Source organism: Cannabis sativa, chromosome 6 (assembly GCF_029168945.1).
Source record: "Cannabis sativa cultivar Pink pepper isolate KNU-18-1 chromosome 6, ASM2916894v1, whole genome shotgun sequence".
NCBI lineage: Eukaryota > Viridiplantae > Streptophyta > Magnoliopsida > Rosales > Cannabaceae > Cannabis > Cannabis sativa.
This window is the reverse complement of record NC_083606.1, coordinates 43,003,995-43,076,083: the sequence shown is the minus strand read 5'-3', so window position 1 is coordinate 43,076,083 and position 72,089 is coordinate 43,003,995. Positions and strand designations below refer to the sequence as shown.

General features: G+C 37.1%; 1 protein-coding gene across 2 annotated transcripts; it reads left to right on the top strand.

The window, feature by feature from the left end:
- The first annotated feature begins 43,806 nt into the window (after positions 1-43,806).
- LOC115704828 (uncharacterized) lies at positions 43,807-45,788 on the top strand. 2 transcript variants are annotated; one of them, XM_030632033.2, is made up of 4 exons: positions 43,807-44,233; positions 44,964-45,013; positions 45,108-45,170; positions 45,446-45,788. In XM_030632033.2, exons 1-4 carry the CDS (start codon positions 43,987-43,989, stop codon positions 45,539-45,541), a joined length of 456 nt encoding a protein of 151 aa, XP_030487893.1. In that variant the 5' UTR covers positions 43,807-43,986; the 3' UTR covers positions 45,542-45,788. The 2 variants fall into 2 exon arrangements, with proteins under 2 accessions (XP_030487893.1, XP_030487894.1); XM_030632034.2 differs by having other exon boundaries at positions 43,814-44,233; positions 45,108-45,189.
- The last annotated feature ends 26,301 nt before the right edge of the window (positions 45,789-72,089 follow it).

Here is a 72,089-nt window from a genome sequence, read left to right as displayed (position 1 = left end):
CATTGCGATAGTACCACGGCGATTGCAAAAGTCCAAAACCGTTATTACAACGGTAAGAAATGATAAATTCGTCGTAAGCACAACACTGTTAGAGAGTTCCTCTTACCAGGAGCTGTTAGAGTGGATCATGTACGCACTGATGACAATTTAGCAGATCTTTTGACGAAAGGACTAGCTAGAGAGAAAGTCTATAAAACTTTGAAAGGAATGGCACTATTGCCCTTAGAAAGATGAGTCACTCATAATGGTAACCCAACCTAATGACTGGAGATCCCAAGAATTAGGTTCAACGGGAAATAACAAGTTATGAGGTGATATGTGTTGATCATGCTATTGTTATACGAGAAGCATGAAGTCCTGAACCGATAAGAGGATGAGTTAATAGAAACTCTTAATGAGATCTATACTCTATGTGGAGTGGAGTACCAAGCTATAGGAGTACTCTTGATAGACTCACATATGTGAATGTGGGAGTGAGGCCGCTTCCTATGGAATTTGTAGCAAAATTTCTAGAGCGTTCACTATACTGGGATAGACGTGCATGGCCATTAATGCACGGGCTTATTTGAATACACCCTTGAAAGATTGGTGCGTGGTACGACGTTAGAGATAGAGTTCAAGACTTCGAGTCACTCTAGTAAAATCTAAAACGTATTCACTATGCAAGATTCAAATAGAAAGATATCTTTGCTAAAGCACTGTCTTATAGTTGTTTGATGTTGCTCGAGAAAATATTTTTAAAAATTTCAAGTGGGGGATTGTTGGAACTTTGTATGAAATTATTTAAAAATAGAAAAGTGAAGTGTGTGAGTAGGAGTCCCACATGGGATAGAAACACTACATTTGAAGTGTATATCTAGTGCAAGTTTGAGATATAGGTTTGGGCCCCAAGGGGTACTCAGTTTTGTGCGCATGGGTGAGGACTCACACACTGGATCACCACACGCGCGCGCGTGCCGTCGCCGTCCGTCCGACCGACCGATCTGGGTTGGGTTGGCAGGCGGGTGAGGTGTCACTTTATTTTTTAAAGAAAAATTATTTAATTAAATAAAGATTTATTATTTATTTATTTATTAATTAATTTTAACACGTGATCAGAAGTGGTAAAACGCAATCAGTCAATGATCCGCCTTTTACGCCCACGATCCAACTCCTCCACGAACGATAACATTACCGTTTTCTTACCGTTTTTTCTTGGATCGACTTCTATACAAGTCATATCAGAACAACGTAAGAATGTAGCTTTTTTCAACCAAAAAAAATCTTTTCTTTCTTCCTTACAATTTCTCTCAGAGCAAATTTTAGGGTGTTATAGAGCGATACAGTTCGGTGCAGAACGTATCGTACTTATACAGAGGTTATTTTATCTTGGGGACGCCATGGTTGCTAGACTGTCGTGCACACTTCAGGGAGAGCTGCGAAACGTCTTAAAGAGAGCGACATTGTCCGCGACTCAGCCAGATTATTCTATCGGTAATTCGTTCTAATTTCATTGTTTTTAATTTCAGTCTAACAACCAATCACTGAGATGGTTCAATCATTCAGGCAAGAAATTTATTCAAATCCTTATCATCAAACAAATTGGAATATAGCTCAAGCTTTTGGCTTGTGAAAGTTAAACTAAGACATTACGAAAAAATCTAAACCAATTGACCTTGTTAAGCTTTAGGATACAGAGCAAAAGAAAATCTTGAATCATATATAGATAACTCTGTCGAAAATCAACCACTTAAATAAAAAAAACTCGAAATAAAGGAAAGCATTTTCAAATACCTCCATCATATTCATAGCAATCACAAATGCTATAGCTTGGGAACCCATAGCTTTTGATCATAACAGAGACAAAGAGAAACTTGATCTCTAAAGCCAGAAGAAAAAAACATAAGAGAGAGAAAGTGAGAGTGAGTTATGATGTCGCCAAAGATGGCGATGCGAGCAGAGGAGGATGAAGCCATGGGAGGAGAAGAAAGAAGGACCTTGGCATACCACAGGGAAAGAGAAGAGCAGAGAGTTAAAGGTTTAAAATTAATCATAACTTTTTTTAACAATTCAATTTATAAATTAATATATTTTTTAATTGTTTCATTTATTTAGGAATATGTGAATGGAATACAAAGATTGCGATTTCAAAAATAGGATGACTGACATGTCATCAAGTTATAGGTAAATATAAATAATGTTAATTTAAAAAAAAAAATTAACAACTATAAATATCATCCATTGGATCAAATCTAATGGTCAATAATTAAATATCCATTCATGTGTAATACCCATTAATAGCACACCCGTCTGATGACATATCAAAAAATTATCAATCATGTAATGTCATATCATTATATTCCAAATTATAATTTTTTTACACGTATTATTATTACAAAATTTTTTACTTATTATTAAATAAAACACAATATTTCTATTCTCTAATGTAATATCATTTCACACACACAACTCTAAACTTAACATTCCCTCTCCAAAAAAAAACCATAAGCATAACAAAGCCGCCTCTTTCAAAAATGCAAACTAGGGGCCTCTTTCAATCAAACCAGTGAAACTCTATAGCTCTTCTCTAATTCTCAATGTCGGTGACCCTTATTCCCTTTCTACTTATCGTGTTTCTCTCAACCTCATAATTAATATCGCCATTGTTCTCAGCCTCACCGCCACATTTTTCTTACACTGTAGATGCGCCGATGTGGATGGATGGTTTGGGTGCTCAACTACTCTCATCAATGATAAACTCCCCTTTCAATTACCGTAAGTTTGATATATATGATTTGGAATCATCTATTATTTATTCCAATTATGATTTGAGAAGAACATTGTTGGCCACTTTCGTTCCAATCGTTCTATTTTGGTTATTGAAGATAAATATTGTAGTGTGATTTACAGAACCGGCAACATGGAAGACATGGATACGATACTTCTTATACCACCATGACCAAAGTTAGTACTCTAATTTTGGGGTTAAAAAAAATACCAAAAAAAAAAATGACGACGATGCAAGAGGTTACGGAAGGGCAGGGGACAAACATGACGCCATTGCAAGAGGTTACGGAAGTTGGTGATCCTGGGATTGAAGCAGGGGAAATGGACGAGATGAGACAGCACTTCTTCGATTCCATGACACTAGAGCTTGAGGCTGATGTGGAGCTAAGTGCTGAAGTAACGAAAAAAGGGATCTTAGCTAGAACCTTTGGTAGAAGGGATATAGTAAGGGGTCGGGTTAAGGAAATATTGTCCAAAATTTGGAAGTTGGAAGGAACTTGGCGAATGCAGACAATGAAGCCGTGGTTGTGGGACATCTTTTTCGACAATGAAATGGATAAGAAAGAAATTCTTAAGAAACGTCCATGGCTTGTCAATGGCGTTTTAGTTAACATCAGGGAGTGGCCTGATGATGAAAGTTGGGAAAAGGTGGACATGAACAAAGTCAGGTATTGGGTGGAGGCTCATGGGTTACCTACGCCATACCTTACATGGGAAAATACAGATGTAATAGCAAGGAAGGTTGGGGTGTATTGACTTTGATAGAGCCCCTCGGACAGTAATTGCTCGAAGAGGATACTTAAAGTTCCTAGTAGATAGCCTACTCAATCAAAGACTTGTTGCTGGTTTTTATCTGAACATCTCCCATGATTCACTTGTTGTCATTTGGCTCACTCGTATAGCAAATGTGATCGTCCTCAGGAGTTTGCCTACCCTCCTGTGGGTAGGGCGGTACCATTATATGGGACATGGAATAAAGTGGGAGTGCCGATACGGAATTGTTTCGATCCTGCCATTCCAAGATTGAAAGTGGACGAGACTTTTCGTCGTGCTGAGGATTGTGCTCCGGTAGAAGATAAGGACAAGGGTAAATCGGTAATAATGGAGGATGAAAGTGATGGCACAAAGTCACTGAGACAGTGTACAAACATGCAGGGAGCCGTTGGAATGATACCCTCCCCAAATAGGGTGATTTCTCAGGGGCAAAGAAGGCGTGCCTGGATGTTCAGAGGAAGTTGGCTAGTTCGGGAAAGTTGAGTCAACAAAGACAAAGGCTTTCACCAAGGTTAAGAAGACATCCTATGACTAGTATTGACAATAGAAGAAGAGATGAGGGGATAATAGCTAGTTTGATGGCTGACATTGGGCCTACACGTGACCAAATGGTGGATATCCCACCATGAGGAGATTTGTAAGTCTAGGGTTCCACATCAACATCCTGAGCCCACATATGTCACTTGGCCCACAGATAAAAATCTTGAGGAAGTCATTGACCAAGTTATGGACCCGGCCCATAATGAGCTTGGGCTCAATCAAGTTGTGGTATCTCATGATTGTATGGATTTTTCTACTTCTGGGACTCCCTTTACTGGTGCAAAAAAAGAGAAAAGCTAGTGTGACCATTGATCCTGTGATTGCACTTGGAGATGGAGTCGAAACACTGGGGGAGAAGACACCATCAACCCCGCTCACCACGTTGCCTCCCTTGGAGATTAACACGTTTGTTCTAGGGAGCAGTAGCCGTGAAGAGACCGCTAGCAAGCAAAGAAGTTATAATCGAAGATGAGGGGGGAAAACTCGGGTGGATGTCGTAGAGGAGCAAAACAGGACAGTAGAGTCTGTGAGAAACGAAACAGCGTGGACAAGAAGAAAAATAAGAACAAAGGTACGAATTTTAATGTTGGGGAAGGAATTTTGTTTGACATTACTATTCATGAGACTCAAAATCTGAATGCGGGTGAGGAGGCGGCCCATTGCAAGCCCCCACCGTCGCCATGAGAATCCTTTCTTGGAACTGTCGGGGTATTCGTAGAACCCCGGCAACCCAAGCTCTTATGACTTGGGCTAGGTGAATTAAACTGGAGTGTATCTTTTTAATGGAAACAAAGTGTAGTGAAGAGGGGATTTTTGAAATTGCCAGATTTTTGGGATATCAATTTTCTTCAACTCTTCCTGCCAAAGGCTTAGGGGGAGGTTTTACTCTGTTGTGGAATGGTAACATTGATATGGAAGTGGTAGAAGCTAATGGTGGGGTTTTTGAAGTGCTGATTAAGGAGCCAATTACTCGGTTGAAATGGTGTATGTTTGCTGTTAATGGAAGGCCCTATGACAATGAAAAGAAATGTTTTTGGGATATATTGGAGGCTAGGGTCAATAGGTGTGCTTTGCCTTGGATGGTTATTGGTGATTTAAATTTGATAGCTCAGCCTTGGGAGAAAAGTGGTGGAAGGAAAGTTTCGGCTCATGATATCTCAATTCTTCAGAATTTCCTTCAAAATACGCAGGGGGGGTTGGTCTTGGCTACCGTGGATGCAAGTTCACTTGGCAGAATAATCGTTTCTCGGGTGGTCTCACTATAGAAAGGCTTGATAGAGTTATGGTGTCGGGAAACTGGATCACGACCTTCCCTGTGGCCATGGTATCGAATGCACCAATTATCGTTTCAGACCATGGTTATATCCTTTTGGATTCTAGTGCGGGAAAGCAGAGGGGAGTCAAGCCTTTTAGATTCTTTGAAGCTTGGGCTAGAGAGCGATCCTATCAAGAAACCATAAAGTATGCATGGTGTGAGAGAGGCAGGCTGAGTGGCAGAATTTGTGGAAGATTAAGTGATACTAGACAAGCGCTTCAGAAATGGAAAAAAGGGGCTTTCAAGGATTGTGATATTCTGATCAAGGAAGCAGAAGATAGGCTCGGATGGATTCAAGCTCAGCCTGTGTCTAACTCTCTTTTGCAAGAGGAATCTATCCTTCAAGCTAGAATTACAGAGCTGTGGATTCACAAAGAGTCTATGTGGAGACAAAAATCAAGGGAGATTTGGCTGAAAGTGGGAGATAGGAACTCCAAATTTTTTCATGCTTCCACAGTTATTCGAAGACGAAGAAATGAGATCAATGCGGTGAAGAATAAATTGGGAGGATGGAAAACTAAGACACACAAGGTGGGGGTTGTGTTCAATGAGCTTTTCAGGGAGCTATATTGTTCAGAAAGTACGGTTTTAAATGAAGATTTCTATGAACTGTTTTCTCTGTTAGTAACTGTGGAGGAGAATACGATGCTTAAAGAAATCCCATCTCCCGAAGAAGTGTGGAATATGGTAGCTGCTATGCATCCTTTGAAGGCCCCGGGGCCGGATGGTATGCCGTGTTTTTTCTATAGAAGATATTGGGAGATAGTGGGGACCGATGTGCTGCACATGGTTCCAAATTTTTTCTCCACTAAGACTTTGGAGAAGAAACTAAATTACACCTTTATCTGCTTAATACCAAAGGAGGAGAACGCGTGTACGGTGGATAAATTTAGGCCGATTACCTTATGCAACTTTGCCTTTAAGATTATTTCGAAGATAATGGCCACTAGATTGAGGGGGTGATTGACAAGTTAATATCACCTTTTCAATTCGATTTTGTTCCTGGAAGTGTTGGAAATTATTTTACCAGGAACTAGATTTACTAACAAGTATGTTGAATTAACAACCTAATATGAATTCTAAAACAATGAAAATAAACACATATAAAGTTAGAAAACCTTACAGTGGGTACAGCGGAATAATATGACTCCTTCCGTTCAGATCTCTAGCCCTTGATTCCTTTCTGTAGCAGAGCATCACCAAGATCTGAACCTGGATCTTCTTTTCTCCTTCTTTGATGTAGAATTTCCATAGTCTTCGATACTATGATTGAGATACCACTTGATGTGTGTGGGCACTACTCATCTCACAAGGATTTCGAAATTTTTCTCTCTTTTTCTCTCTTAATTTCGTGGCTTATGGCTTCATAGAGAAGAGAACAAAGGTTTCTTTATATAGGGAGAAGGGAGAGCACAACATTCCAAATAAACACAGTTTCCTTAATTACTGTGTAATCAATTAACTGCCTTATTTAGTGTGATCAATCACTTTCCTATTTTTGCTAGGCTTTGATTAGCAATTACATGGCAATTAAAATTGAAAATAATAATTGGGAAACACACAAAGAGGTGCCGGCCACAGGGTGATATGGGCCTCACTTGGATTTTGCTGTTTCCTCAATTTTATTTCAATTTCTCCAAAAATGCCATTTTTCCAATTCTAATCATTTAAATGCCAAAACTAATTATTTAATAACTAAAATAGATTATTAAATAATATTGTCATTTAAAATAACTATTAATTAGACATACAAAGTCTCTTAATTAATAATTAAACCTAGAAACAATTTTCTTTCTGATTTCATCCTTAAACTGTGAGAATTCATAAAGTAGACATAGTCTAACTTTTAGAATTATAATTGATTAATTAAAATCAATTAACTGAGTCTTACAAGCAGTATGGTCTCAACTAGTATGGGGACCATGGGTCTATATAACCGAGATTCCAATAATTCGAACCGAATTTACCAAGTAAATTCCCTAACTTATTAATTCCTCATTGAATCCACACTTAGAACTTGGAATTGCACTCTCAGTCATATAGAAACGCTCTATATGTTCCACAATATAGACACGTCATTAGTTATCAATTGTTAAAACCCTAATGTGATCAATGATCCTCTATATAGATGATTTACACTGTACAGGGATTAAATTACTGTAACACGCTACAATGTATTTTATCCTTAAAACACTTAACCCTGTATAAATGATATTTCACCTAAGTGAAATGAGATCTCCACCATTTATCTTCGTTTGGTTAAGCTCGAAGGAAATCATCCTTCACTTCTATTTGCCAAATAGAAGCTATAGATTCCATATTTATGTTAGCGCTCCCACTCAATTGCATTACCGTGTTCCCAAAATGTACGTATCACCCTGATACAAAACTAGGCTTAACTAACAAATCAAAGAACACGAGTAACACTCTTGAAATTGAGCCTAACCATATCAGGATTTCGATCATGTGATCTAGGATCAACAGGTGATATTTAATTGAATAGATATTACGGTAAGTTTTAACATATCTAATCAAAGTTCAATATTGGTCCCTTCCGATGTATACTCCATACATCCGATACTGGTAAACTTTTCCAATGTGCTGGAAAGGACATAACACTTTTCCAAGGTGTAAGAATACCTATCGCTGATTATACCATGTCAGTCTAAATTCAGTGTTCTGACAAATCAGGGAATAAACTTTTGAACATATAATAAAGATTATATTCCACTTTGCTGACAACACTATAATCTTTAACCAACTCATATGTTCTGGACTTAAAAAGAATTCATACATTATATACATATAATCATGAAATAAATCATGTGAACCATGCAACATAAAATGTTATTTTTTATCTTTATTAATAAGTAAATCTGATTATATGAAATGAGTTTTATTTAGGGCATAAAACCCAACAAACTCCCACTTGCACTAATATAAAACAAAAAGTGCATTTCAAATAATCATTAACACCTTGATATACCAATCAAGTGTAATAGTAGTAAACTTCTCGTAATGGGATCCGATAGGTTGAATTAAACACAACCTCTTCTCCACCATTACTCTTCCTTAATCACAAAATCCTTGATAATGTGAAATTCCACTCTATATGTCTACTCTCTTGGGATACTGGATTTTATACTTTTTGGCAACTACTCTTTTGTTATTCAGGAAGTAACCCCAGTAGTTAAGGCAAGTTGGAACGGTGCCACAAAAGTATAGAACTTTCCTTAGACTGAATAAGTATCTTTCCTGCAACTTTTAACATTCAGTCTCTCTCTGGTAGACCAAGAGATTTCAGATAGGTTTTTACACTTCTCCAAAATCACTACTCCACCCCCAAAGTAATCACCATCTCATCAGCAGACTTTCTAGCACACAGGCAAGTCTCGAAATCTGATGTGGTGTAGTCTAAGAGTTTTAAAACCACCCTTATTGACTAACATATAGTTCCTCTTCTTAATCTTAAGATTTACTTGATTGTCTTCCAATGTTCCTCTCCTGGATTAATCTGATACTTACTCATTACTCCCACTCAACAGCAGGTGTTTGGCCTAAGCCATACAAAAACATATCTGAGACCTTTCACTGTTGATTTAAGAAATTCTTTCATGGCTTTATCTTCTCTGGAATAGTTGAGACTTTTCCTTAGATAAACAAAATCTATGCTTAGAAGTTGTGAAGCTTCTATAGATTGCCATTGGAAAGAAAATGCTCCAGTATCTTACTAAAGTGAGTTGCTTGCATTAGAGTAAGTAATTACCAGGTATACCACAAGCCATAGGTTTAGATAAACTCAAACCTATAATACTAGGAACAGGAAGTTTTATTAAGTCCATTGAATAGACTCATTAACAAAAATTTCCTTTCATGTCCTTGTAATAGAAAACTTTAGGTTACTCCATGTGAATGGATCAAACCATAGTTCTCTTGGCTTTCTTCTTACTTTCTTATCTTGACAATCCATTACTTGTTTAAACTCACAATGGATTTTAATCACTAGTATCTTCCAAGTTATAAGAAGGTGAGTTCCTAGAAACTCTCCCACTACGACAAGGTACCGTGAATTATGTCAAAGAAAACAAAATGGTATAGACCTCTTCAGTTGTGTTAAGACAACAGAGGCAGTGGGATCATCTTGTAGCGAATAAGATGATAGAACACTTATAGAATCAAGAAAAAATATCTCCTTTATTTGCTACTTTATTTTCAGACTTAGTCATTTTCTTAGAAACGCAGTATTTGTTTGAACAAACACTTTCTTATCTAATGACTATGGGATGCTCCACCCCTAATCACTTAGAATAGCTAACAAACATGCAAACTAGGGTTAGCAGTTCTAGCTTTTCTTAAGATTTCAATTAGGTCATCCATGAATCTAGTAATGATTTACAACCATTGCATCATTCTGAAATTTTATTTCCATAGAAGGATTTAGGCAACGACTAGTAGCTAATCATCAATATGCAACTCGAATTTCTGGGGAGGTAAGTTTGGATATAATTCAAAATCAAATTAATGATCTTTGAACTGCATATCTACTAACTTTTTCTCCACCCCTATTAGTTCGCAAGATCTTTAACTACTTACCATTGCTAGAAATTCATGAAATTTTTCAAACATTTCAAATTTCTTTTGCATAAGGTAAAATCTAGAGTGATCGTTTTAAGAATACAACGAAAACTCATATCCACCCCTGAATGTACATTCAGCTGCGAATGAGATGAACTTACTTTCAGTGGATATAGGCATATTAACTCTTTGCAGAGAATGATCTTGTCAAAACCACTATGAACAAGATACAAATGCCATAGATTTATAAAATATGTGGTTGTATCTTTTGATGACTTACTTTAGTTACATCAAAGAGTTCTTAGAATAGTGCAAGTGGATTCTGGTCACAGAATACTAAACTCATACAGTTTAAATCCATTGAAAGAAAATGGTTATGAAACACTTGTGAAAGTGTAACTGTATAATTAGTAATTCTTTCTTGGACCACCACTACTAATCTAACTCTATGATTTGCCAATACAAGTAGGAGATTTCTAAGAGTGAGGATTTATATCATTTAGGGATAGAATTTCGGGAATATAATCATATGCGTCATCTAATTTCTTAAGAGAAAATAAGATTTTATATGATTTATAGACCATTCATCCAATGATATGTCATTAAGCTAATTCGAAATGAATAAGCTAAGAGGAATTAGGATAATTTCGTTTTAAATAAGAATCCAACGATGCTCCGATTAGCGAGAGTCAAAGTAATCTTATTTATACAATCTTCTTGTTTCATATTGTAAAACACTAGTCTAAGGTGTCATCAATTGATGAACAGCTAGATGTTGCATATACAATATTTATCTTTCGACATCTAACACTATTATGATAGTCTAATGGTGAAAATCCATTAGGGATTTATCTCATTAGAAAAACAAATCAAGTTAGACCAACGATGAAGATTCGAAATTAAACTACAATTTAATAACAGAAAATAACATGGTTCAATACAAATTCATACACAATTCAGAAATTATGAAGCACATAGCAAGTAGGAATGACAAGTGAAAATACTAAAACATACAATCCTAAATAATTTCCAAGGTTTTCAACAAACTGATATCAGTGTCCCGTTTAGGCGAGAGTCAAAGCTACCATTCATTGAATAGAGTTGTCAGCTGATTTAAAATGATCAACATTCTAGCAACCTTTTATTCGATCAAGATTGAAATCCGCGTTGTCCCGTTTAGGCGAGAGTCAAGGCTATTCTATCTTATGAGCTTCCACCATTGTTTCATATTCTTGCAAGTCTTATACAGTTGCCACCATTAGGGTGATCATAAACTATATAAAAAAAAACTTACAAGATTACTTATCTTTCGAGATTAAACGGTGCTAACTTGCTAATGAACGTTCCTCCATTAGGGAGGATTACTCACTAAAACAATAGCTATGTAAAACCAACAATGGAGATCGAATATCTTTATAATAAAGCTCATTATTTAATGAAGGGTTGTATTTTCTTCTAATATTTATTTTAATCCATTTATTTTAAATATATATTTATTTAATTAAAATTTCCAATTTAGAATGAAAAATTCCAAATATAAATTTTAATTTAATATTTATAAATTATACTTAGATGGATATGAAAATAACGTGAATTATTTCCATCTTAGTCATAATTTCCATAAATATTTAGAAAATTATTCAATTTAAGTTGTTTCAAAATTAATTTAAATTAATTTACAACTCAAATTTAATTTTCTATAAATATATATTGCATTTCGAAAATGCTTTAAAATAAAATAAAAATAAATCCTGGAAAATTACCTTAATTTTATGTTGGCCCAAAATTAATAAAAATTAATTTTCAACAAAAAATATAATTTCCCTATTTAATTAAATATCTAAGAAAAATTTCAAATATTTAAGTATCATGATTAAAAATCAACTTAAATATTAATTTTCTATTTAATTAAATACACTAGAAAAATACTTCAAGCAAAACAGATCTATCTAGACTTTCATAGACTAATTAATTCAATTTCTAATTATAATATATTTTAGTTCATTTATTTTAATTAACCATCAAATGAAAAAGTCATTGATTTAAGTTGGTCCAAAATTAAATAAATAATTTTCAACTTTAATCTATTTTTCAAATAAAATTCGAAATTTCTGCATTAAAGAAATGCAATTTTAAAATTTTGGGAAATGATTAATAAAATAAAATAAAATATATTTTGAAAATTATTCAAACTTAAGTTATTCTGAAATAAGATTCCAAACTTAAAATAATTTTCAACTTTAATTAAATAACATGAAAATAACAATATTAAAGTATCATGATGAAAATTAACTTAGATATTGAAATTTTCAATTTAATTAAATGTATTAAATTCAAGAAATAAATAATTAAGTAAAGAGGAAACTTAATTATCAATTCTAGTTTAATACTAGGAAAATATTCTAAACTTAGATTGTACCAAAATTAATTAGGAAACAATTAATTTCACAATCTATGATATTTTCCTATTTAATATTAGAAATAATAACTAGTACTAGAAATAACTATCTAGAATATATCATTGATTAAGTGTTTTTCTAAAATTAACTTTAAAATATTACAATGAAAAATAAATTTCATATATTTTAAAAGTTAATTATGTTGCTAATTCAATTTTAATTAGGTTAGACTAATATAATTAACCTAATACAATTATTTAAATAAGGCAAATGGGCCTTCACAATTGGGGTAGTTCATGTGAGGGGGAGCTGGGTTCAGTATGTCGTACCCACTTCTATGGCCCCCAACTCTCACACAAGGCCCAAAAGAGAGGAATTTAACCTTAAAATAAACAATTGTTATTCATTGAATAAGCCCAAATCTAATTGGGCCTAAATAAATTTCCTTATGTTAAAATTTATTTTAGCAACTTAGTCCATTTACTTAGTAAAAACTTAAATGGGCTTCCTATATGCATCTAAGCGCAAAAGCAAACATATAGGCTCACACAGGTCAAATGATTTGGATGGGCCCTATCATGTTACTAGGTTTACACAGATGAAAGAAGTACAAAATTTACCTGTTACAAATTATTTATAAGATCTATCGTCAACTGGACTATGATTAAAATCAGATCATTGGATCTGTCAACAAGTTAATCATAGCAATTTAGATCAGATAAACAATAGGTTTGTAAAAAAGTTTTGAATAAACAATATAAATAAACAAACATTGTCCATGTAACAGATGTGAATTAAGATATTCATATAATTAAATTATTATTCTTAAACTAACCAAATAAAGGAAACTAATTTTAAAATATCTAGGTTTATTTGAATCAAATTAAATTAAATATCTAATAAGATCAATGATTTGAAAGGAAAGAATCTTCAATATCACTTTCAGATCTTATAATTTAAAAAAATAAACCAGTTTTAAAATAGATTTGGTTAGATAATTATTATTTTAGGAATAAAATAATAAATGAATAATAATTACCATAATTATATGTCAAAATATCTCAAATTAAGCAATATTCAAATCTCTACAAAAATATCTATGTTATTTAAATATTTAAGATATGATTTATAAATTTCTAATAAGGAAAAAATGATATATATAGAAAAAATATCATTTTTAAACTTATAATTTATAAATAATTAAATATTTAACAAAATAACAAATTTTTGAATTTGAAAACATTATGGTAAGTATATCTATAAAAATATCTATGTTAATTTCAAATTTATTAATTATTTAATTTGTCATATAAGATAATTTTAATATAATATTTTAAATAAAAAGACAAAGTTATCTTTTAATTTAAAATATCTTAAATATCAAAATATCTAATCTTATAATTAAATAATAAATAAATATTAAAGAACTTAACAAATTTTTAAATCTGAACATAATAGGAAATATTTAAAAATTGGAAACAATCCAAAATAGAAATATTTAAAATTGGAAAAATTCCAAATTGAAAATATTTAAAATTGGAAACATTTCAATTTAGAAATATTTAAAATTAGAAAAATAAATTTTGGGAAACAATCCCATGAAAAAATTGGATTTTTGGGGAAAAAACCTCAAAACTTCGCAATTTGTGGGGAACTGTCAGGATAGGCTGCATGCAGCATCCATGATTTCTAATCTTCCAAAATTCATATCTTTCTCAATTTTTATCGGAATCAAATTCCGTAAAAACAAAAATTGCTAAATTTTTCACAACGAATCCAAATAAAATATTTTCAAAAATTGAAAAAATATATTTCATGGAGAAATTTCGTACAACACATACATTCATCACATAAGCACATAAACCAACATGAAACCATCCAAATCAACACAGAAACATGCAATCATCGTTTTAATTCATATTACATGAAAGTAAATCATTACCATGGCTCTGGTGCCAGTTGTTGAAAATTATTTTACCAGGAACTAGATTTACTAACAAGTATGATGAATTAACAACCTAATATGAATTCTAAAACAATGAAAATAAACACACATAAAGTTAGAAAACCTTACAGTGGGTGCAGCGGAATAATATGACTCCTTCCGTTCAGATCTCTAGCCCTTGATTCCTTTCTGTAGCAGAGCATCACCAAGATCTGAACCTGGATCTTCTTTTCTCCTTCTTTGATGTAGAATTTCCATAGTCTTCCATACTATGATTGAGATACCACTTGATGTGTGTGGGCACTACTCATCTCACAAGGATTTCGAAATTTTTCTCTCTTTTTCTCTCTTAATTTTGTGGCTTATGGCTTCATAGAGAAGAGAACAAAGGTTTCTTTATATAGGGAGAAGGGAGAGCACAACATTCCAAATAAAACAGTTTCCTTAATTACTGTGTAATCAATTAACTGCCTTATTTAGTATGATCAATCACTTTTCTATTTTTGCTAGGCTTTGATTAGCAATTACATGGCAATTAAAATTGAAAATAATAATTGGGAAACACACAAAGAGGTGCCGGCCATAGGGTGATATGGGCCTCACTTGGATTTTGCTGTTTCCTCAATTTTATTTCAATTTTTCCAAAAATGCCATTTTTTCAATTCTAATCATTTAAATGCCAAAACTAATTTTTTAATAACTAAAATAGATTATTAAATAATATTGTCATTTAAAATAACTATTAATTAGACATACAAAGTCTCTTAATTAATAATTAAACCTAGAAACAATTTTCTTTACGATTTCATCCTTAAACTGTGAGAATTCATAAAGTAGACATAGTCTAACTTTTAGAATTATAATTGATTAATTAAAATAAATTAACTGAGTCTTACAAGCAGTATGGTCTCAACTAGTATGGGGACCATGGGTCTATATAACCGAGCTTCAAATAAGTCGAACCGAATTTACCAAGTAAATTCCCTAACTTATTAATTCCTCATTGACTCCACACTTAGAACTTGGAATTGCACTCTCAGTCATATAGAAACGCTCTATATGTTCCACGATATAGACACGTCATTAGTATCCATTGTTATAACCCTAATGTGATCAATGATCCTCTATATAGATGATTTACACTGTACAGGGATTAAATTACCGTAACACCCTAAAATGTATTTTATCCTTAAAACACTTAACCCTGTATAAATGATATTTCACCTAAGTGAAATGAGATCTCCACCATTTATCTTCGTTTGGTTAAGCTCGAAGGAAATCATCCTTTACTTCTATTTGCCAAATAGAAGCTATAGATTCCATATTTATGTTAGCGCTCCCACTCAATTGCATTACCGTGTTCCCAAAATGTACGTATCACCCTGATACAAAACTAGGCTTTACTAACAAATCAAAGAACATGAGTAACACTCTTGAAATTGAGCCTAACCATATCAGGATTTCGATCATGTGATCTAGGATCAACAGGTGATATTGAATGGAATAGATATTACGGTAAGTTTTAACATATCTAATCAAAGTTCAATATCGGTCCCTTCCGATGTATACTCCATACATCCGATACTGGTAAACTTTGCCAATGTCCTGGAAAGGACATAACACTTTTCCAAGGTGTAAGAATACCTATCGCTGATTATACCATGTCAGTCTAAATCCAGTGCACTAACAAATCAGGGAATAAACTTTTGAACATATAATAAAGATTATATTCCACTGTGCTGACAACACTATAATCTTTAACCAACTCATATGTTCTGGACTTAAAAAGAATTCATACATTATATACATATAATCATGGAATAAATCATGTGAACCGTGCAACATAAAATGTTATTTCTGATCTTTATTAATAAGTAAATCTGATTATATGAAATGAGTTTTATTTAGGGCATAAAACCCAACAGGAAGATGGATTGCGGAATCATCAATTTTAACTCAAGAATTGGTCCATACAATCAAGAGAAGGAAAGGGAAGGGAGGGCTTATGGCTATAAAGTTAGATATGTTAAAGGCTTACGATAGAATAGAGTGGAATTTCCTTCATGAGGTTCTCAAATGCAACAGCTTTGATAGTGGTGTCTGTGCGTTAATCATGGAGTGTGTTAGTACGGTGTCCTTATCAGTTTTAATGAATGGTGTTCCGCAGAAAAAGTTCGATCCTCATAGGGGTCTTCGACAAGGAGACCCGTTGTCTCCTTTTTATTTCTTCTGTGCCATGACGTTCTTTCAAAATTGATTCTGAGACAGCAAACTAGGGGGCAGATACAGGGCATCTCAATCTCTAGATCAGCCCCGGTGGTTAGCCACTTGATGTTTGTTGATGATACAATATTATTTGCACGTGCAAATGAGAGGGTGGCGACGAATATTCTGGATTGTATCCATAAATACGAATCCTGGTCTAGCCAGAAGTGTAGTTTAGGGAAGTCTTATTTTCCGGTAATATGGGAAACACTCTTGAAAATAATATCCCGAGCATCCTGGATGTTAAAGAGTGCGATGGCCAAGAGAAGCAGCTCTGGAATCCTTTTGTGTTTAAGAGGAAGAAGAGAGAAGAGTATTTGTACCTAAAACAAAAGGTCGTAAAAAGAATTGAAGGTTAGAAAACAAAGCTTCTTTCCTTTGCGGGTCGAACTACTTTAGTGAAATCAGTTGCTCTATCGATCCCCTTGTATGCGATGTCTACTAACAAACTACCGGTCTCTTGCTGTCGGTATATTGATAGAATGATAAGGAAGTTTTGGTGGACAGGGACTACGGAAAAAGATCGTTATTTGGCTCTGGTAGGTTGGGAAAAGCTTTGTAAGCCTACGGTTCAGGGGGGCCTGGGATTTAGGAAACTAGAACATATGAACAAGGTCCTCTTAGCAAAGCTCGCATGGAAATTTGTCTTTAGATGTGATAGACCATGGGTGTCTTGTTTCTCGAAAAAATATTGCAAATCAGAGTCTTTTTGGAGTATTAATACTCGTGATAGAGATTCAGCCTTTTACAAAGGAATCCTGAATGCCAGAGATATTATCTGTAAGGGAAGCACGACTTTGGTAGGGAGAGGTGACTCGGTAGACGTGTGACACAACCATGGATCCCGTGGCTGGATTATGACGAGTTTACTGAGCTTATGAACCGAGTGAAGCCGCGGTATCCACATATCTCCTCTGTGGCAGACATGTCTAATCCCAATGGAAGCTGGAATATTGAGCTTCTAAAAGAGATGTTTGGGGATGTGTTGGGAGAGAGAATTGGCAAAATTAACCGACTTCCTCATGACAATAGCGATTTGGTAGTTTGGAAGGAGGCGAGTGATGGGAGGTTCACAGTTAAGAGCGGTTATGAGGCCACTTTTGGGGGCAGCTCACATGAAGATGGCATTCTGTTGAAGAAAGTTTGGAGTAAGAACGTCCATTATAGGCATTCTGTCATGATTTGGAGAGCTGTCATGGGCTGTGTTCCAACTAGAGATAGGCTCGAGTTCGTTGGGGATAAGAGTTGTCGCTTGTGTGATGGGGCTATTGAGTCAGCCTTGCACATCTTCTGGGAGTGCCATTGTGCGAGAGCATTGTGGTTTAGCAGCCCTTTTCCTATCAGCTATGGGACTGGGAATGGTAACTCAGTCAAGGAATGGTTGGTCTGGGTTTTGTCGACCCTCCCCACGGATCTCACTGAGAATTTTTCTCTTTTACTGGCTGTCTGTTTGAAGGCATTTGGAAGGCTAGAAATGAATGCTTATTTAGAGGAGGATTAGTTGACATTGCCTTGATTAGAAGCTCAATTATGAGAAGATACTATGAGTATCTGATGTTGGAAGATGCTGATGATATAGCACAGCGCAGAAATGTTCTTAGGTCCCCAGCAGCGGCGGATGGAAGAGTTTTGTGCAATTCGACTGATGTTTTTTGTATGACAGACGCATCTTGGAAGAAGGGTAAGGTGGGTCTTGCTGGATAGACGGAACAATAGTTCTTTTTGGTATGCCAAGTATGACCAAGCCTCCTCTGCAGCAGAAGCTGAAATTATGGCTATTAAATGGGCTCTGGAGTTAGCGGAGCAAAAGGGTTTCCAATCTTTTGCGGGAGCCTCGGATGCAAAGGTGCTGATCAATGCTCTAAATGTTCGACAGTGTCCTCCCATGTGGACATTAAAGCCGTTGTCAATGGAGGTTTTAAATTTGTGTAAAAGGTTTGATGTTTGTAACTTTTTTTATATTTCCCGAAAAGACAATTCAGCTTGTGATGCCTTGGCTAGATGGGCTAGAAATCATGTGTTTTGTAATGAATACATTAATAGGGAGGGATCCCCTGTTGTGATTCCAAATTATCTTTTGCAATGAACTATCTTCAGTTCTTTAAAAAAAAAATTGGGGTTTTTCTTTTCTAATAAATTAATTTGATTATAGATATGATTACAAAAAGCCATCTCTGACTGTATATAAAATTATAATTTAACTAAAAATATATATATTATAATTTAATTAGATTTGTAATTCTAGACACACTAAATTTATACCCATTTTCTTAAGAGGTAAATTACATATATTTAATTTTTACAATAATTATAGTTTTGAGTGTGGAATATATCACTTTAAATCCTAACAAACCATTTGCTAGTCTCTGCCCTTTTGTTTTGACCTATCATTCTCTTCTTTCTACGCTGCTGGACTGCAGAAGTAATGTCTCCTCTTTTAAGGTAGAAACTCTTGAATTGATCTTTTATGTTTTGTACAGTAATACTTTTATGGTTTATGAATGTAATTTGTATATGTTGTGTGAAATTTTGGAACCTAAGCCGTAATATAGGGTCAAGGAAGAGCTCTTTATCTCATTATCAATGGTTGAACATCTACAATGTACATATATATAATTTTTATATATAATTATAATCAGAAAGACAGAGATAAAATTACATACTTGTTACCCCACTGAGCATAAAGATTAATAATGATATATTTTGGTGTTCTGGCATCTCTTAAGATGTTTACTTTTATGTTTTATTTTTGTAATCTTTCTATTTAATACTATAGGTCATTTCAAAAACAGAGAAAACTGTAATATCAGAAAATTCTCCTAATGAGATTGGTGGAAGTAGAAATTAGTCATTTTTCTTTTTTATATATATGTTAAACTAAGTTATTCGAATAATATATTTCTTGTTCTTAAAACATTCTGCATTGCATTGTAGTGGAGTTCTTCTTTAGCCAAGAAAAATATCAGTGGAGTAAAAATAGGCCATCGATGATAAAGATAAGGCTTTCATTCACTAAGTTTTCCTCATAATGATTACACAAAGAGGTTGGCATACCAAGTAAAATCCCCTCTCTAGGATAAATGGCGCTCGGAAGAGGTGATTTTCAAGAATGCTAAATATTCCTCCTATTATGGTAAATTTCGATCACCGATGTATCATCAAGAATTAGTTTTTTTTTTTAAATTGCAGAATATGAGAATGTTGTAGGAAAACCTACTATTGTTGGACATGGCTGTAGTTCATCTTCAAGCGAATCTCCCAAATAGAAATTTGATTCTATTGAAGGAATGAGCCTGGCATACAAATCAAAGATAAATCTAGAGGACACATCACATTTCCAGCCTTACAAGAAAAGGATAGAATTGACTTTTAAAACCTTCCAAGTTATTTCTATTGTGGGGAAGAGAATTATGAAGATTTATTTTATGTAATTTTTTATTATGTATTGTATTATTTTTATTTAAAATTTTGGAATTTACAATATTTGTACTTGGCGTATTTTTTATGATATTCATTTATATAAGATTACGGTTTAATTAAATTTTATATATAATTCTTAAAATAATGAAATGTCAAGTGTGCTGTGAACTAATTACATAATGCTACCACTTGACATGTGGGTTAATCATAATATTAATATGATAAATTGACTAACTATGAAATGCCAAATGGCACCATTAATATATGCCACGTGACTGTCACAGTAGCAGCCATGCAGGAAGACATGTCATCATCCACATCAACTTATGAGTCATCATCTGTTTGACAACTTAGCGGGGTCCACTAATTATTTTACCTACCAATGTCAATAACCGTAGGTAAATACTCTTTCTCCACGAACTTTTACCTACACATCTACCAATTAATTATTGGTAAGTAAAGTAAATTATCTACGAATAGGCACATTTACCTACAATTATAATTAGGTAAAGACCCCTTTTTCTTGTAGTGAATCTAGTGATTCAAATACTAAGTTCTTTCATCAATGTGCCAATGCTAGACACTCCAACAATAAAATTAAAAAAACAATAAGTGACGATAGCAGTGTGTACACCAGCAGTAGTGACATTCTTCAGCAGGTCGAGCTTTATTTTGCTGCTATTTTTACTTCTCAAGGTGTTGATGAGCAAGCTCTTGAGGCAGTGTTTGATACAATTCAAGTTGCCATTACACCAGATTCACAAACTGCTCTATCTCTTCCTTTTACGGCTGATGAAGTATTTAGTGCCTTAAAGTCTATGACTGAAGATAGCAGTCCAGGAATAGATGAGATGTCTGTTATGTTCTACACCAATTATTGGCATATTGTTGGGCCTCTTGTTACTAGTACTGTGTTGGATGTTCTCAATAATGGTAGTGATCCCTCTACATTCAATAAGACCCTTATCACCCTTATCCCCAAAGTCAAGAAGCCAACAAAGATCACTCAGTTTCGGCCGATTAGTTTGTGTAATGTATTATACAAACTAGTCTCCAAAACAATAGTTCTTCGACTTCAACCTTATCTTGCAATGGTTATATCTGAATTCCAAAGTGCATTTCTATCTCAAAGGTTTATTACAGATAATATCCTTGTGGCATTTGAAGTTCTTCATTCACTTAAAATAAGGAAAAGAGCGAATCAAGGTTATGCAGCAATGAAACTCGATACGAGTAAGGCTTTTGATAGGGTGGAATGGTATTTCTTACAATATGTGATGTTAAAAATGGGCTTTGGTATCCAATTGGTAGAGTTGATTCTACGCTGTATAAGCTCGGTTTCTTATTCTTTCTTGCTGAATGATTCTATTCAAGGGTCGGTTACACCTCAGCGTGGCATCAAGCAAGGTGATCCATTATCACCCTATCTGTTTCTAATTTGCTCGGAAGGCTTTTCTAGGTTGCTGCAATATGAAGAATCTACTGGTGCACTTCAAGGTCTTAAGGTCTCAAGATCAGCCCCCTCAATTTCACATCTATTTTTTGCTGATGATAGTGTTCTTTTTTGTCGTGCTTCTCGGTCTTCAGCTAGAGCTACTCATCGATGTCTTGATCTTTATAGCCGTGCCTCTAGCGAAGTGATTAATCCTGACAAAAGTGTGCTCTCCTTTTCACCAAACACAAGAAATTCAGATCAAGAGTTCTTTCAACAACTCCTCAATATGCCTATACAACCATGCCATGAACAGTACTTAGGGCTGCCATCATTTTCAGGCAGGGATAAGACTCAATTGTTTAGTGGAATTACAGATAAAATTTGGAAATTGCTGAACTCTTGGAGAGAACAACTTTTTTCTATTGGTGGGAAAGAGGTTCTTCTCAAAGCTGTTGTTCAAGGAATTCCAACCTATGCTATAAGTTGCTTTCAATTGCCAATCAAACTTTGCACTCAAATAGAGCAACTTATGTCAAGGTTTTGGTGGGGTTCGTCTGCAAATGGTAACTCTATTCATTGGAAAAATTGGAAATTTCTTTGCAAAGCTAAGATTCACGGTGGTATGGGTTTTCGTAACTTTGTTCATTTTAACCAAGCTTTATTGACCAAACAAGCTTGGAGAATCCTTGACTGTCCATCCTCACTCCTTGCTAGAATACTGAAAAGCAGGTATTTTTTGAATGGTAATTTCATAGATGCCACAGTTGGTACACAACCATCTCTCACTTGGAGATCAATTGTTTGGGGAAAGGAACTACTGCTTCAAGGTTTAAAATGGAGAATAGGTTCATTTGCCATTGTTTGCTGCAATTCACAACCTTGGATCCCAGGCACCTCAAACTTTAAACCCCTGGTGTTTTTTGGGAATGATCCTAATATCAAAGTTGCTGAATTTATCACTGATCTGAGACAATGGGATGTTCAAAAACTCAAAGCGCACTTCTGTCAACCTGATGTGGATAGAATTCTTTCAATACCATTGAGTTTGTTTCCTTGTGATGATGTTCTTTCATGGCATTATACTATATCTGGGACTTATACGGTTAAAAGTGGTTATAAATTGGCCTCAGAAGAACCAGATTCCCCTCTTCCAAGCAGCCATCATACGTCTGAAACATGGTGGCAGTCTTTCTAGGCTTTAAAATTGCCATCTAAAATTCGAATTTTTGCTTGGTGTGCTTTCCATGAAGCTTTACCAGTTTGCTGCAACTCTACATCATCGACACATTTCAGCTTCTCCCCAATGTACTCTATGTTAGTTGCACTTGGAAACGATTAACCATGCACTTTTTGTTGGAATTTATCTTACCAGGATCTTAGATCTACTCACAAGTATGTTTATTAACACTCTAAATATGAACTTTCTAAAACGATGAAATAAACACATATAAAGTTTAGGAAACCTTACATTGGGTGCAGCGGAATATAATGACTCCTTCCGTTCAGATATCTAGCCCTTGATTCCTTTCTGTAGCAGAGCATTATCAATATCTGAACCTGGATCTCTTTTTCTGAATCTTTGATGCTGAAACTCCTTTTGCTGAATGTCTTTCTTCACGATCTTCCTCACTATGATTGAGGTATCACTTGCTGTGTGTGGGCACTACTCATACACTAAGAATTTCGAAATCTCAATGAGGAAGAGAGAGAGAGTGGGTTCAGCCAAAGATAGGGAGAGAGAAGGCTCAGGTTTTTCTCTGAAGGAAAAATATAAAATTTAAGTGTAATTTTCCTGAAGCCTTCACTATCTATTTATAGCATTCCAGTAGGGTTAGGTTTGAATTATTTGGCATTAAAATAATGAAAATAACAGTTTAAATTTCCTACAAAAGTGGCTGGCCATGCTTAGTGGATTTGGGCCTCACTTTTTGCAATTTTGCAGTTTTACCTTTTCTACATCTGATTTTCTCAAAAACGCCAATTTTCTAATTCAACCATTTAAATGCCAATTCTAACTATTTAATAACTATAAATAATTATTAAATAATATTGTCATTTATCATATTTATTAATTGAACCATACAAAGTATCATAATTAACAAATATGCCCCTATAAACTCTTTCTTTACAATTTCGCCCTTACTTAGTGAAAAATTCACAAATAGACATAGTCTAATTTGAGAATTATAATTGATTAATCAAAACCAATTATATGAGTCTTGCAAGTAATATTATCTCAACTAGTGCGGGGACCATGGGTCTATATAACCGAGCTTCCAATAAGTAGATCAAGAATTTAGCACTAAAATTCACTAACTTATTAATTCTTCGTTGAATCCACGCATAGAACTTAGAATTGCACTCTCAGTATATAGAATGCTCTATATGTTCCACCATATAGAAACATCATTAGTTATCCATTGTTATAATCCTAATTTGATCAATGATCCTCTATATGAATGATCTACACTGTAAAGGGATTAGATTACCGTAACACCCTACTATGTATTTTATCCTTAAAACACTTGACCCCGTATAAATGATATTTCAACTTATGTGAAATGAGATCTCCACCATTTATTTTCGTTTGGTCAAGCTCGAAGGAGATCATCCTTTGCTTACTATTCGCCAGATAGAAGCTATAGATTCCATGTTTATGTCAGCGCTCCCACTCAATTGCACTACCGTGTTCCCAAAATGTACGTATCACCCTTACCCAAAAGTAGGCTTAACTAACAAATCAAAGAACACGAATAGCCTTTCAAGATTGAGCCTAATCATAACAGGATTAAGAACATTTGATCTAGGATCAACTAGGCGATATTGACTTGAATAGATTTTACGGTAAGTTTAATAAATCTAAGTCAAAGTTCAATATCGGTCCCTTCCGATGCATACTCCATGCATCCAACCTGAGCTTTACTTTAACCAATGTTCTGGAAAGAACATAGTATTTCTCCAAATACAAGTAAACTCTGTTGTAGATTATCATATCAGTAAAACCCTATGTCTGATAAATCTAGGAAACTTTATTCACATAGTCATGTTTACTTTCCAATGTGTTGACGGCACAATAAACAGGATCAAGTATGTGAAAAGGGTTTCAGATGAATTTATACATTATGTACATATAATCATGAAATAAATCATGTGAACCATGCAACATTAAATGTTATTTCTGATCTATATAAGTAAATCTGATTATATTGAAATGAGTTTTATTTAGGGCATAAAACCCAACAAACTCCCACTTGCACTAATATAAAACAAAAAGTGCGTTTCAAATAATCTCAACACCTTGATATACAAATCAAGTGTAGTAGTAGTAAACTCCTCGTAATAGGATCTGAAAGGTTGAATTAACCACAACCTTTTCTCCACTATTACTCTTCCTTAATCACAAAATCATTGATAATGTGAAATTCCTCTCTATATGTCTACTCTCTTGGGATACTGGATTCTATATCTTTGGCAACTACTTTTGGTTAATCAGGAAATTAACACTAGTAGTTTAAGGCAATTTGGAATGATGCCAAAAATGTATAGAACTTTCCTTAGACTGAATAAGTACCTTTCCTGCAGCTTTAACATTCAGTCTCTCTCTGGTAGACCTAGAGAGTTCAGATAGGTTTTTACACTTCTCCAAAATCACTATTCCACCCCCAGAGTAACCACCATCTTATCAGAAAGATTTAATAGCACAAAGGCAAATTTCGAAATCTGATATGGTGTAGTCTAAGAGTTTTAAACACACCCTTATAGACTAACATATAGTTCCTCTTCTTAATCTTAGGATTTACTTGATTGTCTTCCAATGTTCTTCTCCTGGATTAATATAATACCTACTCATTACTCCCACTCAACAGCAGGTGTCTGGTCTAAGGCATACAAAAGCATATCTAAGACCTCTCACTGTTGTTATAAGAAATTCTTTCATGGCTTTATCTTTTCTGGAATAGTTGAGACTTTTCCTTAGATAAATAAAATCTATGCCTAAGAAGTTGTGAAGCTTCTATAGATTGCCATTAGAAAGAAAATGCTTCAGCATCTTACTAAAGTAAGTTGCTTGCATTAGAGTAAGTAATTACCAGGTATACCACAAGCCATAGGTTTAGATAAACTCAAACCTATAATACTAGGAACAGGAAGTTTTGTTAAGTCCATTGAATGGACTTATAAACGAAAATTTCCTTTTATGTCCTTGTAATAGAAAACTTTAGGTTACTCCATGTGAATGGATTAAACCATAGTTCTATTGGCTTTCTTCTTAGTTTCTTATCTTGACAATCCATTACTTGTTTAAACTCACAATGGATTTTAATCACTAGTGTCTCCCAAGTCATGAGAAGGTGAGTTCCTAGAAACTCTCCCACTACGACAAGGTACCGTGAATTATGTCGAAGAAAACTAAATGGTATTAACCTCTTTGGTTGTGACAAGCCAACAGAGGCAGTGGGATCATCATATGTCAAATAAGATGATAGAACACTTTTGGAGTCAAGAAAAAAATATCTCCTTTATTTGCTACTTGTTTTCAGACTTAGTCATTATCTTAAAAAAGTAGTATTTGTTTGAACAAACACTTTCTTATCTATTGACAATGGGATGGTCCACCCCTAATCACTTAGAATAGCTAACAAACCATGATTAACGGTTCTAGCTTTTCTTAAGATTTTGATTAGGTCATCCATGAATCTAGTAATGATTTACATTAAGTATACAACCATTACATCACTCTGAAATTGTATTACCATAGAAGGAATTAGGCAACGACTAGTACCTAATCATCAATATGCAAATCGAAATTTCTGGGGAGGTAAGTTTGGATATAATTCAAAAATCAATTTAATGATCTTTGAACTGCATATCTACTAACTATTTCTCCACCCCTATCAGTTCGGAAGATCTTTAACCACTTACCTTAATGGTTTTAACCATTGCTAGAAATTAATGAAATTTTTCAAACATTTCAAATTTCTTTGCATAAGGTATAATCTAGAGTTATCGTTTTAAGAATACAACGAAAAACTCATATCCACCCCTGAATGTACATTCATCTGCGAATGAGATGAATTACTTTTAGTGGATATAGGCATATTAACTCTTTGCAGAGATTGATCTTGTCAAATCCACTATGAACAAGATACAAATGTCATAGATTAAAAAAAAATGTTGTAGTGTCTATGATGACATAGGTTTAGTTACATCAAAGAGTTCTTAGAATACTGCAAGTGGATCCTGGTCACAGAATACCTAACTCATATTTCATACAGTTTGAATCCATTAATTGAAGATGGATATTAAACACTTGAGAAAGTGTAACTGTATTGTATTCTGGAATTAGAAATATAAGAAAATTTCTGTTTGGATTCTAAAATTAAAGTCAAAGACTTAAATTCAACCAAATATAATGAGTAATTCTTTCTTGGACCACCACTACTAATACAAACTCTAAGTCAGATTTGCCCATACAAGTAGGAGATTTCTAAGATTGAGGATTTATATCAATTGGGAATAGAATTTCGGGATTATAATCATATGCGTCATTTAATTTCTTAAGAGAAAATATAATGACATGAAATGATTTATAGACCATTCATCCAATGATATATTATGGAACTAATTCGAAATGAATAAGCTAAGAGGAATTAGGATAATTTCGTTTATAAATAAGAATCCAACGATGCTTCGATTAGCGAAAGACAAAGTAATCTTATTTATGTAATCTTCCTGTTTCATATTGTAAAAATACTAGTCTAAGGTGTCATCAATTGATGAACAGCTAGATGTTGCATATACAATATTTATCTTTCGAGATCTTACACTATTATGTATGTCTAATGGTGAAAATCCATTAGGGATTTATCTCATTAGAAAAACAAACATGTTAGACCAACAATGAAGATTCGAAATTAAACTACTACTTAATAACAGAAAATAACATGGTTCAATATAAATTCATACACAATTCAGAAATTATAAACATATAGCAAGTAGGAATGACTAGTGAAAATACTAAAACATACAATCCTAAATAATTTCCAAGGTTTTCAACAAACTGATACAGTGTCCCGGTAGGCGAGAGTCAAAGCATCATTTATTGAATAGAGTTGTCAGCTCATCTAAAATAGAAACCATTCTAGCAACCTTTTATTCGATCAAAATAAGAATCCAACATTGTCCCGGTAGGCGAGAGTCAAGGTTATTCTCATTTTATGAGCTTCCACCATTGTTTCATGTTTTATGAGTTTATCTCTAAGTAGTCACCGTAAGGGAGAGTCTAATAGAGACGAAAACTTACAAAACACTTATCAAATGAAATCTTACGGTGTTAAATGCGTTCAACGAATAACCATCCATAGGGGGACGAAGTCTAGCGTCTCGAGGTTATATTGAAAACATTTAACTTTTGTAAGACCAACAATGGAGATCGAATATCTTAATAATAATCAAGCTCATTATTTAAAGTGAGTTGTATTTTCTTTGATTCTCTTTATTTAATTTATTTATTTTAAATATATATTTATTTAAAATTTCCAATTTAGAATGAAAAATTCTAAATATAAATTTTAATTTAATATTTATAAATTTTACTTAGATGGATATAAAAATAACATGAATTATTTCCATCTTAGTAATAATTTCCAATAAATATTTAGAAAAATATTCAATTTAAGTTGTTACAAAATTAATATAAATTAATTTACAACTCAAATTTAATTTTCTATAAATATATATTGCATTTCGAAAAATTAAAGTATTTAAGAATACAATTTTTGAAAATGCATGGTAAAATAAAAAATTAATCCTGGAAAAATTATTCTAATTTAATGTTGGCCCAAAATTAATTAATAAAATTAATTTACAACAAAAAATATAATTTTCCTATTTAATTAAATATATAAGAAAAATTTCAAATATTTAAGTATGATGATGAAAATCAACTTAAATATTAATTTTCTATTTAATTAAATACACTAGAAAAATACTTCAAGCAAAAATATCATCTATCTAGATTTTCCTTTGACTAATTAATTCAATTTCTAATAATATACTTTAATTCAATTTATTTTAAATTAATCAATAAATGAAAAAAATCATTGATTTAAGTTGATCCAAGAATTAATTAAAATAAATAATTAATTTACAACTTAATCTATTTTTCAAGATAAAATTAGAAACCAGCATTTAAGAAATGCAATTTCGAAATTTGATTAATAAAATAAAGAAAAAATATATTTTGAAAATTATTTAAATTTAGTTGAAAAATAAATTTCAACTAAAAATAATTTTCTATTTAATTAAGTGTCATGAAAAAAAAAATTTAAGTATCATGATGAAAATCAACTTAGATATTTAATTTTTCAAATTAATTAAATGTATTAAATTCAAGAAATAAATAATTAAGTGTAGAGAAGGCTTAATTATTAGTCTCTAGTTTAATACTAGGAAAAGTATACTTAAAATAAATTGTACCAAAATTAATTATAAAAATAATTAATTTCACAATGTATAATATTTTCCTTTTAAATATTAGAAATAATAAGTAGTCTAGAAATAACTATCTAGAAAATATCTTATTTGACTAAGTATCTTTTCCACAAAATTTGAAAAAAATATCTAATTTAAGTTGTACTATGTAAAGCCCGCTTAGTTAATTTGGAAATTAGCAGTTGGTTATGTTTAATTATGAAATTATTTATAGCTATTTAAATAATTTATTACTGTTATTTATGGAATTCAGAAATGCATGATTATGTCATCAGTAGTTTTTATATTTTGCATTTCCGGTGCCCGGTATCTTGGAACTCGGCGTTTGGCTCAGTAGAAATCACAACTTAGTATGTTAGTAATTTGGGGACGGGTTTTTAGACATTGGGAATGTCGGGAATGGCCGGGAATTTAGAATTTCCCAAAAATACCCCTTTAGTATGATTTATGTGGTTTTAAGGTGGAGGGGCAAAATGGTCTTTTTGCCCCATTAGTATTTTGTCTTTTGTGAATTTATGAAATGGAAAATAAATGTTATTTGTTTATTTTTATGGCTGAAAGGAAATGGTTTAAATGGCTTATTCTTTTATTTTCTCTCATTTCACACTTAGAAAAAATTAGAAAAAAAAACTTTGAAAAGAAATTTCTCTCAAGCCTTCTCTCTATTTTCGGCTGGTGCATGGGGTTCAAAGGGCTGGGTTTTGTCCAATCTTTCAAGTGAATTCTCATCCTAATCTAAACATTTTTCCAAGCTAGGTTAGCTCTCTTGATTTCTCCTTGAAATTATGAAAAAATGATGAATATTGATGAAATGCATGCATGATTTTGGTATATGTTGCTGCTGTGATTTTGTTGTTGATATATGTGGTTTAAAGCATGTTAATTGATATTAATTGAGCTATGATGAAAGCATGTAGGTTAGATTGTTAAAGCTTTGAGTTTTCTTTGCAAAAATATGATTTTTGGAGGAAATTATAGTGATTCTGTTTACGTATTATTGTTCTTGTAGTTTCTAATTGTTTTCAGAGATGATTTTATGCTAGTTTAAGTAGAATTAAGCTAGTGGAATGCATGTTTAGGTGGATTTGCTCAAGCTTGAGTTTGGAACTCAAAGCTTGAGCTCCAATGGTGATTTTTGATTCTGTGGTTTCTGGGTTAGTTTGTTGCCTTAGATTTGTTCTAGGGAAGGTTTAGAGCAGGTCTGGAAAGTTTGGTACCAATTGGGGTTGAATTGGTCGAGTTATGAATTTTTGAAGTTGCTGCCTGCGAGGAACCGGAATTCCGGTTGTGCATCCGGAATTCCGGATGGGGGTCCTGAATTTCCCAGAACCGGAATTGGTTGGGCAACCTGGTCTGGTTGGGGGATTTTTCGAACCCTAGTTTTCCTCGTTTTTATGTTTTTAGGGGTATTGCCATGCTTTTTATCGATAGGGAAACTTTTAGTTTCAAGTTTTAGTCCGGGAAGTGATTTAGCGTGTCAACTTATAGCGTTGTGATTTTTATGGTTTAGGAGCCGATGTCCGTAGCTCGGCTTCGGTTCCGGTCGGGTTGTGGCACACTGAAATCGGAATCCGGTAAGATTAGTATAACGGTATGCATATGTAGATTACATGTTTAGCGAGCATGTAGGAAGCCTATTAGATTACATTAGTTGTATGTTGGCTTCGAACCATCCAACCTCTGTCACGTCGGTACGGGGAGTATGACCGACGGCGGAGTATGACCGGTTTGACCGATCAGTGACACTTGGTAGGTGGTTCCGTGCTATTGACGTATCCGTCGGTACAGTGGAGTATGACCAACGGCGGAGTATGACCGGTTCGGCCGATCGGGAGGATATAGTAACACGTCGGTACGACAGCCGGAGTATGACCGACGGCGGAGTATGACCGGTTCGACCGATCAGGTTGTTACGTGTCAATAGTACCGTCCCTATGAACGTTCAGAACTCAGTACCATGTTGGACATGGCAGTAGTGGCTCAGTACCATGTTGGACATGGCAGTAGCGGGACTCAGTATCGTGTTGGACACTGCAGTTAGTATTATGTATGAGTATTTTTATGCTTTTCTTACTGAGTCTGTCGACTCACAGTTTATGTTCATGTGTAGGTAAAGGCAAGGCTATAGCTGATGGACCGTGAGCGAGCTTATGAGATTGTACATGTCGGGGCGGTTAGGCCTGGAGCGTACGATCCTCAGGACAGCAAGGCTGAATTTTTGTAACTGTCGTTAGACGACTTTTATTTTGATGTAATAATTAAACAGTGAAACTTTTTGTAAATATTTTTATAATCGGGATCCCGAGTCTTTTGTAATATGTTTTACAAGTTTAATCAAAAAGCAAAATTTTAATTAATCACGTTTTTCCATAAACCTCGTTGATTAGCAACGAGCTGCACAGTACGTTTAAAAATCACGTAATACGCCTAAGATAGTTAGGGTGTTACAATTTGGTATCAGAGCGCGGTGTTGTCTTCCGAAGATCGTCACGACATGTACAATCATCATCAGCAGTTAGCTTGGTTCACGGTTCAGTAAGCCTTTATTGCTTTAGTAGTTTATTTTATTCAGTTATGAAAAAGAAAAGCCTGTTAGGAAGCATGTTAGTAGCCTGATAGTAGAATAGGCGCATGTTTCATTTCTAATTTCCAAATTAAGCGGCATTAGTAAGCTCGCCTTGAATACGACCTGATATGCCAACTCTTGGTTTCGCAGGCGGTTCTAACTAGATGGACGCCAGGCGGACTACCAGGAGTCAGGGCAACTCCGTAGGGTCGAATCAGGGACAAGGAGCTCAGTTTCCCCCATCTGCCAGGGGCCGAGGTAGAGGTCCCCGAGGCAGGGCTCGTGGCCGGGGTGATGAGAACCCGCCACAGGCTGCCCAGGCTCCCCCAGCCGATCAGGGAGCCCCGAATTGGGAGTTGCGGTTTGCGGAGATGCAAGCCCGGATCGAAGAACAAGACCTCGAGATTCAGAGGTTGAGACGGCGGGGTGCTCCTGCGGTTCTGTGCCCGTAGTTCCGGTGGCACACCCTGCTTGCCCCGGGCCGACATAGTGGTGGCGGCCCATAGATTGGAACCATTGTATGAGCGGTTCCGGAAGCAGGCACCTCCGGTATTCCTGGGAGGTCCGGACGTGATGAAAGCCGAACAGTGGCTGACGGTGATCACCAAAATTTTGAACTTCATGGGTGTCACCGGTAACGACAGAGTGGTGTGCGCCACGTTTTCCAGGAGGACGCGTTGGTATGGTGGGACATGGTGTCTCAGATCCATGACGTCACCACCATGACCTGGGAAAGGTTCTAGGAACTCTTCAAAGCGAAGTATTACAATGAGGCGGTGAGAAGCGCCAAGAGGAAAGAGTTCGTTCACCTGACCCAGCGGGAGAACATGAGCGTCACTGAGTATACTACTCAGTTTGATCGGTTGGCGAGGTTAGCCTCGGGAATTGTGCCGACCGACTTCAGCAAGAAGGAGAAGTATCTAGACGGGTTGAATCCCAAGATCAGGCATGACCTGATGATCACCACAGACGACAGCACCACCTATGCTCAGATGGTGGAGAAGGCCTTTGCGGGCCGAGGGCGCGGTGGGGTGTATGTCGAGAATCGGCCCGGTACTCGGTGAGTGGCGGAGCTCCTACCCCTCTGCATCGGGCTATAGCGGGGAGTAGTGGTTCGGCCATTGATCGGAGGAAGAGGGCACCCATCGCTTCGGCGGCTCGAGTCAGAACAAGAGGTTCCGGGGGAACCAGAACAGAGGGAGTCGTCCTGGTGGTAATGAGACCCGATTCTCCTATCCCGAGTGCCCTAGCTGCAAGAGGCACCATCGGGGTGAGTGCAAAGGTCAGGGATGCTTTCATTGTGGCATGCCCGGACACTTCAAGAGGGAATGTCCCCAGCTCCGATCAGAGGCACCGAGAGCTCCAGCGATACCCACTCCAGCCAGGGTATTCGCTATCACGCAGGCTGACGCAGATGCCAGCCCATCAGTAGTCACAGGTCAGCTTTCTGTTAACAACTCGCTATATTCAGTGCTGTTTGATTCTGGGGCTACACATTCTTATGTGGCGGCCAGAGTCTTTAGTAAGTTGGGTAGACCCTTTGATAGATATGAATCAGGGTTTGGAACCACATTACGCGGAGAATTGGTTATCTCCAATAGGTGGATTAGGTCTATGCCGATCGGGATAGATGGTAGAGAGTTAAGCGGCGATACGATAGAGATGAGCTTAGTCGAATTTGATATTATTTTAGGAATGGATTTCCTATCTAAATATTCGGCGAGCATTGATTGTAAAAGGAAGATGGTGGTCTTCCAACCGGAAAGTGAAGAACCGTTTGTATTTGTGGGTTCGGTTCAGGGATCTCGGATCCCGGTGATCTCGGCTATGTCAGCGAGAGAATTATTGCACGGTGGGTGCTTAGGGTTTCTGGCCGTGGTGGTGGATACCACTCGGCCAGATACCATTCGGCCAGAGGACATCAGAGTGGTTCGGGAATTTTTGGACGTCTTTCCCGAAGAACTTCCAGGGTTACCACCTCAGCGGGAGATTGATTTCGTGATTGACTTGGCACCAGGGGTGGATCCGGTTTCCAAAGCCCCGTATAGGATGGCTCCAGCTGAACTTAAGGAATTAAAGATTCAGCTCCAAGGGTTGCTTGACATAGGGTTCATTCGGCCCAGTGTGTCACCCTGGGGAGCCCCGGTTTTGTTTGTCAAGAAGAAGGATGGATCTATGAGGATGTGCATCGACTACAGGGAATTAAACAAGCTGACGGTGAAGAATAAATATCCATTACCTAGGATCGATGACTTGTTCGATCAGCTTCAGGGGAAGACGGTCTTTTCTAAGATTGATCTCCGTTCGGGTTATCATCAGTTGAGAATCGGAGAGGAGGACATTCCAAAGACGGCTTTCCGCACTAGGTATGGACATTACGAGTTTCTGGTTATGTCATTCGGACTAACCAATGCTCCTGCAGCATTCATGGACCTGATGAATAGAGTATTCAAGGATTTCCTCGATATCTGTGTGATTGTGTTTATCGACGACATCCTCGTGTACTCTCAATCAGAAGAGGAGCATGAGTTACATCTTCAGATGGTACTGCAACGACTTCGAGAACATAAGCTCTACGCCAAGTTTAAGAAATGTGAGTTCTGGTTGTCTCAGGTGTCCTTCCTAGGGCACATTGTGAGTAAAGATGGGATCAAGGTGGATCCGGGAAGATTGAATCCGTCGGGGATTGGCCGAGACCGAAGACGGTGACGAGAGATCGAAGCTTCTTGGGATTAGCTTCGGGTACTACCGTAGGTTCGTGGAGGGTTCTCCAAAATTTCAATGCCCCTAACCGAGCTTACAAAGAAGAATCGGCGATTTATGCGGTCGGATAAATGTGAAGCTAGCTTTCGGGAGCCGAAGCGAGAGATTGATTCTCGCTCCGTGCTAGCTTTGCCTTCGGACAAGGAGAAGTTCGTAGTCATGCTTGTGACGCATCCAAACAGGGTTTGGGGTGCGTATTGATGCAAGCCGATCGGGTCATCGCTTATGCCTCCCGTCAGTTAAAGGATTATGAACAGCGATACCCGACTCATGATTTAGAATTGGCCGCAGTGGTTTTTGCACTGAAGATTTGGCGGCATTACCTGTACGGGGAGAAGTGTGAGATCTATACCGACCATAAAAGTCTCAAGTATTTCTTTACTCAGAAAGATTTGAACATGAGACAAAGGCGTTGGTTGGAATTAGTGAAGGATTACGATTGCGAGATCCTCTATCATCCCGGAAAAGCCAATGTAGTGGGCGATGCCACGAGCGAGAAAGGGTCCCGGGCAAGTAGCTAGCATGGTTCAGATCTCACCTCAGCTAGCAGAGGATATGGTTAGATCCAGCATTGAGTTTGTGGTAGGTCAACTTCACAACTTGACACTGCAATCTGATCTTTTAGAAAGAATAAAAGTCGCTCAGATGACAGATCCGGAGTTAGTGAAGATCCGAGATGAGGTATTGGCTGGTCAAGCCAAAGACTTCTCGATGTCAGATAGTGGGATGCTTTTGTATAAAGCCAGGGTTTGTGTTCCGAACAGTGTGGAATTGAGAAACGAGATCTTTGAGGAGGCTCATTCTACCCCGTATTCTCTGCATCCCGGCACCACCAAGATGTACCAAGATTTGAAACCGTACTTCTGGTGGAGCGGTATGAAGAAGAATTTGGTAGAATTCGTATCGAGATGCCTCACTTGTCAGCAGATCAAGGCTGAACATCAGAGACCAGCAGGGTTGTTGCAGCCTCTAACCCTACCAGAATGGAAATGGGAAGATATTACGATGGATTTTGTGGTCGGGTTACCTAGGACCACGGGTATGTATGATTCCATCTGGGTAGTGGTGGATCGATTTACGAAATCTGCTCATTTTCTGCCGGTCAGAACAACATTTTCAGTGGATCAGTTGGCAGAGTTATATGTCAGGGAGATAGTGAGACTTCACGGGGTACCGAAGTCTATAGTTTCGGACAGGGATCCGAAATTCACCTCCAAATTTTGGCAAAGTTTGCAACGGGCAATGGGTACAAAGCTAAAATTCAGTACAACATTCCATCCTCAGACAGATGGTCAGTCCGAAAGGACGATTCAGATATTGGAGGATATGTTGAGAGCCTGTGTTATGGACTTTGAAGGCTCATGGAGTAAGTATCTACCGTTGATAGAATTCTCTTACAACAACAGTTATCAGAGTACGATAGGGATGGCTCCCTATGAACTGTTGTACGGTAGGAAATGCAGATCCCCTATCCACTAGGATGAGACAGGGGAGAGGAAATACCTAGGTCAGTTGGTTATGTTTAATTATGAAATTATTTATAGCTATTTAAATAATTTATTACTGTTATTTATGGAATTCAGAAATGCATGATTATGTCATCAGTAGTTTTTATATTTTGCATTTCCGGTGCCCGGTATCTTGGAACTCGGCGTTTGGCTCAGTAGAAATCACAACTTAGTATGTTAGTAATTTGGGGACGGGTTTTTAGACATTGGGAATGTCGGGAATGGCCGGGAATTTAGAATTTCCCAAAAATACCCCTTTAGTATGATTTATGTGGTTTTAAGGTGGAGGGGCAAAATGGTCTTTTTGCCCCATTAGTATTTTGTCTTTTGTGAATTTATGAAATGGAAAATAAATGTTATTTGTTTATTTTTATGGCTGAAAGGAAATGGTTTAAATGGCTTATTCTTTTATTTTCTCTCATTTCACACTTAGAAAAAATTAGAAAAAAAAACTTTGAAAAGAAATTTCTCTCAAGCCTTCTCTCTATTTTCGGCTGGTGCATGGGGTTCAAAGGGCTGGGTTTTGTCCAATCTTTCAAGTGAATTCTCATCCTAATCTAAACATTTTTCCAAGCTAGGTTAGCTCTCTTGATTTCTCCTTGAAATTATGAAAAAATGATGAATATTGATGAAATGCATGCATGATTTTGGTATATGTTGCTGCTGTGATTTTGTTGTTGATATATGTGGTTTAAAGCATGTTAATTGATATTAATTGAGCTATGATGAAAGCATGTAGGTTAGATTGTTAAAGCTTTGAGTTTTCTTTGCAAAAATATGATTTTTGGAGGAAATTATAGTGATTCTGTTTCTGTATTGTTGCTGTAGTTTCTAATTGTTTTCAGAGATGATTTTATGCTAGTTTAAGTAGAATTAAGCTAGTGGAATGCATGTTTAGGTGGATTTGCTCAAGCTTGAGTTTGGAACTCAAAGCTTGAGCTCCAATGGTGATTTTTGATTCTGTGGTTTCTGGGTTAGTTTGTTGCCTTAGATTTGTTCTAGGGAAGGTTTAGAGCGTGTACGGAAAGTTTGGTACCAATTGGGGTTGAATTGGTTGAGTTATGAATTTTTGAAGTTCTTCCTGAGAGGAACCGGAATTCCGGTTGTGCATCCGGAATTCGGATGGGGTCTGAATTTCCCGAACGGAATTAGGTTGGGCAACGGTCTCTTAGGTTGGGGGATTTTTCAGAACCCTAGTTTTCCTCGTTTTTATGTTTTTAGGGGTATTGCCATGCTTTTTATCGATAGGGAAACTTTTAGTTTCAAGTTTTAGTCCCCGGGAAGTGATTTAGCGTGTCACTTATAGCGTTGTGATTTTTATGGTTTAGGAGCCGATGTCCGCCGCTCGGCTTCGATTCCGGTCGAGTTGACCAAGACACACGAAATCGGAATCCGAGTAAGATTAGTATAACAGTATGCATATGTAGATTACATGTTTAGCGAGCATGTAGGAAGCCTATTAGATTACATTAGTTGTATGTTGGCTTCGAACCATCCAACCCTGTCACGTCGGTACGGTGGAGTATGACCACAGCGGAGTATGTTGGTTTTGACCGATCAGTGACACTTGGTAGGTGGTTCCGTGCTATTGACGTATCCCGTCGGTACGGTGGAGTATGACCGGCGGCGGAGTATGACCGGTTCGGCCGATCGAGGAGGATATAGTAACACGTCGGTACGGTGGAGTATGACCAGCGGCGGAGTATGACCGGTTCGACCGATCAGGTTGTTACGTGTCAATAGTACCGTCCCTATGAACGTTCAGAACTCAGTACCATGTTGGACATGGCAGTAGTGGCTCAGTACCATGTTGGACATGGCAGTAGCGGGACTCAGTATCGTGTTGGACACGGCAGTTAGTATTATGTATGAGTATTTTTATGCTTTTCTTACTGAGTCTGTCGACTCACAGTTTATGTTCATGTGTAGGTAAAGGCAAGGCTATAGCTGATGGACCGTGAGCGAGCTTATGAGATTGTACATGTCGGGGCGGTTAGGCCTGGAGCGTACGATCCTCGGACAGCAAGGCTGAATTTTTGTAACTGTCGTTAGACGACTTTTATTTTGATGTAATAATTAAACAGTGAAACTTTTTGTAAATATTTTTATAATCGGGATCCCGAGTCTTGTGTAATATGTTTTACAAGTTTAATCAAAAAGCAAAATTTTAATTAATCACGTTTTTCCATAAACCTCGTTGATTAGCAACGAGCTGCACAGTACGTTTAAAAATCACGTAATACGCCTAAGATAGTTAGGGTGTTACATACTAGAAAAAATCTAGAACTTAAATATTTTTCAAATTTAAATTTAATTAAATATCAAAAATTAAGTTGTAACCACTTAATTTGAAAATATTCCATTTTAAGTTAATATTTGAAAAGATATTAACTTAAAAAAATATCTAAGGAATCTTAATAACCAATGCCTAAAATTCCTCAACTTAATTTTGAAATTTGAAATTCAAAAGATATTCAGATTTAAGTTGGTTAGTTGTAGATAACTAAATATCAACTTAAATAGGAATATTTAATGAAAAATTTAAATTAAGCTCCAGAAAGAATCTAGATGGTTATAATTCTATATTTAATTAAATACAAGAAAATACATATAGTTTAGCTTAGAATAAAAAATTCTTTAAACTATAATTTTCTTAAATTAATTTCAAAATAAATGAAATTAATTATGTTGCTAATCAATTTTATTAGGTTAAACTAGTGTAGTTAACCTAGTACAGTTGTTCAAATCAGGAAAATGGGCCTTCACAATTGGGGTGGTTCATGTGAGGGGGTGCTGGGTTCAGTATGTCGTACCCACTATGGCTCCCAACTCTCACACAAGGCCCAAAAGAGAGGAATTTAACCTTAATAAGAACAACTGTTATTAATTGAATAAGCCCAATAACTAAATGGGCCTAAATAAATTCTATCAAGAACTATGATAATTTATTTTAGCAACAACAACCTATATGTATCTATAATCAAATTAAACACATAGGCTCACACAGGCACACTTTGGATGGGTCCTATCATGTTGCTAGGTCATACACAGATGAAAGAAGATTATAAATATACCTGTTACAAATTATTAACTTGACCAAGGGAGCCATCAGATCATTAGATCTGACAAAAAGTAACCATGGCTATTTGCAATCAAGTAATAATAGGTTTTGAAAACTTACAAACAAGCTAAAACACATACTCCTGCAACAAGGTTAGCTGGATAGTTGGATGTAGGATTTATTTAATTTAAAATTAAATAATTAATTTCGAAATAATTAATTAATTAAAAAATAATTTTTCGAAAATTTAAAAAAAAATTTGAAAAATTCGAAATTTTTAAAAAAAATTTAAATTTAAAATTAAACCTACAATTTTTGAAAAATTAGGTTTCAACCAACCTAAATATCATTTCAAAAATTTGCTAACTACTTTTAAATTTTAAATGTTATTTTATAAATAAAAATTAAATAAAAAATTAGAAAAGATAAATAAATATCTTTTTAAAATTTTAAATGTAATTTAAATAAATAAAATAATAAAATTTAAAAAATTAGCAAAATATCTTATATCATTTAAAAATTACATGATTATAAATATATTATTTTTAAATTTAAAATAAGATAAGATATAATCAAATTTTAAAATAAGATATATTTTTAAGCAAGAAGATAGATACTAATTCTATTCAAATTCAAATTACACTAATATCTTGAATTTATTTTAAAAAATATTAAATTAATTCAAAAAGATAATTAGAATTGAATTAGGAATAGTAATAGTATAAATACAAAACTATACCAAAAATCGGAAGTTAATTCCATAAAAAACCATGAAAAATCGAAGAAAAACGAAAAAATTGTGAACTGTACGGACAGATTTGCGATCGCAGGAAAATTTCAGCAGAGCCCCAATTTTTTCAAATCTTCAAAAATTCATAACTAATTCAAATAAAATCGAAATTGAGTTCTGTAAAAGGCTAACTTGCTTAATTTTTTCCATACTATCCAATAAAAATAATTCCAGAAACAAAATCGTAATTGTGTTTTACGAAAATTTACAAACATCAATCAATCATCAAATAACACTCAATACAACATGATACCATCCAAAGAACAAACAAACAATCGTTTTAAAGTCCAAATTTCTTGCAAGTAAATCAATTACCATGGCTCTGAGGCCAGTTGTTGGAATTTATCTTATCAGGATCTTAGATCTACTCACAAGTATGTTTATTAACCCTCTAAATATGAACTTTCTAAAACGATGAAATAAACACATAAAGTTTAGGAAACCTTACATTGGGTGCAGCGGAATATAATGACTCCTTCCGTTCAGATATCTAGCCCTTGATTCCTTTCTGTAGCAGAGCATTATCAATATCTGAACCTGGATCTCTTTCTCTGAATCTTTGATGCTGAAACTCCTTTTGCTGAATGTCTTTCTTCACGATCTTCCTCACTATGATTGAGGTATCACTTGCTGTGTGTGGGCACTACTCATACACTAAGAATTTCGAAATCTCAATGAGGAAGAGAGAGAGAGTGGGTTCAGCCAAAGATAGGGAGAGAGAAGGCTCAGGTTTTTCTCTGAAGGAAAAATATAAAATTTAAGTGTAATTTTCCTGAAGCCTTCACTATCTATTTATAGCATTCCAGTAGGGTTAGGTTTGAATATTTGGCATTAAAATAATGAAAATATCAGTTTAAATTGCCTACAAAAGTGGCTGGCCATGCTTAGTGGATTTGGGCCTCACTTTTTGCAATTTTGCAGTTTTACCTTTTCTACATCTGATTTTCTCAAAAACGTCAATTTTCTAATTCAACCATTTAAATGCCAATTCTAACTATTTAATAACTATAAATAATTATTAAATAATATTGTCATTTATCATATTTATTAATTGAACCATACAAAGTATCATAATTAACAAATATGCCCCTATAAACTCTTTCTTTACAATTTCGCCCTTACTTAGTGAAAAAATCACAAATAGACATAGTCTAATTTGAGAATTATAATTGATTAATCAAAACCAATTATATGAGTCTTACAAGTAATATTATCTCAACTAGTGCGGGGACCATGGGTCTATATAACCGAGCTTCCAATAAGTAGATCAAGAATTTAGCACTAAAATTCACTAACTTATTAATTCTTCGTTGAATCCACGCATAGAACTTAGAATTGCACTCTCAGTATATAGAATGCTCTATATGTTCCACCATATAGAAACATCATTAGTTATCCATTGTTATAATCCTAATTTGATTAATGATCCTCTATATGAATGATCTACACTGTAAAGGGATTAGATTACCGTAACACCCTACTATGTATTTTATCCTTAAAACACTTGACCCCGTATAAATGATATTTCAACTTATGTGAAATGAGATCTCCACCATTTATTTTCGTTTGGTCAAGCTCGAAGGAGATCATCCTTTGCTTACTATTCGCCAGCTAGAAGCTATAGATTCCATGTTTATGTCAGCGGTCCCACTCAATTGCACTACCGTGTTCCCAAAATGTACGTATCACCCTGACCTAAAAGTAGGCTTAACTAACAAATCAAAGAACACGAATAGCCTTTCAAGATTGAGCCTAATCATAACAGGATTAAGAACATTTGATCTAGGATCAACTAGGCGATATTGACTTGAATAGATTTTACGGTAAGTTTAATAAATCTAAGTCAAAGTTCAATATCGGTCCCTTCCGATGCATACTCCATGCATCCAACCTGAGCTTTACTTTAACCAATGTTCTGGAAAGAACATAGTATTTCTCCAAATACAAGTAAACTCTGTTGTAGATTATCATATCAGTAAAACCCTATGTCTGATAAATCTAGGAAACTTTATTCACATAGTCATGTTTACTTTCCAATGTGTTGAAGGCACAATAAACAGGATCAAGTATGTGAAAAGGGTTTCAGATGAATTTATACATTATGTACATATAATCATGAAATAAATCATGTGAACCATGCAACATTAAATGTTATTTCTGATCTATATAAGTAAATCTGATTATATTGAAATGAGTTTTATTTAGGGCATAAAACCCAACACTTTTTTGGTGTACTCGTCGTGCTAAACAAGTCTAGAAAAATTGGGATTTAGTGATAATTGGAAATTATATAAGTCCTGCTCTTTCTCTGATTTTTTAATCTATGTCTCCTCAAAACTTCAGACTGAAAAAGGTTGAACTCTTCATTACAATTCGTTGGTGCATTTGGACTGAAAGGAATGCAGAAACACATGCTAAAACTCCAAAGTCTGCTTCGTGTATCCTGCAATTTGCTAGCAACTACTTATCAGATTACAAACAAGCTCTTACCAGCGATTCTAAAACCCACCAACATGTCTCTGGATGTTCAAACTCTCAGGATACTGCTGCTGCTAGCAGTTCGCATTCTCAGACTTTTGCTGGAGCAAATAATGCAATTTCTCAAGTTTCAGCTACTTTGCAGCATCGTTTGGTGCCTCCAAATAAGCCTAAATGGCTAGCTCCACCATCAGGTAGACTCAAATTGAATACAAATGCTGCTGTCAACGTTTCTTCTGGTGTGTTTGGACTTGGTGCCCTCCTTCGAAACTCCAATGGTGATGTTATTGTTGCAATGGCTAAACCTAAAGGTGTGTTAAACCAGAAGAAATGGAAGCATTAGCTTTGGCTTGGAGTCTCAAATTGCTGGTGTCTCTCAGACTTACTGTTGATTTAATTGAGACCGATTCATTAATGGTTGTTAATGGATTAAAGTCTCAAACTAAAGGTCTATCAGCATTTTATACTATACTTAATGATGTTACTTTTCTGTTATCTAATTTCTCACGAGCACAGATCTCTCATGTTTATAGATCTCCTAATAACAAAGCCCACTTGTTGGCTAAGTTTGCTCTTACGGTGGATTCAGATTATATTTGGTTAGAGAAATTTCTGCCTCCTCTGTTGACTGTTATGTAATTTGTTTTCACATTAATATAATAGTTTTTCTCAAAAAAAAAATCTAATAAAGAAGGTAATTAAAAAATTACCAAAAAATACTAAAAACATTACAGTATATTTCGCTACCAAAGGTAATAAATTAATATATATATATATATGTAATAAATTATTAATTAAGATAATAAAGATAACAAAATGAAGAAAATTCTAACAATAAAGGTACATAAAAAATTACCAAAAAATTGCTAAAAAGCTTCCTGTAAATCGTGACCACCCTCGTCAACGGAACAAAAGAGCTCCTCCACCATCTTTTTACCAAAATCGGTAAACCGAAGGCTTTGAAACCTCAGTCACCAAAGCAATTTGTAAATGTTACTATTCATTTTGAATTATTACCCAAAAAGTAGGAATCTCAAAAAATAAGAGTTAAAATTGTAACGATTAATAATCAGAATTAAAATATATTAAGTGTTGAATTTGATTTCAGATTTACCAAAAAGATGAAACACTACTACAGCCATAAAATAAGGCGTTGTTCACCGTGTCTTATTTTTTTTAAGAGACATGTTTTTTACATGTCTAATATATATTAATAATCAGAAAATTAAAACTGGAAAATTGAAAAATATGAAAAGTACGGTTCATCCAATTTTTCTCTCTGGCTGAAAATTAAAAGATGTTCTCTGCCACGACAACATTCTATTATTCCAAGGAGACGCCACCGAGTTTTGGCCGGAGAATAACTGACTCGTCTTTTCCGATACATCGGCGATACTCCGCAAGAGGAGGCCCATAAACTTTGAATTTTATAAGAACTAAAAAGATATATATAGATTATTAGGTAAAATTTGACTATTGGCGGAGGGAGATGACGGAGTTACCGAAGGCGTCAAAGAGCAAACGCTGGTCGTGGAAACTGAAAACAGAGCCTTTGACCTTAAACATAACAGCGCCGTTAACATCCGTAACGGCAAAGGAACCTTCCTTATCGCGATTAGGAAATTCAGATATTGTTTAAAAGAAAAAATAATTTTTCCAAATAAAATTGGTAAATATATATGTTGTCCAATGTATAACAAAAGTTTTTACACAGTTATATAACTTAATTATACTAAATAAAAAACAACCCACGCGACATAATTGAGTGACGAGTGGTGGGTGGGAGCCGAAGCCAGATTAGAGGCAACGTGGCTGATTCTAAAGCGATGCTTTCTCCAGCTTTGTGGGCGTTGGCTCTTGAATAATTTTACTCTCTCAAATCGAAATTCCACGCCATGGAAGCCACCATCTCTTCCTCCATGCTCCCACCAAGTTCAACAGCTACTCCCTTTAAGGACTGTTCATTATCATCATCACATCTTATTAATCTTATTACTCCAAGAGTTAATCATCCTCACAACCGTTTGATAATAAAAAACAAGACCTCAAAACTGAAGAAGGTTGCAGTCATTACTGAGTTCTCGGCCGCAGCTGATCCTGCCCCTGATGGCTTCACCTGGCAGATTGTTGTTGGAGCTTTAGGTATGTTAATGTAATCATTTATGCATGATTCCATATCTCTGTTTGGATGCTGAGAAAACTGAGTTTCGTTTGTGTAAATTAGACTGGAGCTTTTTTGGGACTTTATCTAACCCAGAAAAAAAAAAGGGAAGAATCATACGTATATGTAGTGAAACTTCTTTTGGTTTCAGTATATATAAATACATAGGCGAAGCCACGTAGGGGGCGATTGCACCACCTGAAATTTAGCTGGGTAACTGAGTTCTAAATTCTTTGGGGCATATGTATAAACAAAAAATTTTGGACATTTATACAAATATTAGTCAGTAAAATATTGAATAGTGATGTTGTTTGTTGTATTGGTAAAAGTATTCTTGAAGTTTAAAGATGACACAAGTTCAAAATTCCATATCCTTACAAAACAAAAAAAGTTTTAAATCAAAACTCCATATCTTCCTTTTATATACATATATTTTTTTATGATAGTTGGAATTTAAATTTAGCTATTAATATAAAAATGCCTTTTATGAATCCTTATATGAGAAATTATAAATGTGATTCCATATTAAATTTTATGAATCCTTATATGAGAAATTATAAGGATACTAGGCAACAAAAATGCCTTTTTGCATTTTACTATAAAATTAGATAAATAGCTCCACTAAATTTTATTTCTGACTTTTATTTGTATGTATGTATATATATATATATATGAAATCTTTAATGTATATGTATTATAATTATGCTGCAGCTGGAGTGACTCCTTTTGTGGTGGCTGGGATTGAATTCAGCAAAAGAATCGTATGTGACATTATATATAATGCATTTGACATGATTATAATATAATGTATGTTTGTTTATTTATTTTTCTGATTTATTTACTTTAATTGGGCAGATTGCTCAAAGAAGTTGTGAGGTGTGTGGAGGGTCAGGGTTGGTTTTGAAAAAAGAAAACTATGTACGCTGCCCTGGATGTGGTACTCACCTTTTTATTAATTAATTTATTTATTTTGTCATAAAATGAGTGATGAAATGTAAAGTTTTATTTTTCCTTCTTCTTTTAATAAGAGAATATATAGTATTTAATAATTTATTATTTCAAAATATTTCAACTTAATTGGTATGCTCTTATTAATTAATAATATTATTTAGTACTTTATATATAGTAATTAAATCAGTTTAAAAAAATGCTTTGGACAGTTCTTTTTTTCTAATGATATGTTTTCTTTTTAGGTGGATTTCTACCTTGGCAGTCATGGAAGAGATTTTTCTCAGGATAAATTAGTCCTGTTTGAAGTATTATCACATTTCTCCAATGATTTAAACTAAAATGAATTGGGTTGTACTGTCAATACTCACTATTTGGTTGAATCTTTCCATATCTTTTGGTAATAGTGTATACTCATTAAGTGTAGATATGTATGTATTTTTTATAAGTTTGTGAGTACAGGGTACTCTTTTTGTTTGGTAGAATGAGATGTTTTGAGTCTTAATTATATTGTAATTAAGTCCTTTTCTTTTGTATATAACTAAAATGTTTACTCCCTTTTCGCTATAAAGACATCTTTTTGGGCTATATCTAAGCACCCTTTTGTTACTTGATTTGAGGTAGTCGTGCACCACAACACATGCGCACCTCTTGTACATATTTACCTGATTTTTCTTTTAATTAGTACGTGCCTCTTATTTATTTTGAAGTATTATGGTCTTGTGAGTTGTGACCAATAAACATACCGCTTTTGATACTTTGTGCGCGAGCGTGCTTATTATTTTATGTTGAGAAGCCTCATATTTGTTATTGATATTATAGTATTATACAACTTGTTGTGCTAAAATTAGATATACGTAACTGCACGTAGTCACAAACAAGTAATACAATGATAAGTAAAAGAGTATCGTCTCTACAGGGATTGAATAGAAATTAATTATGCAAAAACTAATACTAAACAATTTAGGTAAAACAAACAAGAAGTGATGATGATTTGAACTAGGCTAAAAACTAAACAAAAAAGTAAATAAAATGAGAAAGAAAAATGAGCAAAATGATGAGCTAGAAACAATCAAATCCACTTAGAATGCAAATTCAATGTAAATGTCATAGAGGAATGCATTAGTACTTAAATTTTGTTAATCAAAAATATAAATGAACATATGATTTTTCCAAACCTATATGTTATGGGCTCTCAAGATTAAATTAACATATTCCTATGCAAATCTAGACCTAGAGAACACAAATTAAGCACTAATTTCCCATGGGTCATACAAGGTAAATAGCATATTCCTATACCATCTACAAATGATATTTTTCCAAGGTGATAATTGAAAAGACTCGGTTTGACCGAGTCAAATGTGCTTTTATATATATATAAAAAATAATAATAAAATAATATATATATATGTATGTAAAAAAAAAAAAACAATTATTTTGAATATATACAGAGCATCTCGTCCCCCTCACTCTCTATCTATATTTCTCATTTTCTTTCTCTTTAAAATACCAAAAATAAAAACCCATAAACCTCCATACCCAACGCGCCGGACAAATCGAAAGCCCAAGTGCCGGCGACTTCACCCCCCAAGCGGCGCCGCTCCTCTCGCCGCCGTTGACTCGGGATCGCAAGTCAAAGTTTGGGATTTCAAACTTTGAACGGATTTTCCGGTCACCTCCGGCGTCCGTTTGACGAATCGTCTTCACCACTAAACTCAACTCGTCGAGGAGAACAACCTACACTAAACCATTTTTCCCGGTTCACAACTTTTTCCGGTGACATTTTTGTAGCTCCGCCCCTTTTCGGCGACTTTCCGGTGACCTCGTGTACCGTTTTGACAAACGGTTGGCATGAGTGTGATCTACTCGTCGAGGTGGTCGTTTTGATATATACTACTCCTATTTTCGGCGACATTTCCGGTACACCAATTTTTACCGCCACCGATTGTTAATGTGCACCGGTTAGGTGAGGTTTCGGAATCCCAAATTTTAAATATAGTCATATTATATGTCGTTGGACTCGGTTTTGAATGTAGAATGCGATGATGATAATTATTTAATCATTTGATGGTATAGGTGAGAGTAATATGTAAGTTTGGACTAAACAATTGGAGCTCGGGACTTGAGAGCTTAAGATCGTCTTTTGGAAAAAGTTTAACGACTCGGGAGAGGTAGGGACTCAACTTGATTTTTGGACTTGATTTTTATATGCGTTGTATAACATTAGACATATTCTAATTTTTATGATTTACAAAATTGTTTAAAAAATTGAAAACTTAATCTGCATATTTTCTGGACTGTTCTGGGGCACCGAGTGCCAAATATATTTTTGTGTGCAAATATTTATGCAGGTTATGATTTTTGGGTTTATTCAAAATACAAATTTGTTATCTTTGCGGATTTTCTAGAAAATAAAAAGGAATATGTTCTTTTGTTTTGCTTATTATTTGCCTGCTTTGGTTATATTGATGAGAGCCATGTTGATCATGTTCGATGCATATTGTTGTTTCACGACCTAGTCTCTGTGTCATCATAGGTAGATCAGGTGTGCACTCACCTGTAGGTGAAAGACCTAGAATCTGTACAGGGAGTGAATTAAATCTGAGCCCCGTTATTTATGGTGGATATCAGATGCGACTACCCGGTTTTGGATGTCGTTTTCTATGATTTGGTATTGAGAGCTAGGGGTCTAGTGGACGGTGTGATATGCATTTGACGTTTGATTTGTGATTATTTGTGGTCTCTCTATTTTATTTGTACATATTGATACTGTTGATGAGACATTTTATTTTTATAAAGCTAACCATGCAGGAATTTTATTAAACCAAGGGTCCTTTGATATTAGTTGTTTTCCTACTGGGCTTTATAAGCTCACCCCCTACTTTCTCCCATTCCAGGAACTCAGTTTGATGCTAGTGGATGAGGATGGTACCGTTGGGAAAGGAATGTCGTTATTAGTTTAGTCATATTTTACTCTTTCACCTTCTAATGAGACTGATTTTGTATTTAAGAACAAATGGATGGTCTGGATGACTTAAATTAGCTATGTACTAATTAGAAATGGGAAATGATGGATGCTAGGTATTATTTTGGTATTTTATTGACTTATGCCACAGGTCGAAGACTGGAGGAACCTGAAGAGATCACTAAAGCCTTCTTGATGTTTTATCAAACACTGCTGGGAAGCAAAGTAGTAAACAGACGATCTGTGGCTACCAGGATAATTACATAGGGACCTTGTGTAAAAGATATGGACTCCCAGATTCTGTTGGCTCCTTACTCCATGGAAGATGTCAAAAAAGCTATGTTCAGTATTCCTGCATCAAAAGCTCCGGGGCCAGATGGTTATAATAGCTCCTTTTATCAAGATAACTGGAAATTAATCAAAACTGACATTTTTGAAGCAGTCACTTCATTCTTACATACAAAATCTATCTATTTGGTGATTACATATTGTGGGGATATTACTGTTCTCTTATATTGATGAGTGGTCCTGATTTTATTACTAATATTTTCTTATTAATATAGGAGTTAATCCATATCTTTTAAATTAGTATTTTTTAATATAAATAAAAGGATCATTTATAAGCTTTATTTTCCTACAAGGGTCAAAGTGTGACCTTTGACCACCCAAGTTATGGATATTACACATCTGCCACAGCCTAGGGCTCGGGTCGTGACAGAAAAATGGTATCAGAGCGCCGGGTTTAATTACCTCGGAGTGTGTCACCAAATAGTTTAGAATTATTTTAAATAATAATAGTAATAAATATCTTGGTATTTATATGTATAAGGCATATTTATATTATTAGCATCCAATCCTCACTAACTGATTAGCTTTTGGTTCTCAGACCTAAGAAAATGCCTCCAAAAGGAAAGAAGACAAGGAGAACGGCTGGAGAAGACGCCCCTCAAGCTAATGTCCAACCTCCACAAGCTGAATTCCCTATGAACGCCCTTCTCGAAGCCTTAAGAGTTATTCCCGCTCAACAGATGGATCCTGCCGCTCGACAGAGTCATCATTTCCAAGTCTTTCATCGGATCCAAGTGCCCGAATTTGAGGGTGGACAAGATCCCATGGTAGCTGAAAGGTGGTTGAGGCAAATAAAGAAAAATTTCAACACAATAGGAACACCTGAGGAATATCAAGTTACTTTCGCTGTGTCCAAGTTAGAGGGTGGTGCAGCAGATTGGTGGGAGACCTTGTCCAGGACAATGGAAACTGATGGGATGACTTGGCGAGAATTTGAGGAAGTTTTCAGGGAACAATATTTTAGTCCATCTCACAGGAGGGCTCTTATTGGAGTATTTGATGGTCTAAGACAAGGGGATATGACTGTGAATGAATTTTACATGAAGTTTGTAGAGCTATCCTCTTATGCATATCCTGGTGTTGTTGATCAACCCTTGGTGATTGAACAGTTCATGCGTCGTTTGAGGCCTGCGATACGTGGTCCTATAGCCCCTTTGACCTTTAACAACCTGACTGAGTGTGTGACAGCAGCCTTGCGAACTGAGGCTCATGTTGAGGGGAATGAGAAGAAGAACACAAGCAGAGGAAGAGGAAGTGACCGAAAGATGACCAAGAAGAATCAAGGACAATGGTCTCAAGGACAACAATTTAGTGGGGGTAGCACTAGTAGTGGTTCATTTGGAAAGACTCGTAGTGGACCATACGGGTGTTTCAGTTGTGGTCAACAAGGTCATAAGAAGAAAGATTGCCCGCAACGACAACAAAGATTTCAAGCATCTCATGGAGGACCCATAGGGAGCTATGTAGAGTCTACTCCTTTTCATGGACAGCCCAGGACAAACCAGTCTCAGTCTTCATCCTATGGTTTCACACCCCAATCGGGCCAGCAGTCTCAGTATCAACATCAGTTCAGGCCACAAGGTTCAGGGTTCAACATGGGGTACTCACAAGGTTTCCAAACTCCTGCTCCTAGTGGGAGTCAAAGAGGGTACAATCAAGGTGGAGGGTCTGGCGCAAGTACAAGCTACCCTAGTCAGGGAAGGGGCAAGGCAAAAGCAAAGTCATCCGCTCAAGCCTACGCTCTTGGGGTTGATGATGTACACGGCGGTGCTGACCAGGGAGTTGTTGATGGTATGGTTCTTATCTCACACTCTTGGGCTCATGTGTTATTTGATACTGGTGCATCGCATTCCTTTATATCTTTGATGTTTGCTAGTATGTTGGGTTTGAGTTGGGAAACTTTTAGTCCTGCATTGCATTTGAGTGTACCTATGGGGGGACACGGTGAGGTATCCACCATATGTAGGTCGGTTTGTATTGTGTTCGAGGGACACAAGTTATCTGGAAACTTATTAGTGTTGCCTATGGGGCAATTTGATGTAATTCTTGGTATGGATTGGTTGTCTAAATACCAAGCTATTGTGGATTGCTCACGTAAAAGAGTGACTCTTTTAACCCCTAGTGGTGATTTCATTGTTTATCGAACCAACATGAGTGCAGTGAGACAAAATCCTATCTTAAGGGCATGTTTAGGTGGAAAGAGAAACTTAGAGTGTTATGGGAATCTGTTTGCGATCGATGATGAGTCTAGGAATTTAGACGAGTTCCCTTGGATATCAGTGGTTAGTGGTTTTCCAGATGTGTTTCCAGAGGATTTACCAGGGTTACCACCTGATAGGGAGATCGAGTTTTGCATTGATTTGATTCCCGGAGCTCAACCAGTTTCTATTGCACCTTATCGCATGGCACCTGCAGAGTTGGTTGAATTGAAAAAACAAATAGGGGAGTTAATGGATAAGGGCTACATCATACATAGTACTTCTCCATGGGGAGCTCCAGTCTTGTTTGCTAAGAAAGCTGATGGGACTTTGCGACTTTGTGTCGACTATAGAAAGTTGAATCAGATGACAATTAAAAACAAATATCCTTTACCGAGGATTGATGAACTATTTGATCAACTTGGTGGTTCAAAGTTCTTTTCAAAGATTGATCTGAGGTCAGGCTACCATCAATTGAGGATTAGGGAAGAAGATATCCCTAAGACTGCTTTCAGGACACGGTATGGACACTTTGAGTTTTTGGTAATGCCATTTGGGTTAACGAATGCACCTGCTGCATTTATGGATCTTATGAATAGAGTCTTTAGACCTTTCTTGGATAAGTTTGTGGTGGTATTTATTGATGACATCTTGGTGTATTCTAAGACACGTGAGGATCATGCTGAACACTTGACAACAGTATTACAGACATTGAGAGATCATCAATTATACGCTAAGAAAGAGAAGTGTGAATTTTGGATGACTGAAGTCAAGTTCTTGGGCCATGTAATTTCTCAAGATGGTATCACTGTTGATCCTGCAAAGATAGACTCTATTCTACAGTGGGAAAGACCAAAGAATGTCACTGAAGTTCGAAGTTTTCTTGGGTTGGCAGGCTACTATCGTCGCTTTGTAGAGAATTTCTCAAGAATCGCTATGCCTTTGACGAAGTTAACAAGAAAAGAAGTAAAGTTTATGTGGGATGATAGTTGCGAAGAAGCTTTTAGAGAATTGAAGGAAAGATTAACTTCGGCGCCTGTTCTCACTGTTCCTAATAGTGAGGAACCATATGTGGTATTCACTGATGCTTCAGGTACTGGATTAGGAGGTGTCCTCATGCAAAACGGCAAGGTGGTTGCCTATGCTTCTCGACAACCACATGAGAAGAATTACCCTACACATGACCTAGAACTTGTTGCGGTAATCTTTGTCTTGAAAATTTGGAGATGTTATTTAGATGGCGTAAAGTTTGAGTTATACTCAGATCATAAGAGCTTGAAGTATCTTTTTACTCAAAGGGACTTGAACTTGAGGCAAAGAAGATGGGTTGAGTATATGGAAGACTATGATTTCACTTTGCAGTATCACCCCGGGAAAGCTAATATAGTGGCTGATGCACTAAGTAGAAAGCCTCATAGTACTTTGGCATGTTTGGCTCTTGAGGACTGGAAAAGGACAATCACAATGGGTGATTATAACTTGCAATACTATGAAGGGGAAGAAGTAGCTTGTATCTCTAACTTAGTGGCTACACCAGTACTACTTCAACAAGTTAAGCAACGTCAGTGGCAAGATGAGAAATTAAGACTTATTTGGAACCGAATCCAGGATGGTGAGCAACTAGATGGGTGGACAGTTAATGGTGAAGGGTACTTATACCATATGGGAAGACTAGTTGTTGCAGATATCCCTGAACTTAGGGAGACCATTTTGGTTGAGGCCCATAGATCCAAATTCGCTGTACATCCTGGAAGTACAAAGATGTACCAAGATTTAAAGAGACAATATTGGTGGGAAGGAATGAAAAGAGATGTGGCCAGCTTTGTAACTAAGTGTATAGTATGTCAGCAAGTGAAGGCTGAGCATCAGAGACCCTCAGGTTTACTTCAGCCTTTGCCTATACCAGAATGGAAGTGGGACAAGATTACCATGGACTTTGTTACTGGGTTGCCATTGACACCTTTGAAGCATGACGCTGTTTGGGTTATTGTTGATCGTTTGACTAAGTCTGCTCATTTTATTCCAATCAGGAAGGATTACAAGCTTACCAAGCTAGCTCGACTTTATGTAGACAATATAGTTCGACTACATGGAGTGCCTTCAAGCATTGTTTCTGATAGAGATCCTCGATTTACATCAAGGTTTTGGAAGGCCTTGCAGTAAGCCTTAGGGACTGAACTTCACTTGAGTACTGCCCATCATCCACAGACAGATGGACAGTCTGAGAGGACCATACAGACTTTGGAAGACATGCTTCGCTCTTGTGTTTTGGATTTTGGAGGTAGTTGGGGAGAACACTTGTCACTGGTGGAATTCACATACAACAACAGCTACCAAGCCAGTATAGGCATGGCTCCTTATGAGGCCTTATATGGGAGACCATGCAGATCGCCATTGTGTTGGGCAGAACCAGATGAGCATGTCACCATTGGACCCCAGATTATCACTAGTACCACTGAAAAGATTAAGGGAATCCAAGAAAGACTTAAGGTTGTTCAAAGTCGTCAGAAAAGCTATGCCGATCTCCATCGACGGGAAGTTGAGTTTGATGTGGGTGATTATGTCTTCTTGAAAGTTACTCCTATGCGTGGTGTAACGAGATTTGGAGTGAAGGGTAAGCTAGCCCCGAGGTATATTGGACCTTTTGAGGTTATCGAGAGGGTTGCGGAGGTCGCTTATCGATTAAACTTACCAGGAAAGTTGGGACATGTTCATAATGTGTTCCATGTGTCTATGTTGAGGAAGTATACTCCGGATCCGTCACATGTTATTGAGTATGAGGCTATCCCTCTCCAGGAAGATGTGACTTATGAAGAGCAACCTGTCAAAATCTTGGCAAGAGAGCTAAAAGTGTTAAGGAACAGAGAGATTCCAGTAGTCAAGGTCTTATGGAGGAACCACAGAGAAGACGAGGCTACTTGGGAGATAGAGTCCGAGATGTATATGAAGTATCCTCATTTGTTTAATTTTCAACTTGAGGTTGTACTTTAAAATTTCGGGACGAAATTTCTTTAAGGAGGGGAGAATGAAAAGACTCGGTTTGACCGAGTCAAATGTGCTTTTATATGTATATATAAAAAATAATAATAAAATAATATATATATGTATGTAAAAAAAAAAAAAAAATTATTTTGAATATATACAGAGCATCTCGTCCCCCTCACTCTCTATCTATATTTCTCATTTTCTCTCTCTTTAAAATACCAAAAATAAAAACCCATAAACCTCCATAACCACCACACTCCGGCGACCCACCTCCGGCCACTGCCCGACCCAACGTGCCGGACAAATCGAAAGCCCAAGTGCCGGCGACTTCACCCCCCAAGCGGCGCCGCTCCTCTCGCCGCCGTTGACTCGGGATCGCAAGTCAAAGTTTGGGATTTCAAACTTTGAACGGATTTTCCGATCACCTCCGGCGTCCGTTTGACGAATCTTCTTCACCACTAAACTCAACTCGTCGAGGAGAACAACCTACACTAAACCATTTTTCCCGGTTCACAACTTTTTCCGGTGACATTTTTGTAGCTCCGCCCCTTTTCGGCGACTTTCTGGTGACCTCGTGTACCGTTTTGACAAACGGTTGGCATGAGTGTGATCTACTCATCGAGGTGGTCGTTTTGATATATACTACTCCTATTTTCAGCGACATTTCTGGTACACCAATTTTTACCGCCACCGATTGTTAATGTGCACCGCTTAGGTGAGGTTTCGGAATCCCAAATTTTAAATATAGTCATATTATATGTCGTTGGACTCAGTTTTGAATGTAGAATGCAATGATGATAATTATTTAATCATTTGATGGTATAGGTGAGAGTAATATGTAAGTTTGGACTAAACAATTGGAGCTCGGGACTTGAGAGCTTAAGATCGTCTTTTGGAAAAAGTTTAACGACTCGGGAGAGGTAGGGACTCAACTTGATTTTTGGACTTGATTTTTATATGCGTTGTATAACATTAGACATATTCTAATTTTTATGATTTACAAAATTGTTTGAAAAATTGAAAACTTAATCTGCATATTTTCTGGACTGTTCTGGGGCACCGAGTGCCAAATATATTTTTGTGTGCAAATATTTATGCAGGTTATGATTTTTGGGTTTATTCAAAATACAGCTGTTATTGTTATAGTGAGATTTCTCTCACCTAGAAACTCGAGACCAGACTCCTCTTTGAAGGACACGTGTATTCAGATTTCCAATGAAAGCTGAAATGTCCGTGAGAGACTTCTCGAAGTTTAGACCTCGCCCAGGATAAAACCAGCGAGATACTGCGAGTGCGACCTAAGTCGAACCACGCAATCGTAATTCTCATTATGCAGGGTAGATCCAACTCGCATGTGTCAGAACGTGTGCGAGTGTCCCCTCTATATTTCCGCGACAAGTATAGAGACCAACTCTCTATGATACAATTTGGTCCCAACGACCCAATAGCCCTGACAAACCGATATAAATTCGCATGTCCAAATTCTACCAGCTCAAACATGCGATGTCTACAAGGGGCGGTTACCTAAGGGCGCAGACGTTCCAAACGTATTGGCGACCCTGCGAGCTCAACAAACGGAACATGAACAGTCAACTCGCAGATGCGGAAGACGCATACGTTGATGAACTTAGTAATTGTCACGCATTTATTAATGTTAACGTTGTTTGGGTTTAATTATTGCAATTCAATGTGTAAATAATGGATTAACAATGAATGTGATCCTTGTGTAACCGATTGGACACCTACTTTGTATATAAAGGGGTGATCCACCATGAAAATGCACCTACGAATCCTTTGCTACAGTGGACTAAGCAGATCACAATCTGACTGAACCACTATAATTCTTTGTCTTGTTTACATTTTCCAGCCTTGTTGTTTGTTCTTGCATTCCCAGTCGAGTACTCGCCATTCTAGGTCGAATACTCGCGCTTGTCACTTCCCTGAAAATTCTCTTTTATATTAATTAAATAATACATTTTGGTGTTGCGAAATTCACTCGACAACATTTGGCGCCGTCTGTGGGAAATCGACTGAAAGATTTCATTCACTTTAAAGAACACTATTCATCATGGCTGGAAATCACGCTAACGGAGCTAACAACGGATCCATCAATATTGGAATGATGAGTGTACCACTGCCTGGAGCTGGAGTGCCACCTGTAGACGTCATCAACGGCGGAGTAGGGAGGAGCAACATCAGACCTCTCAACCTATTCCCAGAAACGACTGGCCCTCAAGTCGGAGACACGTCCACACCACCAGCAACCATGCATTTTCCCCCCGTCACCCCGGCGGTAGTATCCGAGGGAATGGTCCAGCTCACCACCGATCAATATGCTGCAATTCAGGATCAACTGCGGGCACTACAAGCCGAGGTAGACGGACAGAGTCGAGCTCGACGCCCTCCTCGAGTTCCCGCCATTCGCAACGATAACCCTCAGGTAACGACTTCTAGACGTCATACTAACCGTGTACGCAGGGAACGAAGAACTGGCCCTGAAGCTCTGGACTTGAATCACCCGATGTCAAGAGATCAATCTGCAAGGTTTCCTAACCAGAGCGCACAAATTGACGAAGATCCTGAGCGCCGCAATCCTCGCAGTCGTCCATCGAGAGACAACAACGCAGAATCAGCCTCTTCGTCATCGCATGGCCGTACTCCGAGCAGGTATACAAGGTCTGGCTCTGTACAAACACAACAGGGAGGACGTTATCAAGTACACCGAGGTGATCTACGTGATCATCTCAACGCAGTTTTCAGGGCGCGCTCCCGCGGCCCACATAACACTGAGACGCTCCGTGATCCCCATGCGGGCGATCAGGGTGTCAACGCAGGTAATAACCCGCCTATCGCGCCGATCGCGACTACTGGGATTAATATCCCAGCAAACCTTGCCGCAGTGGTTGCGAGCCCCGCAGTCGCAGCGACTCCAGCCCCTGCGACAGGAGGAATTGACCAAAGCATGCTTCTTCAACCTTTGAAGATGCTCGAGCAGCAGCGCAAGCCTATATACAAGCTGCATGGCACCTCGCCTTTTACTGCAGAGGTGCGACAGGCTCAACTTCCGAAAGGGTTTCGTTTATCCGAATCCCTCAAGTATAAAGGTACTTCTAACCCGATAGATTACTTAGAAAAATTCAATACTATGATGGAAGTAGACCAGGTACCGCAACTCGCGAAGTGCCGCATCCTTGCGGCAACACTCGAGGAAAATGCTCATGATTGGTTCACCCAATTACCTGAGGCATCGATATCGACGTGGGAAAACTTCGTCGACTTATTCCTCACGCATTTTCAGGCAACAATGACGTATAGGCCACCCTATACGACTTTGGCCAACATCAAACAAGAACCTGGTGAGTCTTTACAAGACTATCTCAAGCGTTTTAACGCAGAAGTAACAAAGCTCGAGAAGGCCCCCGAGTCTTCGCTTGTTTGTATGTTGATTACAGGTATCTTGCCGAGGACCGACTTCTGGAAGGAACTACAAGCTCGAAGGCCGGAGTCCTTAGTAGAGTTCTTCGACATGGCCGAACCTCACAAGAGAATCGAGAACTCTCTAGCAGAATTAGAGAAGGGGGAGGACAAACGTCGGTCACCCATACCGCGGTCACGCTCTCGCAGTCCGCGAGGGAAGAATTCCAGGGGCCGAAGCCCGAGAAGACGTAGCCCGCGCAGACAGCGAAGCCCAAAGTTGGCTAAGTCACCCCCAAAGAAGGAGTCCTCACCAAAAAGGAAGGGAGGACCTCGCTTCGTCAACTATACTGAACTTGCCGTACCTCGAGACCATATCTATGCGATCGAGGAAAGGAACGGGGTCTTCAAGAAGCCGCCCCCCATCAGGGGAAATCGCGACCGAAGGGATCCTAAAAAATTCTGTAAGTACCACAAGGACATTGGTCATACTACTCTTGAATGTTGGGTCTTGCAGGATGAAATAGAGGAACTGATCCGAAGAGGGAAGTTCGACAAATATAAAAGAAGCGAGGAAGGTCATCCCCAAGCGGATGGCAAAGGAGAAACCCAGAATGCGAGTGGCTCCAGAACGCCTTGCAATATCTTAACTATAATCGGAGGACCGCACATCGCAGGCAACTCTCGCAAATCGCAAGAAAGGTATGCCAGAGAAGCCAAGGAGAGGCCCTTAACCAACGTGAACAATCTTGGTGAACGGCCAGAGAAGCTCTGTAAGAAAGAATGCGACGACATCATCTTTATGGAGAGCGATGCGAGATGGGTCCATCACCCACACTCTGATGCACTGGTGATAGTCGCCAACATTGGTGGAGACAATGTCCATCGTATACTAGTTGACAATGGGAGTTCAGTGAATTTGCTGAATTTCCAAGCCTTCAAGCAAATGGGGTTACAAGAGAAGGATTTGCGACCTATGACATCAAGCATCTATGGCTTTTCGGGAGATGTCATAGCGATTAAAGGAATGATCAAGCTCCCAATCACTTTGGGAACTGCCCCAGTAACAGCCAAGTCGATGGCCGACTTCGCGATGTCGACCAATACTCAGCGTATAACGCCGTAATTGGTCGACCAATTCTGAAGGAGATGAAGATCATAACCTCGATCTATCATCTGACGATGAAGTTCTCTACTCCCGCTGGAGTAGGTTCGGTGCGGGGAGTCCAATCCGACTCTCGAGAATGTTATAACGCAGTTGTTAAACTCGCAGAAAAAAGGACGGTAAATGTTATCTACCTTTTGGATGCACCACCGCCTCGCCAGGAGATCCTCAGGATCGAGGAGGTGCCGCACATGGACGAACCAGACTTGGATCCAAGAATCCTCGATCACACCGCCGCAGCCCAAGCCGCGGAAGATACAATCGAGGTACCTATAGATCCTATAGATAATAACAAGGTTTTAAAAATTGGTTCTAAATTAAATATACAGTTGCGAGAACAATTAACGACCTTTCTAAAGCAAAATCTTGATATTTTTGCCTGGAAACATTCAGATATGGTCGGGATATCTCCACAGGTCATGTGTCATCGCTTGAACATTGACCCCGAAGTGTGAGGTGTCCGACAAAAGCGCCGCAAAATGGACCCCGCGAGGTACCAAGCGCTGAAAGAAGAAGTCGACCGCCTCCTTGCCTGCGGCTTTATACGGGAGTCATTTTACCCCAACTGGTTAGCTAACCCCGTACTCGTGCCAAAGCCTAATGGCTCATGGCGCACATACGTTGACTTTATAGATCTAAACAAAGCCTGTCCCAAAGACAGCTTTCCTCTTCCTAGCATTGACCAGCTTGTCGATGCCACTGCAGGTCACGCGCTTTTGAGCTTCATGGATGCGTACTCGGGATACAATCAAATCCCGATGTATGAACCAGACCAAGAACATACCTCGTTCATTACTGATCGAGGATTATACTGTTATAAAGTAATGCCTTTTGGTTTAATAAACGCAGGTGCAACTTATCAAAGGCTAGTGAATATGATGTTCGCAGATCTTATTGGAAAGACAATGGAGGTATATGTTGACGATATGCTCGTAAAATCGCAACATGCGGAGGATCATATTACCCACTTGCAGGCCATGTTCAACATATTGCGGCGATACAAGATGCGTCTAAATCCGTTGAAATGTGTCTTTGGGGTGGGCTCTGGGAAATTCCTTGGTTTTATGGTAAATCAGCGAGGAATAGAAGCCAATCCTGCAAAGATCAGGGCATTGGTAGAGATGCCATCACCGACTAAGCCAAAGGAGGTTCAAAGCCTCACAGGTAAAGTCGCGGCTTTAAACCGCTTTATATCCAGATCCTCTGATAAGTGTAAAGAATTTTTCCAGACTTTGAAAGGCAACAAAAGGTTTCATTGGAACGAAAAATGCGAGTAGGCCTTCCAAGCTTTAAAAACGCATTTGGGGCAACCTCCAATCTTATCGAAGCCATTGTTCGGAGAAGTTTTGTCTATCTATTCGGCCGTCTTCGAATATGCGATTAGTTCAGTACTAATACGCGAGAATCAAGGACGCCAATACCCGGTATATTACGTTAGTAAGCGATTACTAGACGCCGAGACGCGTTATCCTCAAATGGAGAAATTGGATTTTGCCTTGATAATATCCTCAAGAAAATTGCGACCTTACTTCCAGGCTCATAGCATTGAAGTTTTGACAAACTTCCCCTTAAGACAGGTTTTAGCGAAACCAGAAGCATCGGGGAGATTGTTAAAGTATAAACCGAGAACTGCGATCAAGGGGCAAGCCTTGGCAGATTTTATACTTGAATTCCCAAACACCGAGGTGGCAGTTGTAGAGGGTAGAAATGACATTGTCATGGCAAGAAAAGAAGTATGGACATTGTACGTCGATGGAGCCTCAAATAACGAAGGTTCTGGCAGTGGGATCTTGTTAATCAGTCCCAATAATTTCAAGGTACACGCCGCTTTACGTTTTGAATTCTCTGCATCTAACAATGAAGCCGAGTATGAGGCTTTAATCGCAGGTTTGAAACTGGCCCTCGAGATGAAAGTCGAGTATCTACAGGCTTTTAGCGACTCTCAAATCGTGGTATGCCAAGTGAATGGAGAATACCTAGCAAGAGGCGAAAGATTGGTTAAATACTTAGCCATCGTTCGTGAAATAATGCAGAAGTTCAAAAATGTAGTTGTGTCTCGAGTACCGCGTGCTCAAAATGCCCACGCAGACGCATTGGCCCGATTAGCCTCAACTAGAGAAGTCGAATTACTCGATGTGATTCCGGTAGATGTATTGGCTCACCCAACCATAGATCGAGAAACAATCATGGAGATCGATGATGTTCAGGAGATTACCTGGATGACTCCTATCCTCGCATACCTTGAAAAGGGGCTCCTACCTGATGACAAAATAGAAGCGAGAAAATTGCGACAGCGAGCAGCCCGCTATGTGATATATGACCAAAGGTTGTATCGCAGAAGTTTTAGTCAACCACTTCTCAAATGTATCAGTGGAGAAGACTGCGGTTACATACTTCGTGAAGTACATGAGGGGATTTGTGGCAATCATACCGGAGGTAATTCCCTTGCTTTAAAAATTATGCGGCAAGGGTATTACTGGCCAACATTGCGACAAGATGCCCTCACAGTTGCGAAAAGGTGTGATAGATGTCAGCGAATAGCCACTTACACACAGCAGCCTCCGAGTAACCTCCATTCTATCACAAGTCCCTGGCCCTTTGCAATATGGGGAATCGATTTAATCGGCGAGTTACCCAAGGGAAAAGGCGGAGTCAAATATGCTGTAGTCGCAGTTGATTACTTCACAAAGTGGGCTGAAGCCAAGGCACTCGCGACCATCACTGCAACGAAATTACGCGAGTTTGTCTATACCTCCATCATTTGTCATTTTGGCATTCCGCATAAACTCATTTCCGACAATGGAAAACAGTTTGACTGTAAAGAGATGCGACAGCTATGCGACGATTTGGGGATTAAAAAAGCCTTTTCCGCAGTTGCTTACCCGCAGAGTAATGGACAAACTGAAGCCGTTAATAAAATAATTAAACACACCATAAAGGGAAAATTAGAAGATCGCAAAGGGGCTTGGCCAGACGAGTTAGCGCAAGTCCTATGGTCCTATAATACGACCCCTCGATCTACAACTGGCGAAACACCCTTCTCACTTTCTTACGGGTGCGAGGCCATGTTGCCAGTTGAAGTTGGGGCAGGTTCCCTACGCAGGGATATTTTCAACATCTCGCAGAACAACGAGAATCAGCTGTTCTGCCTTGATCTTTTGGAGGAAAAGCGTGATAAAGCGCATCTAAAAAATGCGGCTTACCAACAGCGGACTGCAAGATACTTTAACTCCAAAGTGAAAGTAAAACCCCTGCGAGCAGGAGATTTGGTACTTAGAAGAGTAATGCCAAACACCAAAATCCCGTCGCACGGGGTTTTCGGGGATAATTGGGAAGGACCATACCTCATCGCAGATAAAATTGGTGATGCAACGTATCGACTCGCAAGACTCGATGGAACTGCGATTCCACGAGCATGGAATAGCGAGAGCTTGAAATTTTATTATCAATAGTATTTGCATTATTCGATTATGTTCATTCTTATACTTATACTTAGATATTTTTCATTCAACAAGGAAAAATCCTAAGTATAGGGGGATATATGCCCGAATGTACTATTGATTATATGAATAAAATTACTTGTTAAATTTTCAAAAATTTTACCAGCTTTGCAAATGTTCCTACTTATTACACCAAGCTGTAATCAAAGTCGCAAATATATATATAAAAAACGCGAGTACCCGTGTACTGCGTAAATGTTAAAGGATAGCTATCCCCGCGAGGATAGAAATTTGTCCAAAACAAAAAGTAAATTCGTCCAAGTACATAAGTGCGAGTACCCTTGTACCGCATATATAAAAAAAAGTAGAAGTGAAATTAAAAAAAAAAAAACAACATAAGTTAGAGGATAACTAAGCATCTGGAGCAGCAGGAGTAGTCTCATCCGGAGCAGTCTCATCCGCGACTTTGCTGATGACCTCATTCTCGACTTCTTCAGCTTGTGCGCCCTCGACCTCGTCAAGAAGGTTCCCTCCCCCACCTTGAGTCTGAGTAGGCGACATGGCGCGAAAAGCCTCGGCCATCTCAGCGGCTTCTGCTCCAAGAAGAGAAAAGTCGAAGTCTGGGACTTTGGAAAGAGTGGTATAGATATAATCAGACACTGCCTGATCATACTGCTTCTTCCCATTCTCTTTCTCAGCCTCCAAATCGCGGGCCATCTCCACGATCGTTGCCTGCGACTTCTTGACCTCGAGCTCCGCCTGTTCCTTCGCCCTGCTGAGTTCTTCGAGCTCCTTCTCCTTGGCCTTGCTGAGTTCCTCGAGCTCTTTCTCCATCCTCGCCACTTCCTGCTTTAGCTTTTTTATATTCTCCTGAAAATGAGCGTTCTGCCTCTTCAGCGAGTCGGCTTCCTTCAAAGGAGTAGCCGCAGCTTTTATGAACAAAGCCATTGACTGCGCGGCTAGTTCGACAGATCGCGTAACAAGGTCCTCATAAGGAATCTCAGCCAGGAACTTCTCCTGCATGGCCAGGAAGTCGCGAGCTCGAACAGGTGGGTCAATAACGACTTTCTTCTCCTTGTCCTGTGTGGTCTTGGCCAGCTTCTTGGAAGAGTTTGCGACAAGGGAAGTCATCACATCGCTCTTCCTCTTTTGGGCAACAACCAGCGAAGTCGTTGCTGTTCCACCCTTTGGTTTGATCTTCAGGACAGGGGCAGACTTCAGAAAAGTCATATCTGCGAACATGAATGAAAGATAAGTATAAATCACAATCCTACCTGTTAGTTTATAACAAAAGACGAATTACCTGAAATTTGTCGAGGAGTTTGCTTAGAAAGACGCTTGTCTATTCGCTCTTGCTGCTTCTCGGATGGTTCTTTGTATACGGGCTCCCTTTGAAGACTTGCGTTCTCAAGAATCAGCTGATGTTCTCGTAACTTCGCAGTTGTACACAATAATCGCCAGTCGCGATCTTGTACCGGAAGGCTCCCGAGAATTTCAGCTGTCTCTTTGCTAGTCGCGTCAAGGCTCGGTCGAGCTGGTCTATCTGCGATGACAACAAAGAGCGAGTGAGCAAAAGATTTCAAAAGTAATGCAAAAAATGTCTAAGTCAGGAAATATGCGACATACTAGGTCTGCGATTAAAGTCAGTCCTAATCCCAGGAACCTTAAAGACATAAAACCACTTCGATTTCCAATCACCCATGTTCGACACCATTCCCTCAACCCCGTTGATTTCAGAAGTCACCCATTTGCTAAAATAGTAGAAGCCGTTATGAAGACCTACGCTTTTATGTCGTAGAAATAACTGAACTCTTCTACTGAGGGAGCCCTATGGACGTACTCCATGTACATCGCATAGAAGGCTAGGACAGTGCGATAACTGTTGGGAGTTAGCTGAAAGGGCGATACATCATATCGCCTGAGAATGGCTGCGACGAAGGGGTGAAAGGGGAGTGATACGCCACACCTAAGGATGGGTATTGAGACTACCACATCCTCCGTGGGAATGATCGCAGGGTTAGTAAATGGAAGGTGCGCTCTCTGAGACGGTTTAGGATGTTGAAACGCGAGTCGCAGAAAATTCAACCTCACAAAGGTGGTGAAGTCTGATTTGGCAACCCTCGAGACTAAATCCTCGCACGCGAAGGGCTCGTTCAGCTGGGAATTGTCGACCGAATCTGTCCCACTCCCTTCCGCCTCCTCCTCTTCCCCACCTGACTCACGGGCTGGAGTCGTCCATTCCTCGTCCATCTCCTCGACCTCGATGTCAGGAGCATGCCTCGTATGTATAAGGTAGTCGCGTGCCGACACTGTGGACTCGCTGTCCCGGATATCGATGGTCCCAGGTTCTGCGAGTTCCTGCACCATCCTCTCGATGTCCACAGAAGACATCGGACCTAATTCTATTTGAGCGGCCTCCACTTCGGAAATGTCCGTAGGGAGAAAACTGTCCCTCTCCTGGTCAGTCTCACCGTCAAATGCATGGCCTCCCGAGCCGAGCTGCTGGCTATCCGATAAATCGCTCATCTGAAAGATAGAAGATCTTTTCAGCGTGATGGATGTGTGAAAAATAAAGTAAGTGATCTCACCCGCAGTAGATTATAAAGTCGCACTCGACAGAACGGTCAGCCTCCTTGCGAATACTGACCATCCCATCAATGTGCGAGAAGAGATAAAACTATCTTGGGCAAGTAATTCACGCATCCTCGGCTAAGCGGTATACCTCCAGAAACGGCTGGGAGTTTCCCAGTGACTCAAGGGGTATGCATTTTCGAGCATAATCCTGAAGTTACTGGGAGACCCCCACCGTTCCGAGACTACCTATCAACCAAAGAGTACGCTCATTTGAATATTAACGCATGTCACAAATGGCTGGGTGTATCACAGTATCTCAAGGGGCATATAACCGCGTATATGGCCATTAGAATACTGTGACACACCCACCATTTGGAATAGCGATTAATACCCTCGCAACTCAGCCCACGACATATAAAAATCCTAAAAGATCTAGCTAACAGTCAAATGGAAATAAATCTTGGAAATATGCGAGTATTCAAGCTGTTCATCTGAACACCCGCGAACATTCAAGTTGTTCATCCGAATATCCGCGAGTATTCAAGACGTGAAACAGTGCCTATGAATTGTGTGCGGTTATGTCAGTTTACAGGTCATATTCTATGAATTTACCCAGGTTTACTTACCTAAAACACATAGCCTCATAAACACCCACTAGCATACATTCCTAAAAAAAGCCTTTAAAATACCCAAACCCAGAAAATAAAGCATATTTTCTCCAAAACAAAAAACGAAAATGCAGTGATTTGGAAACTAACCTTTAGTTCTGATTTCTGCGATTGCTCTCGATCACTTCTGAGATTGAGAATGTTGTGGAAAGATGATAGAAAATCTGGGAATGGATTTTTTCGAAGTGTATGTAATGGAGGGAAGTTAAGAGTAAGAGGGAAAAATGGGAAATTTGATTCGTATCAAAGCGTTTAAATACCCATATCCCTTATTAATTGGGATTGTGACACGTGGCAGCCAGAATGCCTAAGGTCGCCCAATCCAACGGCCAACTATGGCCACGCCTACACGAAAACCGAAGAGTTTTGTGACGTGGCACCATAAAGGTAATAAAAACTAATAATTACAGCCGTCATTTTTCGAAACCCTCGATGGGACAACCAAAAGGACACCTCCTCGTGACAACCTTTCACCTATCTCTCGAATAATAGTTTCCCTCAGTGACCGCTCCTGTCACATTGCGAAACTAGGGGCATGTGTTATAGTGAGATTTCTCTCACCTAGAAACTCGAGACCAGACTCCTCTTTAAAGGACACGTGTATTCAGATTTCCAATGAAAGCTGAAATGTCCGTGAGAGACTTCTCAAAGTTTAGACCTCGCCCAGGATAAAACCAGCGAGATACTGCGAGTGCGACCTAAGTCGAACCACGCAACCGTAATTCTCATTATGCAGGGTAGATCCAACTCGCATGTGTCAGAACGTGTGCGAGTGTCCCCTCTATATTTCCGCGACAAGTATAGAGACCAACTCTCTATGATACAATTTGGTCCCAACGACCCAATAGCCCTGACAAACCGATATAAATTCGCATGTCCAAATTCTACCAGCTCAAACATGCGATGTCTACAAGGGGCGGTTACCTAAGGGCGCAGACGTTCCAAACGTACTGGCGACCCTGAGAGCTCAACAAACGGAACATGAACAGTCAACTCGCAGATGCGGAAGACGCATACGTTGATGAACTTAGTAACTGTCACGCATTTATTAATGTTAACGTTGTTTGGGTTTAATATTGCAATTCAATATGTGTAAATAATGGATTAACAATGAATGTGATCCTTGTGTAACCGATTGGACACCTACTTTGTATATAAAGGGGTGATCCACCATGAAAATGCACCTACGAATCCTTTGCTACAGTGGACTAAGCAGATCACAATCTGACTGAACCACTATAATTCTTTGTCTTGTTTACATTTTCCAGCCTTGTTGTTTGTTCTTGCATTCCCAGTCGAGTACTCGCCATTCTAGGTCGAATACTCGCGCTTGTCACTTCCCTGAAAATTCTCTTTTATATTAATTAAATAATACATTTTGGTGTTGCGAAATTCACTCGACAACAGTTATGCTGCCGGATTTTCTAGAAAATAAAAGGGAATATGTTCTTTTGTTATGCTTATTATTTGCCTGCTTTGGTTATATTGATGAGAGCCATGTTGATCATGTTCGATGCATATTGTTGTTTCACGACCTAGTCTCTGTGTCATCATAGGTAGATCAGGTGTGCACTCACCTGTAGGTGAAAGACCTAGAATCTGTACAGGGAGTGAATTAAATCTGAGCCCCGTTATTTATGGTGGATATCAGATGCGACTACCCGGTTTTGGATGTCGTTTTCTATGATTTGGTATTGAGAGCTAGGGGTCTAGTGGACGGTGTGATATGCATTTGACGTTTGATTTGTGATTATTTGTGGTCTCTCTATTTTATTTGTACATATTGATACTGTTGATGAGACATTTTATTTTTATAAAGCTAACCATGCAGGAATTTTATTAAACCAAGGGTCCTTTGATATTAGTTGTTTTCCTACTGGGCTTTATAAGCTCACCTCCTACTTTCTCTCATTCCAGGAACTCAGTTTGATGCTAGTGGATGAGGATGGTACCGTTGGGAAAGGAATGTCGTTATTAGTTTAGTCATATTTTACTCTTTCACCTTCTAATGAGATTGATTTTGTATTTAAGAACAAATGGATGGTTTGGATGACTTAAATTAGCTATGTACTAATTAGAAATGGGAAATGATGGATGCTAGGTATTATTTTGGTATTTTATTGACTTATTAAATCTATCTATTTGGTGATTACATAACTGTGGGGATATTACTGTTCTCTTATATTAATGAGTGGTCCTGATTTTATTACTAATATTTTCTTATTAATATAGGAGTTAATCCATATCTTTTAAATTAGTATTTTGTAATATAAATAAAAGGATCATTTATAAGCTTTATTTTCCTACAAGGGTCAAAGTGTGACCTTTGACCACCCAAGTTATGGATATTACACATCTGCCACAGCCTAGGGCTCGGGTCGTGACAATAATCTTGCATCATTCAAGTATTTTTACTAATCTTATTTTTTTTCAAAATTAAAATTAGCTAACAACCTACAATTGGTGATCAATCAAAGTAGGTAGACAAACATTAGGCATCCTTGAATGAACAAAACTTCATTACTAAAAATATTCATAAAGCATCAACAAAATTCACAATCCAATGTTCATTAAAAGTTTTAACTATGATAAATTAGTTCATGCTCAAAAACACAAAAATACCCAAAATTCTATCATCTATTACAAAGTTTAGAAGTAGAAAATAAAATACAAGAAGAGTAAAAGGTAAAGAGAGCAAACTATTAGCATAATCTCAATCTCTTTCATTCCTTGTACTTCTCCTCCATTTTTCCTTTTCTTCTTCTTCATCCTCTTGAGTTTCTTTGAATAATGGCGGCCAAGAAGTGTGTTCCCTTCTCTCTTTTTTTTTTTTTTTTGGTAAAATGGAGGCTGCCCTTTTTTAAAGAAAATCTTAGGTTTTGTACCCTTTTCCCAACATAAACCCTGCACATGTCATAAATCTAGCCTCTCCAACTATTTGCTCTAGCAGCCACTCCTAGAACGCCATTTCAGCTATTTTTTGCCACATCAATTAACGAATTGCCACATCATATTTTTCTACATTAGTTTAACAATCAGCCCTGCTACTTTTGCTGCAGCAAAGTTCCTGCAAAACTACAGCAAAACATTGCACTTTCTCTATTAAGCCCTTTTCTTTACCAAAACCCAAATAAAACTTAATAATTCCCACTAACAACTCCAAATTATCTAAAAGAACATAAAAATACAAAATAACATATATTCTCACAAAATAGAAGGAAAAGAACTAAATATAAGTAAAATACATACACAAATTAAGCTAAAAAAAAAACATGACAAATAACTCTTTATTCAAGAGTTATCACTACTCTAGCTAGTAAGCCCATGAGTTCACTTTTTCGAGGTTTAATTTAAGGTTTGGTTTTGTTGGAAGTAATTTTCATTATACTTTTTTTTTTTTTTGTTTAACTCCATTTTAAAATATTGAAATGATATTAACTTTTCCACCGTATTGATAGAATGATTATTTCATTTTAAAATAGAAGGAAAGTTCCTTCCAATGTAAGATGATAAAAAAAGTTATTTTTTTACCAATTTCTTTTTTGTTAGAAATATTTTACCAGGATCTAGATTTACTACGAAGTATGTTTCATTAACATCCTAATATGAATTCTAAACCAATGAAATAAACACATAAGAGTTTAAGAAAACCTTACATTGGGTGCAGCAGAATATAATGACTCCTTCCGTTCAGATCTCTAGCCCTTGATTCCTTTCTGTAGCAGAGCATTATCAAGATCTGAACCTGGATCTCCTTCTCTCCTTCTTGTTGGTTGATTTTTCATAGTCTTACACATTATGATTGAGGTACCACTTGATGTGTGTGGGCACTACTCTATCACTCAGGGAATTTTGAAATTTTGAAGAGAAGAAAAGAGAGAGGAAAGTGGCGGCTCAGGAATTCTCTTTGAAAAGAATGAGATGCAATTGTGTGTTGTTTCTTGAAGCCATTACTTTCTATTTATAGAATACCACCTAGGTTTAGGTTAGAATTGTATGGCATTAAAATAATGGGAAAATAAAATGGTAAAAGGCTGCGGCCATTTAAGGAAATTGGGCCTCACTTTGCAACTTTCCCATTTTGTTATTTCTCATTCCCATTTTCTCAAAAATACCAATTTTCCAATTTAATCTTTTAAATGCCAATTCTAATTATTTAATAACTTAAAAATAATTATTAAATAATATTACCATTTAATATATTTATTAATTTAGACATATAAAATATCTTAATTAATAAATAAACCTAGAATCTCTTTTCTTTACAATTTCGCCCTTGCTTAGTGAAAATTCATAAAGTAGACATAGTCTAACTTTAGAATTATAATTAATTAATCAAAATCAATTAACTGAGTCTTACAAGCAGTATGGTCTCAACTAGTATGGGGACCATAGGTCTATATAACCGAGCTTCCAATAAGTCGAACCGAATTTACCAAGTAAATTCCCTAACTTATTAATTCCTTATTGAATCCACACTTAGAACTTGGAATTGCACTCTCAGTCATATAGAACGCTCTATATGTTCCATGATATAGACACGTCATTAGTTATCCATTGTTATAAGCCTAATGAGATCAATGACCCTCTAATAGATGATTTACATTGAAAAGGCACTAAGTTACCGTTACACCTTCAATGTATTTTATCCTTAAAACACTTAGCTCCGTATAAATGATATTTCAACAAAGTGAAATGAGATCTCCACCATTTATCTCTATTCAGCCAAGATCGAAGGATATCATCGTTTCACTTCTAAATTCCTATAGAAATTATAGATTCCATATTTATGGTAGCGCTCCCACTCAATTATACTATCATGTTCCCAAAATGTACGTATCACCCTGACCCAAAAGTAGGCTTAACTAATAAATCAAAGAACATGTATAGTACTCTTGAGATTGAACCTAACCATATCAGGATTAAGATCATTTGATCTAGGATCAACAGGTGATATTGAATTGAATAGATATTACGGTAAATTTTAATATATCTAATCAAAGTTCAATATCGGTCCCTTCCGATGTATACTCCATACATCCGATACTGGTAAACTTTGCCAATGCCCTATAAAGGACATAACACTTATCCAAGGTGTAAGAATACCTATCGCTGATTATCATGTCAGTCTAAATCCAGTGAACTGACAAATCAGGGAATTAACTTTCGAACATATAATTAAGATTATATTCCACTGTGCTGACAACACTATAATCATTAACAAATTCATATGTTCTGTACTTAAATAGAATTCATACTTTATATATATATAATCATGAAATAAATCATGTGAACCATGCAACATAAAATGTTATTTCTGATCTTTATTAATAAGTAAATCTAATTATATTGAAATGAGTTTTATTTAGGGCACAAAACCCAACATTATTATGCATTTTAAATTTTACTCTATTCCTATTCTTATTTCTATTCCCACTCTCATTCCTATTCCTATATTTCTATTCATTCCAACCAAATATAACTTAAGAGTTAATGACATCCTTTTATCCTTTTGAGGTCCTTTTAAGGTTTCCAGTGGAACTTTCTAATAAGCTTCCCTTTCTTATTTTCATTTTAATTTTATAACTTTGTGTGCCTAAGCCCCAAGAAGAGCTAATCTTTAGATCACATGATATTAAGGTTCCATTCGTACTTAATCGCATCATGTTCTTTTGGTGAGTTGCTGTGTCATGTGTGGTCGTGTGATCCCCAAGTTTCTTCTAAGGTTTCACCTTGTTAGGCACTTCTAATACAAAAAAAAAAAGAAAAAAATTAGTAGTAGAAGAATGCAAATTTTAAATTTGGTAATGTTGATACAAGCAAACTAAGGAAATTAATGTTTTTCCAACATTGCTAGAAATTCATGAAATTTCTTAAACATTTCAAATTTCTTTGCATAAGGTAAACATCTAGAGTATATCATTTCGATTTTTCTTTCACAGTATATCATTGGATGAATGGTTTATAAATCATCTACTTATGATGTCACTATAATTTCTCTTATGAAATTGAATGGCGTAGATGACTATATTCCTGACATTCTATCTCAAAATGACATAAATCCTTGATCTTAGAAATCTCCTACTTGTATATGCTTACTATAGGCAATTTAAACTTAGAGTTAGATTAGTAATGGTGGTCCAAGAGAGAATACTAACTCAAGAAATATTTGGTATAAATTTAAGTCTTTGACTTTAAATTTTAGATTCCAAATAGAAATTTTATTTTCAGTTTCCTAGAATACATTTAACAATACATTATGACTTTCACAAGTTCTTAATATTCATTTTCTGTCAATGGATTCAAACTGTATGTTTATGTATGGAATTTGCATTTAGTATTCTGTGACCAGGATCCACTTGGACCATTATAAGAACTCTTTGTTATAACTAAACCTTAGTCATGAAAAGACCACAACCACATTCTTTATATCTATGGCATTTGTATCTTGTTCATAGTGGTTTTGACAAGATCATTCTTTGAAAAGAGTCAATATGCCTATATCCATTTGAAAGTAAGATCATCTATATTTATATATGGATGTACATTCAGGGGTGGATATGAGTTATCGTTAAATTCTTAAGACGATCACTCTAGATTTTACCTTATGCAAAGAAATTTGAAATGCTTAAGAAATTTCATGAATTTCTAGCAATGTTAGAAAAACATTAAGGTAAGTGGTTAAAGCTCTTGCGAACTGATAGGGGTGGAGAAATATTTGGTAGATATGCAGTTCAAAGATCATTAAGTTAATTTTTTGAATTGTATTCAAACTTACCTCCCTAAAAATTCAATTTGCATATTGATGAAAGTATATGGTCTATGATTAGTTATTAGCAGTTGCCTAAATCCTTTTAGGGATTTACCCTAGTGATAGGAAAATTTTAGAATGATGGAATGGTTGTGTACTTAGTGTAAACCATTACTAGAATCATGGATGTCCTGATCGTGACCTTCAAAAAAGCTAGAATTGTTAACTAAGGTTTGCATGTTTGATAGCTATTCTAAGTGATGAGGAGTGGACCATCCCATGGTTATTAAGATAGGAAAGTGTTTGTTTCAACAAATACTACTCTTTTAAGAAAATGGCTAAGTCTGAAAATAAAGTAGCAAAGTAGAGGAGATAATTTTT

What these genes read in the sequence shown, in the direction of transcription:
- LOC115704828 (XM_030632033.2), top strand. Translation starts at nt 43,987, where the DNA reads ATGGAAGCCACCATCTCTTCCTCCATGCTCCCACCAAGTTCAACAGCT. An exon ending in TTGAATTCAGCAAAAGAATC is followed by an intron (nt 45,014 to 45,107) that starts GTATGTGACATT and finishes TTAATTGGGCAG; the next exon opens with ATTGCTCAAAGAAGTTGTGA. An exon ending in TTTTGAAAAAAGAAAACTAT is followed by an intron (nt 45,171 to 45,445) that starts GTACGCTGCCCT and finishes TTTTCTTTTTAG; the next exon opens with GTGGATTTCTACCTTGGCAG.